The 72,089-nt window shown below is 38.1% G+C and overlaps 1 protein-coding gene across 4 annotated transcripts; it reads right to left on the reverse strand.

Annotated features, from left to right (window-relative positions):
- Positions 1-4,386: 4,386 nt before the first annotated feature.
- cables1 (Cdk5 and Abl enzyme substrate 1) lies at positions 4,387-37,321 on the reverse strand. Of its 4 annotated transcripts, XM_015369918.1 has the most exons (10): positions 35,951-37,320; positions 21,123-21,194; positions 19,576-19,668; positions 17,346-17,423; positions 11,883-11,985; positions 9,176-9,332; positions 8,995-9,098; positions 7,481-7,587; positions 7,152-7,359; positions 4,387-5,930 (listed from the first exon to the last, which is right to left on the reverse strand). In XM_015369918.1, the coding sequence occupies exons 1-10, from the start codon at positions 36,496-36,498 to the stop codon at positions 5,790-5,792; spliced, it is 1,611 nt and encodes a 536-aa protein (XP_015225404.1). In that variant the 5' UTR covers positions 36,499-37,320; the 3' UTR covers positions 4,387-5,789. The 4 variants fall into 4 exon arrangements, with proteins under 4 accessions (XP_015225404.1, XP_015225405.1, XP_015225406.1 ...); XM_015369919.1 differs by lacking the exon at positions 21,123-21,194 and having other exon boundaries at positions 35,951-37,321; XM_015369920.1 differs by lacking the exon at positions 17,346-17,423.
- Positions 37,322-72,089: the final 34,768 nt, after the last annotated feature.

Below are 72,089 nucleotides of genomic sequence, written 5' to 3' on the forward strand. Positions count from 1 at the left end.
GCTGAGTTACTGGAACCAAGGAATCTTAATAATACTGTAATTAATTATGACAACTATAAATGAATCAAACAAATATATACAAAAAGAGAATAGTTAACACTGAAGCAAACAAATCACCAATTTCCAACTAAATTCACTTGAAAAATAGAAAGAAAACACTTCACCAAATAAACTGCATATGCCATCTTTGCAGCATTAAGCTACAGAGGCTTGTAAAATATTCTGCAAGGGAGTTAATCTGAACCAATAAAACAACTTTAAATGACTTCTTTTAAACGTAATGACAAGAACAGTAAAACAACCAGCAAGGACTAGGCTTGAGGATTCCTGGTTAACGTGTGGTTGAGGTAAAATATTAAACAAGCTGGAGGTTTTATCGTTTTGACCTTCTGTTTCATTATGGATACAAAGATCCCATTCATCTCTGCTTGTAAAGCTAAAACCAAGATCTAAGCATCGTCTTTACTCCTACTGCAGGGCTGTATTTTACTCCAACATCGTTTAATAAATAAGTATAAGAGGTGATTAATGTCTGCTTTGCGTCAGTAGTTTTCTGTTACGCCAGGCTCAGTTGTACCTTCGGTTGGAACAAAGGGATTAGGTAGCCGCCTTGAGACAGGATCAGATTTTTAGTTCCACCTGCAGTGATTTACCCCCCTGCTGACCTCCGACCAGCTTCAGAAAACAAATGTGGTCGTATATTAAACAGGGTGGATTTACCCAAAAATCAAGCAATTAAAATGAAATGAAACCAGGATCAGACATTTGCAGCCAAACAACAATGTTTACAACCTGCAGAAGGTGGAAAACCCCTGAGTCACTGCATCATGACAGGAAGGGAGCAAAAATGCAGTTTCAGCTGCGTGGTGTTATTTTAAAGCAAAGAGAGATGGATTCCTCTCAACGATGGAACACATATTTTCACAATGAGGGTCACTTATGTGTGAGCTGGACTCAGGAAGCCCTGTCAATAGCACGCTTTATGAGACAGTGTGGGGGAATTAGGCCTTCAATAGAGGGGGACTAAGCCTTGTGTGGCGTTCGCCTACACCCGGGCCCAGTTGGGCCCAGTTTGTTTGTTTTGAAGGCATAGGTCCGGTGAGACTTAGGGCCTTGTTTACCTAGGATGTGTGTGTGAGGTCAAGGATTGCTCCCACCTGATAAGGAAATGATTGCATCAGAGCAACAGGTGCAATTAGTTCCAGTATCATCCCAACAATAGTCCTTCCTTTTTTTGTGTAACGAACTCTCACCTTTTCTATTTGTAAAAAAGAAAGTTAAAACTCCCTCAGTCTCTGAGATCTATGATGTCATTAGCTGTACGTTTTTAAGATAAGATGATCCCAATAACAGGAGACTCATTCTGACATGTCTCATTGGTTTGCTCACTGAACACTATGGTCCCAGTGGTTTTATTTACTAAGAGACAAAAGTGTGCATACAGTATGAATGGAGAGACTTCTAAGAAAAGGATTCAATCAAAATATCAGTTCATCTACAGGTTTTTCTGCTACTATAGTTTGCTTTGTTGATTCGGTTGGTGCTTAATTTTGAAAATATATATATAAAAAAAATGTAGGCTGTTTAAATTTCAGTAACATTGCAAAACTTATGAGTGTTTTATTGGGACTTTAGGCTACAGACCAACACACAGTGGTGCATAAAGCAGAAGGTAGACACCATGAATCAACACATTTTTTGGCAGCTAATCTTGTAACTAGGGCTGAAACACTTAATTGGATTAATCGTGATTAATTTGAAATAATTGTCTACTAATTTAGTAGAGGTAGAATACTCTAAAACATGTCTTTAGCTGACAGCAACCATCTTGAAGCAGTAATTATATCAAAACTGTGATAACTTTAATGAACTACCTCATAGTTTAGTTACAGCAGCAGATGTGTTGGCCTATAGGTCTCCACAACACTCTATAATAGCAATTTTGTATTTTATTCTCTGTAAAATTGTTTGTGCCTTTATTTAATTTAAATTAATTTAAGTTTATTTATATAGCATCAGTTCACAATATGTCATCTCACACCACTTTACAGAGACAATTCAATCAGATGGTACTGAAGCTGGTATGAGGTAAGCAGGGGTGTAATCTACCAAATCATGAAAGGAGAGCCTCTGTGAACAAACACTCAAAACGATGCAGATTTTAGATTATGTTCAGGTTTGGACTTTGACTGGAACACCAGAACATTCTGTAATCTAAACCACTTCACTGTACTTACGATTGCATGTTTACTATTGCCAGGCTGTAGGCTGAACCCTCGCCTCAGTCTTGAGCATTTCCGGCCATTTACAGGTTTTCTGACATTATAATCATTCCTTTCCCCAATCAGATGTGAACACCTGCTCTAAACAAAAGCATCCTTACATCATGGTACTGCCACCACCATGTTTCACCATAAGCACAGGGAATCAGAGCTGATGTTCAGCAGTAGCTTTCACCATACTTGTGGCCTGTGTGTAAAATGAAGCTCAGATGGCTTCATTGTAATGGCATCTACCTTATTTAACATTTTTGCAGTGTCTCCTGACAACTTGAGAATATAAGGTTTCTTTTACTTTCTTTCAATTAAATGTTGAAGTGAAACACTAATAGATTCTCCTTCTGAAGTTGTTGATCTTTGCTGCTCCTTCATAGTAACTAAATACCACTTGGTTGTTTCTCTGATCAATAATGTGAATCAAATCCCAATCCATCAAATCTTATATTCTTTCAATGTTTTATGCAAAAATATGAAAGCATTTGCAAGGCCTGTTTGTGTTCAGATAATAATCAAACTGATACATATTCTCAGATATGAAGAAATCTTAAAATGAAGAGTTCGTGTCAGGACAAGATAAATATCACTCCCATGGCATTGGTTAGTATCCATTCAGAGTCACAGTGGAACAGGTAGAAAAAAAGAAAACAACCCAGTTTGGCAGGCAGACTTTTAAGACTGGCTCAGTTTGAAGAGGGGGAACATTGGAGATGAAAAATGGCTGCAGAGCTGGTTTGACAGGTTTACCGTCTGCTTGGAAAAAATAAAAATAACTATCAGATGTGATTATGGGTGGGTTTTAGCTGAACTTGAACGGATGTGTGGAGTTTTATGGAAATTCTGAGACATTTCATAAACTCCCTTCTTTCTCTCTAGTACCTGCTGGGTCTGAATGGATCTTGCAGGCTCCCTGGACGCATCCTCAAAAGATCTGGTGGGTTTTATCTGCTAAAGTTATATCACAGGAGGTTACCACCATTTTTAGCCCACATTTTGACACATGCAATTTTATTTTAATAACATCTTGACAGAGAACCATGTAAAGAAGGGTCTCACAATTTAGTCCTCGAAGTGGTTTGAATCCCATTTCATGTCTGCCTTCGTTCAAAAATAATAAAAGGCCAGTAGTCTGAAAGAAATAACTGTCTTAACTTTCAGTTAAGGACTGAATGGAGTCGGTTCCTTTAAATAAGCGTTTAATTTTGTGGTTAAAGAAGATTTTTGCCAAATGTTTTATTTAATTTGAGAAAGCTTTTTCCAATGTTTTGATTTGTATGTATTACATTACATTTTTTTTTTTTTTTGCACTGGCCTACTGTTATGTTAGGGCTATACTTACGTATTTTCCTTTAGTTAAAAAAAGCAGCTTCGAACAGAAATAAAAGTGCGCCGTAATCCCAAAAATGCACATTCAGGGGGGGCCTCTTGCAGAAAGTCAAGATTCCTGCAGCTTCAAATGATACAGGAGTTGAAACTTTTTTCTCACAACCTAAAAAAAAAATCATACCATGCTCTCAGTACAGAATCATTAGTGCATAAAATTGTTGTGATTAGAGTTGTAAATGGGTTATATCTAAGAGCTTTAAACATCTATAGACTAAAAGCTTTGTGGGTTTTAGCCCGGGCTCAGGGACGCTTTATGAAACAGTATTACTTCCTGCTGGAAGGGAACTTTTGCTGCAGCCCTTTCTGGCCTCTGGCAGCTTTTCTTTTAGCATGGCCCCATATTTAGCCGCCTTTATCATCCATTCAACTCTAATCAGTTTCTCTGTCCCTAATGATGCAGCATGAAAGTGCCACCACCGTGCTTCAGAGATTGGGTGATGTGCAGCATTAGTTTTCAGAGGAATAATCGAGGGTAAAACTCAGCTACATGCCAACCTACAAAGGTTTCCATTTGTAGGAAAACTTGACAACTGAACTATAATTTTTGGATACCATGAAGCACTTTGTTGGTCATTCACATAAATACATTCAAAATTGGGAGTGACAAAGTGTTACGATTAAGCATGTCTGCAAAAAAACCAAAAAACATTTCTGTTGATTGTCTTTTTTTAAAAACAAAGTGGAGACAAAAAAAAAAAGTCAGGTTAAAATTGAACAAGCAAAGAAATGTTTTATTTACAAACACAGGTTAAGCTTTTCACCCATGAGCCCTTACTCACAGAGTACTCATAGTGCATCAAATAGCAAATTCTTTGGACTTGCAGACAGAAAAGGAGCATTCATTTACTGTAAAAACAATACAATCCATTTTGATAAGATGAAAAATTATTTTAGGAACACTTCATCTTGAAACACTGTTCATCCCTTGAGCAGCACCAAAAAACAGCTTTATTTTACACTTTAAATGCAGCGACTTGTCAAAACTCTGGTAGTGTGTGACACATTTCAAAGCTCTAAGATTAGACCAGAAAAGCAATTGTTACACAGTTGAAATGAATTAAAAGTAAAGCAAAAACTTCAAAATAAAGCTACCGTAATGTTCCAACTTCTATCTGCTCCCCGTCGCTTTAATTAGATTCCTCACAGAGGTCATTAGTGGGCTAAAAACAAATGTCTCTTTTTTGCCTGGAAGAACCCTGGTGTCTTGTTCAAGGACACTTCAGCAGAGGAGATATACTTGCAGGCACGGGTCTCTTCCCACATCATTACCCCCCCTCACCCCCGACGACCGAGCACACCATTACCAGTCCCGCTCGTTGGTTAATGGCGTTTTTAGCACACGTTACAGCCCCAGCAACAAAGCACCGTAAATGTGCCAGCATTACACTCTAACATAGAGCACAGGAAATTTGACACTGATAAAAGCATGTCTGGCCTCGGGGAGTCCGCAGCAAGCATTTAAGTGGTAGAAAACGATCCAAACAGAAAGGCCGCATCTTTTCTACCCCAGTACAAAGACCAATAAACGCTCATGCAGATTTCTGTTAGTAGAAAAGTCTTCTGACGAGACAAAAAAAAAAAAAAAAAAGCAGTATTAAAAGGTCCAATTACATTTATATGTTTAGCTTATTGTTCCTCTGGGTTAGTTCCCGAGATGAGTTTAAAAAAATATTGCAGTATGCAAAAAGTACACTTTCAATACAAAGGCTTGCAAAGAGACGAATCACTCCAGAGGAATAACAGTCCAGCCTCAAAAGGTGGCTTAAAAAAAAAAAGTTTTTTGTTAAATCTTTTATGCAGCTTACGAGGTAACACGGAGGAGGGGTAGATGAACTAAACAAAAATTGAAGAAACATTCTCTTAATCAACAAGAGAAAATGTACAAAGTCCTGAAGATAAGCTGATGAGACGTATAAACTGCTATGAAGTCCTTGTAGTGATGTTAGGTGTGAAAGAATACAAAGTAGTTTTTTTTTTTTTTGGCGAATGGTAGTGAAGGCAGAGGAAAGAGGGGTTTCATCTATAGTGGTCCGAATCCATCATGGAGGAAGGATTCTGTGAGGGTCGGGTGGGGGGGGGGAATCAGGAGGAGAACTCCACTGCTTTCCTCCTGATGGTTCACCAATGCTAAGAGGTCTGCAGCAGGCGTCTGTAGTGAGGCATGATCTCGTGTTCTGGAAGGTGCAGGTTGAATTCCAGTGCCACCAACACAGGAAACTCAAAGGCTATCAGCTCTCTGCGGTTCACTCTGAATCGCTCCTCCAGTTTCTGCAGAGAGAATTCACATAAAAAAGCTGTGGATTATCTCCAGTTATTGCAGTCCTCATGACTGCCTCACATTAATGTCATCTCTGTCCAGTTTTCAATTTAGCTGGAAGTTTTCAGGTGTGCCCAATCCTTTCCATTTTCAAAACTGTTAGAACAAAACATTTTATCAATGACATCTAAAAAAATATATCCTATGGAACCAAGGACACCTAAACTAACTGGGGGATTTAATTGACTAATAAGGTGATTTTTAATGCAGTAGGCTGGGCTCTAATTTGTGGGTTTAAGGTAGGGTAAGTATTCCCGGAGCATGATGCTGCCACCACCACACTTCACAATGGGGATGGTATGTTCAGATTTATGTTAGTTTTCTTTTTCCTTTTCTATTGTGTTGTGTTTGCGCTGATCAATATCATATAACATAAAGGCTGAAATGAGATTAGATATGCCTATCCAATTTAATTTCAACCTAAAAAGTTGAATTAGTTTGAATAAACAACAACAACAAAATGTATTGTAAAATGTATGATCTTATTTTCTTACCACTGCAGGATTATGCACTGAATTTGTCATGTCAAACACATCCGAACCCTAAGCATGTTGCCATATATAATCAGCTGATAACCTGATTATATATGATAAGGTTCAGAAACAGATTTAAATTTTGATCTTAATTCAATGACTGGAGTTTTTATAACCTGAACTGAAGAAACTTCAGGAACATTTTTCTGAAAAAAATCTATCAGTGATTTTTCATAAAATATAACCACAAATTTAGTGGTTCTGGAAAAAGTAAAGCAAAAAACTTTTATTTTTGTGATTTATACAGGCAGTCTCGTTGAGATGGAAGATCTCATTTTCAATAGAGGCCCATTTGATGAGACAGAACAACATAAACTATAGAATTTTACAAATGAAGGAGCAATTAAAAACAAAAATAATTTCTGCTACTGTTAAAAGCCATAAGTGTGAAACCTTAGGACTTATTCAAGCAAATATCCAAAGAGTACTTGTTGCTCTACCCTAAACTGGATCTGCCTGTGCATGTTGGCTCCTGCTTTAGCCTGCCATGTTTTATAAAACAGCTTGCAAATGCAGTAAAAAGCCTCTTTAGAGAGGGAGGGATTAGTTCCCCCAGTAGAGTTGGAAAATCCACCAAAGTGGGCACACATTAAAAACAAAAAATCATTGTTTTCTAGTTTTGCGGACAGGCAAACTTACGTCTATAAGATGCTTGACCTCATGTTTCTTTAGATCACCACCGATCTTAGCTGCCAGGAGGACGCAGGCTCCAGCACAGAGCTTGCGATTTTGTTTGTTTAGCTTGCCTTGAAGAACGAGTTTTTCGAAGTAGACGAAAGCCATGGCCACAGTCGGCTCTTCGTACCCGCATTCATCCTGGGCCAGCTTTTTTATCTCCCTTTTCAAGCTGTGCAAAAGTGAAGAGTTTGAAAAAAGTGAAAGAGACAGAAGAGATATAATAGAGCAAAATTACACAGGGATAAATGAATGAATGCATCAATCAGAAGTTTGATTCTTTGTTGGCTTACCTCCGTATCTTGCTGAGAGTGAGCCGTACGTAGGGGAATTTCTCCTTAAAGGTCTCGTTCATGTCCTTCTTCAGGTCAAAGGGCTTCACATATTCAATAACTGTAGTCTGGAATAAAACAATACAGAGCTGTGTCAACATCCCCACGAGGATCTTGTTATATGGGAACCATTAGATTCTCATATGTGAGTGTTGGATTTCAAGGTCTGATGAAGAATCTATCTGAACACTTAAAAGATCTAGTGTAAATCCTACAAATCATAGACAGAAACAAGTGGCTTCCTAAAATAGGTTATTGACAGCTTTAAGTCCATCCTTAAACATCAAGTCCACCTTAAAAACTTCCTTCTAGGTTTAATGCTCCGAGGGAACAAAGGTTTGTTTCAAAAGTCTGTACTGTTCATTGAACACCAGCTTTTCCTCAGATGCTCTTCAAAGTCAAGAAGAAACACTGATAATGGAAAAGGATCAACAAACATTTCTGTTTCTGGAGCTTTTGGCGATAGGAAACCTGCTTATTTACAAACGTTTCTAGAATTTCTTCAGTCTAGATTAAACAAAAAAAACAGCTGTGAAATATTTGACATTTTACAGATATAGTCCATTGCACTTTTTACTTTTTTTTTCACATCAGTTTTATGATATAGAGAAACGGAAATAGTACATATTTTTGAAGTTAAAATGAAAAAAATTTTTTATTCATTAGGAATAAATATAAAAATATATGTCTCTATAAAATATGCCCTAAAATAGTGAAATCCCTGCAACCGCCCACTTACATTGCACATAATTTCTTTTTTTATGTGATCAGCACATCTTTTTAGAATTGCATATTTGCTTTTAGTTGTCGACAGAGAAACCTGCATTCTTGAAATGCAGAGAATGTACTTCTTCCATTCCAGAAGTAAACACAATAGCCATTGTTGTCAGAAGTTTGTTTCTGCTATTGAAGGAAGTGAGAGAGGCCTTGACTAACATTTTAATCATGTCAGTCCTTGTTCATTCTGCAAGTTGACACAAAAAAATAAACACAGCAGGAAAGAATGAGGAGGGAAATAAGCTCTGCAAGGTTTTCCTCAAGCACCACAAAGCATCCGTTCTCTTCAGGAACAAAAAAACAACAGAGGATTCATTTTTGAGATCCGCTTTATGTAAAGATAAAGTGTTTTATTGACTGTTTTCATTAAGGTGGGAGACTGTAGTGCTGACCTTCATGATTAGAAAGCACCAGAAAAACCCTCCCAATAAGGCTGATAAACTCTAAAATGTTTTATTTAGGAATAAACAGCAGACAAATCTTTCCGGTGTTATTGTTCTCAGTTATGGTGGGAAGGCTGAGCACAAAAGGTCAAAAAATAGCCACAGCCAAATACAACCGGGTGTTTTGAGACTACGTGTCAAGGCGGAGAATAGCCTCTTCGGATTTGTTTTGAATGAAAACAACCTTCTGAAGCCGCTCTGCAGAGAGCAGAGCTTGTTGTTGCTGCCGCTGATGGCGATGCCCTGTTTTCTCACCATGTAGGAGGGAAAGATGAGCACTCTCTTGTGTTTTCCACAGGGCCACTGCGGGTCATCCAGCAGGTTGGGGTCATACTCGCGAAAGTCTCCAAACTCGTTCCCTGATGCGAGCATGAACAAACATGACAGCATGAGTTTTAAGTTGGATTTTGCATGTGAACCGCTTCTCTTCACTCACCTGTGTCCAAGCTGCTCTGGTTGCTGTTGGCCCTGCCCAGACTGAGGCTGCGATGGCTCGCGTTTCTAGACTGGGAGAAGGAGGACGTGGAGTCGATGGTGTTCCTTCGACCGCCCAGAACATTTGTGGAATACAGGAATTGGGTGTAGGAAACAGTCTGCAAATGAAAGTTGATCTGAGCAATAGAACCCAAAACTACTTTTCAGGTGGGATGCAAAACTTTCTGCTCCTCCATCCATTGCCATTGGTTTTACCATATTACAGAGAAAAGCCTAGTAATCATAATACTTAAGCACTCCAGATTCAGCTCCTCTATGGATACTTTAAGCATTTCTTAAGCTTTTGGCTCACGGCCCTTTTTCAGACCAACTAACGGCCGTCAGTCTAATACATAATAAATCATTATTTTTCCGTTTCATATTTATGATCCAGCATATGATACAGCTGATTTTTGGATGCGGGTATCTCCTCAACATAGGGGCAACATTTTAAATAAGCAACATAATGCTTTTTGTATTTATGCATGTTTATACAACATAAACTTTTAAATGATTAATGGGTTTATTTAGAGTTTGTTTCGCATAACAAATCCTGAAATGCATGAATTAGCAACAATATGATTTACAATATGTCAGGGTTACATTTCTTTCTTTCCTTTTTTTTTTTTTTTTAAGATATGTTTGCACAGCATCCTAAAAGGATCCACAAACTTGAACTTTTTGTCAAAATACAACCACAAACTTCAACACATTTTATAATCTTCTGATAGACTAGAAAAAGGATATTTTTTATGAAAAAAATGTACCGTAAATCTTAATCAGGGTTTCATTCATTTGTGTGAATAATTTGTTGAACAGTCTGTCATCTAGAAAATAACATTTTCTGTTCTATTATTGGAAGAAAAATTACACAATCTTTATCTATTTCCATTGAGCTTGACCTATTTCACAAAGTCTTGCCAGAGTTGATCAGTTGGATCTGAAAGGTAAAAGGACACCAATACCCTAGATGACTTGGCCTCTAATCACCTGTTTCTGTGATTGTAGAGTCATAGGTGTTCTGAAAGGTGAACCTCTGCCCCATCTCAAGTTATTCTTCATTCATCATATCACATACTCTGAAAAACTTTCATAATCTTCTGAAGGAAAGTAGATTTCAGAAAAGGTGAATGAAGTCTGGGTTCCTCGAATTTAAGTCAGATTTTGTGGTTAATAGTTTAAAAGCAAACAATGCTTAAAAGGGGAACACCATTTCTTTTTACAATGGGCCCTTGATTTTACATTATTACATCATGTTCTACTCACCCATATGAGTTTTGTGTCATTTGGAGCTGTTCTGAAGATATTCAGTTAGGCTATACCCAAGTAACATCTTCCTATGGTCAGTCGACTTGAAGGCACAAACTAAACTGTTCATAATTTATCATTTATGGTACGCCAGCATTCATAACATGTAGGCGAATCACTGTCCCCCAGACATATTTTTTATATTTATATCTTTCAAAAACAAAGCGGCGCGTGTATGTCGTCATCCGCTCGCCGGCTACCATTCATTCATCCTGTGCGCTGAACTGCTGCTAGTTTTATTCACATGCCTGGAAGATGGCTAGTGCTACTACCACAGATGATCTCGCTCTCTAAATGGAATCGAACGATTCAGTTTTGCTAGCCGAATGAATAGAAGGGGCAGAGCGTAGCCGCTTGTGGCCCGGGCTGCCTGTCACAACTCCAGTCCGGCACGCGGATGAGATCACACACATGCCGCTTTGTTCTTCAGAACAGCTCCAAATGACACAAAACTCATATGGGTGAGTAGAACATGCTGTAATAATGTAAAATCAAGGGCCCAATGTAAAAAAAAAAATGGTGTTCCCGTTTTATGGGGGATTTATTTGACTTTTTTTTTTTTTTACAAAATATGAACCAGGTTTATCTAAAAGGGAACAGAGGAGTTCTGTATTTACAGAAAGACAAGCTTTTTTATCTTTAATAGTTTATATTTTTTGTAATATTTGCTTAGTCGCTGCTATGAGTCGGCTGTTCTTTAAATCACATGATTTACTCAGTCTGTATAAACTGTTAAGGATGATTCACAGATTTATATCAATATTTTTTTTCTTTTAATAATAGTTTATTCTGATTGTTTTAGTCCTAAAAGCTAAGTTTCACTATGGGGGGAATGTCTAAAACAGTTTTAGTATCACAGGAGTGTTTTGCATCTATTAAAAAAAGCTGGAACAGAGCTCCTTCTCCCACATGTTGTTCCTTCGTTCCTTCAATATTGACCATCTTAGGTGCTGCAGCAATGTAGGGGTAAAGAAACAACACACACGGAAGCCCTAGTCCCTAACTCAGCCTGCAGACACTTTCCTTCCATCTCCATCAAATTTCCTATCAGCCAAATTAAGGTCTGCTGGTGCCAAAAAGGAAGGAAAAGCTGTTCTTAAAAAGATAATACAGTATAAATAATCTTGAAGCCTCTTTCTTCCCAATTCCCAAGAATATGAAATATTTAGAGTTTGTCTGTAACAAAGGATCCCGAAAAATGTATTTAGGTTTGTGGTTCTAATGTGACAAAATATAAACAATAAAAAATAAAGGTAATAATACTATTACAGCCATTGTAAATACTTCAGAACATTAAATACAGTCTGATCATTTCAACATTTTTTTTTTTTTGGTAATCAAAATTTTTGTTGGTTTCTCACCTTTCCATCTGCTCCTAACTCCACTCCCTCCAGTCCGATCACCATCTCCTTGGCACTTACGCCTCCTGACGGGTGACGCTGACGCCCTTCAGTCTTTACTTCCCTGATGAGCACAAGACTCTTAGAGCTCTCAACAAACAAATGACGCTGCAGCTTCCTTTAGTCCTGCTCCATCTCCTTTTCTAACACTCTTGTTGTGCTTTGCACATGCAGACCCTGCATCGACCTGCGCTGAGCAGCCGACCTAGTTTCTGTTAACGGCTCTCGTTTTCAGGAGCTTCTAAGGGCACTCTAAAATAAATGATGCCCTTGGGAGACACAGGGAGAAAATTGAGCCAAACTCTGTCAGCTGCTGCCTCACAGAAGCCTGAAATGCCATACTAATATGGGAGAGTGTCTTAAAACAGATGGCTGGAGAGCCAAATGTGTGTCAGTGGGGCAATGTGTGGCTACCGCAGGACTATATAAATACTGTATATACCAACTACTTCAGCAAAAAGGTAGTGTACCAGACCATAGCAACAGGGATATTTGTAAATATCAGATTAACGTTAGACACAATTACAAAAAAAAAAAATGTTTTGCTTGATTTTGCTTGCTTAGCTTTTCTTAACTGAACCTGGGAAAGAAAATGTAATTTTATTGAATTATATATAATCTTGCTTTCCCAACCGTTTCTAAGTATTTACAGTCAGCTGGAAGAAAAAGCAAATATACTAGAGCCAAATATACTTTTCCTCTGCTTACAGTAAAATACACTCAGCTGAAATATGTGCTCGCGCAAGGAGAGAAAACCATCACTTGTATTAAGTAATTTATTAAGGTTCACCGTTCCTTTTCAACAAACTAACCTATATTTTATCACGATTTCAGTTTTGGAGGGTGTATGAATAAAAAAAGGATGATAGGAAGGTGGATTTTAAAGAGACATTGGTTCGTTTCTAAACAGGAAATCAGAGGTTTTATACAAATTATTTTTTTTTTTTTAGTTTTGGAGGCACTATAAGCTTGTTTTTTTGACAATAGGCTGACAGAAAAGGGGGTATGAGAGAGAGGGAGAGACATGCCGCAAAGGACCACAGGCTGGATTCGAACCCGGATCAGCCTCATCTAGGACTAAGCGCTCCGTACATGGGTTGTGCGCGCTAACCCCTTGCTCACACTGGCTCCGGTGCGGTTACCGAGCCGACGGAGACCGAAACTCCCGCACACCCCCTCTGCACCACCTGTACGCCTGTCCCAATCCCTCTTACCAGTGAGTCTCCATTTTTATTCAATGTACATAGAAGTGTTTCCGCTTGTAAGGTAAGAAGCGACTGGCACGGTGTGTTGACGCTCCCACTGTATACCGGCCAACGCCAAGCTGGTTGAAGGCGATTTTAACCTGGGTCACTTGTCAAGGCCGGGTTAGGTTTAGCCGGGTCAGTGAGCCGTTCCCACTGCCACTAAAAGCTGATTGTTAATGAGTTTAAACTGGTTTTTCAGCCAGTGGGAAAGGGTTAAGTGATTAACATGCAGATTAGGCTGCAACTAACGATTGTTTAGCAAAACGATTATTCTGTCGATTATCATTTCGATTAGTAATTGGATAACCAAGGTTCTTTAAAGAAGATTTTTTATAAATCAAACTGGGGAAACTAAAACTTTTCCACTTGAGGAGTTGTGGATAGTAATGACAGATGAAAATTATTTATTTTAAATGCAAATTTAAAATTTTGATATGATTACTGCTCTAAGTGGGTCACTCTGTCAACTAAAGGTATGTTGAGTATGAGTCTCAATACTGTAATTAACGATTCATCGATTACTAAATTAGTTGATGATTATTTCAATAGTCTGGGGTTGTTAGTGCCATTTTATTAGCCTAGTTGAGGTCCCCAACAGGAAAGAGTGAAGTGGTTTGTAAGTACATTGGCATAACGCTCAAAACTGAGCTCTATGCTTTTGAAAACCAGCCGTGACCCAAAGTCAGTTTCAAACCAGGTGACATCTTCCTACAGGACAGCAACATTTCTCTGAGGAATGTCTTCAGAAGACAGATCTCTTCATCTATAAGAAATTTGTTTGTTTTTTTCGTTTTAAGCTTTTTTATTTGGTTCTGCCATGAAATTAATAACTACCCAGCATAACTGCAATTAACGATTATTATTGACAAGGCATCACTTTCAAACACATTTAAATTGTTACTTGAAACAAGCAAGGAATGTCTCCTATTTCAGTATAACTTAATTAAAAGTATGGTATAGTATTTATCTGTGCCTAAAGTCAAATAGTTTTTTTTATTTAAAAGCGTTTTATTTAAAAACAGGCAAGGTGACATCACAATACCATCCTGTTCGTCTTCTGTCTCCTTATTATCCATGCCTCATTCTTGCTTATGATTTACATCTATTGACATGTATACACATAAAACCTGTGTTTTGGCGACATGTGTAGCCTAATCTGCGGTAAGAAAAACTGTTATCAGATGGACAAGTAGGGCAGTACACAGTACTGACAAATCCAAATAACATAGATCCTAATGAACACACGTTAGCTAATAATTGCATTTCTATGGAAATATGGGGAGGAAAAAAGATAATAGACAATATTACCTTATGATGAGGATTAAACAGGAGGTAATGAAAAAAAAAGCAAAAGAAAAAACATGCATGATCCTGAGGTTTCATTTGATCTGTATGTTAGTGTTTCAGTCTAAGAGAGTTCATCAGGTCAAATTGGTTCAGAGTTCCAAATTAAGTGAAACAAAAGGATTAATCATCCTCAGCTTGGTTGAATGCAGTTTACTTATCATTATTATTATTATTGTTATTATTATTATAAAAAGTATAAATAAAGAAAAGTATTATTATTATTAGTGGTATTATTAGCATTATTATACTTTATGACTCCTTTTAAAAGAAATAAACAAGTTCAGTTTTATATGTTGTGATCCCATCAGTTAACCAAATAAAGACAAATACAAAGCAACTTATTATTTTATCAGGGGCTGGTATGAGACTCTGCCAGTAGGGGCCTACTGCCAAGTCAATAACTTTATCAAATAGGTTGATCTCCCTTAAAAATATTTAACATTTTATCAATTCAGTTTGAATGCCCACTAAACACACCATATTGCAAGGTTTAAACATAGATTTAAAATTTAAAGTATAACATGATCCTATAGGATATATTTTGAAAGGAAAGGCAACAAATCATTAAAGGAGTGTTCTTCTACACGGCTGCTTTTGGTATTATCTTGTTTTAAGAGATGGAAACATTTACAGTTGTAGCCCTTATTAAAGGCAGGCATACATTATAGGAGTTTTTTCCCTTTTTGGGGACCATTCTCCAATTGTGCCAAGAAATTCTTGGATACGAGTTTCAGTCTCCTTGTGTGTCCAGCGTTGCGAATAATACAGCGGGTAATCGTAAAGTTGGGAGAAAATCAGACATTCTGGAAATTCAGTCAGCCCTTGTGAGGTGTTCATGTGCAAATTCTGCTGTTAAAGCAGGGTTACAAGCGTCTAATATCCGATTTACCAAAATCTCACGTACTGCACATGTACAAAAAAAGGAGTTCTTCCAGATTGACAACTCCGACCAGCACCATCTCTCGGCGCCGAGTCTGCAGTGTGGTTTTTGGACGTGCAGTGAGAGCAGGTAGATTGCAGTGTCGGGTAGTACAGTGCAAGAACTCTGTACAGCTCGACACTCATTACCTTTTAAAACAAAATATAAACAATAACAATATAAACAATGTAATAAATGTTTATATTTAGACATAACTATAAAAGTTGCTGTCAATTTTCAACCCAATCGGCAAGAAATAAAAGCATTATTATTTAGGAATAAAAGCATGTGTTTGAAAAACTGGAAACAAATTTCCATTACAGAGACAAGAGCAGACTGTTAGGAGCTAATTATCCTCCATTACCAACCTCAATGACTGTTTTTATTATGGCTCCTACTGTGCAAAGGGCAGACTTAGGATGTGTTGATCTCCTGGTATTAAGGAGATCAACACATATCAGTCAGACAGAGAAAACCTTTAAGCAGATTACTGATCAAAACAAAACAATTTTCCATTCAGTAGAAGTTCTTTGAATTAATAGAAAATGTAGAATAAACAAAAAAACAACAAAATCATCAGTTTTCATGGTTTTAAAGAGAAATATTCACTACCATCATCATATCTTTGGTGGTAGTAAAATAATTATTAATCCACTACTTTTTTTTTTCAGAGAGCACTGAACTGATTTTTTTCCTTAACTTTGGAGAATGGCAAAAAAAAAAATTATGTCAAAGATTTTTATCACATTTTCAAAGAAATTATCAAAAGTCTCTGGATTATTTTTGACTTGATCCAGGGAGCAGGACATGCATCCATTCAGCATCCAGCCAACCGAAGCAGTCAGTTTGAACCACTAATCTCAGTGCACAAATGTGTGGTTCTAGTAGTGCTCTTTTTTTAGAATATACTAGTGAAACTTTAAACAGAAAAAGTTAATAAAAACCAAACAAATGGTGAGAAGGTAATTATAAAAACTGAAAAGGGCATGCTGATCTTAAGTTTGACCCTTTTACTCTTGGATTTTCAGTTTCAGCCGTACTGTAGGATGTAAATCTGCCCAGAATAAAACAAAACAAGGGGCAAAAGTCTTAATGGAAAACTTCCCAATGCCTCAAAAACCAACAAATGTGCACACTGACAGCATTGGTGCTAATTAACCTTTGACCCTGCACCTACTGGTGGGCTTAGGACATTCCACAAATACTCTGAGCCTGTTATGCTCCTCACTAAACCTCAACATGGAGCTTTTCTTTCTGTGCATTGTATGGCTGGGTGTTTACCTGCCCTGTTTCCTTCTCAGCTTCAAAAAAACAAGGGATATTGCAGAGGTGAGGTGTCACAACCAGTCCTGTGTTAAAGCTCATTGAGGTCGAAACCCCTTGGAACCCTTTTTCATCCATTTAAATAACAAAAATTTAAAAACGTCTAGTATATACATGTTAACCACAGTTGGTAGAGCAGTCACAGATAAAGCATGGCTTAAAATTAAACCAACACATAATGCAGGGTTATTATTTCAGGGTTAAAAGGACTACCCCTAAGAGGAGCAATTACCCCAGGAACGGTAAACAGGGTAGACAGCAAAGCCAGCTATGGAGGAAAATTATGTGGGAAATAAAAGGATGAGTGCCCCACAAGCCACCAGAACCATGATGACGAAAAGCAACAAAAGCAAAAAGCAGAAAAGCTATTTAGTCTATTTATACTGAAACATATAAACACACAATTAAGCCCTTCAAGCCGTTTTCAGCTGGATGTTTATTACCCCATTCAGGTAAAAATGAATCGGCTAAAACCAAGCTTGGAAGGGAGTTTGTGTGGACAGAAGAGAAAGATGGGAGGGGGGAGGTAAAGAGGGAGCACAGGATGGGCGGAGTCATAAAGAGTACGGCATGCCGTCTGATACATACCCTGTTTGGCTACAATCTTGATAGGGCAGGACAGAAAATACACTATAGAAGGATCTTCTGCCACTGATAAGGACTATCCTATGAAAAAGAAAATGGTGAACAAGCTGATGAGCATCTATCTGGTGAAGATCCACAGGTTTAGGTTGGAGAGAGATGGCAGGTAAAACTTCAGAGCAAAGAGAAGATTGGAAAACCTCAGTAAGGAACTTTGTTCCGTCTTTTTTTTTAACTGGTGTGAGCATACCTCTACTACTTCTGAGTACTCTAATTCTGAGGGGAAATATTGCAAAGTATTACTTAAGTTTAAAGTGTTAAATAAATCTTTAAATCAGTTGAAGCAGGTGCAACAAATGCTTTATTGAACACTGGCTCCTTTATGACCCCCCTTCATTTTCTCTGGTCCATGTTGAGTGTGGTACACACCATGCCATCAAACAGCAATGTAACTAACTGCAGACCTATATAAAGGCCCACTGTTCACTACAAGACACCTGTGATGCTGATTAGTGAACACACCTCTCTTTAACATGTGTCTTTGATCACAATTATTTTAAGTTTGTTTCTAGGGGTACCATCATTTTGTACAGGCCTGTTTCATGAGTTTTTAAAAAAAAATAATTCTGTTTAAGCACGGTTCAAAAGCAATGTCTATATTTTATAGATTTCTTTTTTTTCATTATTAATTTTTGAGAGACAATTTATTTCTTGGATCAATGGTTCACAATTTGGTATATATATTTTAATATATGTCTGTAATAAGTCGAAAAAATGGTTTATCCATTTAGTTAATCAGTATTTTTAAATGGTGACACTTAAAAATGTAATATCAAATAAACTAGACATAAAAGATTTCAAATAACTAATCAAAGCAAAGTTTTTGGTTTGTAAATATCCAAAACACCTGTAGATGTATATTCCACGGACTGATGAGGCAAAGAAAAAATGTTTTGGAAGATGTATGCCCCATGTTATATTTACAGTAAAACACAAAGAGTAAATTGAGTCAGGCATGTTGCTGGGGGTGTTATGGTGTTGGACTGCTTTAGAACTCGCTCTAGTTGATGAAACCATGAACTCTGTTCTGTACCGGTAAATCCTGAAGGATAATCGAGGGCCAGCAAACATAGGTTTGATAATAAGCAGGAAAAAAAAAAAAACGTAATGGTGTAAAATACTTTAAAGTACTCTGTAAGGAAGTAATTAATGATTTAAATGTATTTTCCCTTTGGAATTAATAAAGTATTTTTGAATTTAATTGAATAAACAGTATTTCTCTAAAAACAATTGTCCGACACATGGACCATAGCAAAAAATAAATATCAGCATAAAAGCCAAAACTTTAAAAAGGTGATAGCTCCGTAAATACCTTTATACAATGCTATTTCTCACATCCTATTTTCCTGTTGAAGTAGAGCTAAAATTTGTAAAATACATGTTAGGTCTAGTTCAGTACATGGCACATACTATGATAAGAGTTAACTTTAGGAAAGGTAAAAAAAAAATAAAAATCTTCCAATCATTTCTTAATAGAGCTGGATCTATGAAATGGAATCCAGCTTATGAGCAACACTAGTGCACCTTTTTTAGCACATGCTAATCAATACCAATAATGGGAAGGTAAGACTGAGCCCATCTTAAAAAGTACCACCAAATCCATCATCTTTTCTAAAATGATACAGAGATGAAATCATTATCTGTGTAAGTCAAAGGATCAATAAGAATCTAGAAATAAAATCATTCCTTTCCAAAAAAAAAATTAAAAGACCAATGTTCAACCACATCTCAAATCTCGATAAGAGCTCGCTGACCATAAAACACTTAAAGTCCTGGAAGTAGTAAAGTCTCTCCTCAGTAATAAGTTAAAGATCAGCACATTGGAGGCAGAATTTGTTGAATGCAAGCAGTTTCTGTGTTGCATACATGCTTCTAAAAAGTGATCAAAACATTCTTTTCAGCATCCAGCAGTGAGACTAGGTGTGTGATTGAAAAAGAAAGTCAGTGTTAATCTGATAAATATTCAAATACAAGTTCATTAGATTGCATAACAGTTCAACTGGATTGGATATCCAGTTTCTTTGTGTGCAAATCAGAGGGACATGCTGTGAATGGATAGGGCCTGCTCCCTGTAATGTGAGAAAGAACCAAACTGTTCTTCATTGACTGGTGTAGCTTCACATCATTCAAGGAGGACCTGCAATGACTGAATGATGGCTTCTGCTTGACTTCATACCTTCCATTGTGCATATCATGTTGACGAATGTTCTTTATGAAGTGAATCTTCTTGAAGCTCTTTGGTCGAGGTGAACCCGATAGGGTTCGGCATCTAAAATATAAAACCAACAAGAAAATTACACAGATAAAGAAGGCAAGGCAAATGTATTTGTATAGCACAATTCAGTACAAAGACAATGCAAAGTGCTTTACATGATTAAAATACAGGAAGATAAAACCGAATCAAAGCAAGTAGGAAAAAATAAAAAAATTAATTAAAAAATGCAGAAACAAAAAAAGAATATTAAAAACAGTTGGATTAAAGAAAATATGTTTTATTTGAACTGTTTAACTACAACAGTCGAAGGCAATCCTAAACAAATGTGTTTTTAGTCTTGATTTAAAGGAACTCAGGCTTTCTGCACTTTTACAGTTTTCTGGAAGTTTGTTCCAGATAAGTGGAGCGTAGGAACTAAATGCTGCTTCTCCATGTTTAGTTCTGGTTCTAGGTATGCAGAGCAGGCTGGAGCCAGAAGACCTGAGTGGTCTGGAGGGTTGATACACTGATAGCAAGTCTGTGATGTATTTAGGTGCTAAGCCATTCAGAGATTTATAGACTAACAGAAGTATTTTAAAGTCTATTCTCTGAGATACAGGGAGCCAGTGTAAGGACTTTAGAACTGGGGTGATGTGCTCTACTTTCTTAGTCTTAGTGAGGACACGGGCAGCAGCGTTCTGGATCAGCTGCAGCTGTCTGATCCACTTTTTAGGCAGACCTGTGAAAACACTGTTGCAGTAATCAATTTGACTAAAAATAAACGCATGGATTAGTTTTTCCAGATCATGCTGAGACATTAGTCCTTTAATCCTGGAAATGTTCTTCAGGTGATAGAAAGCCAACCTTGTAATTGTCTTTAAATGCTTTTGGAGGTTCAAGTCTGAATCCAGCACTACACCTAGATTTCGGGCCTGATCAGTGGTTACTAGCTGAAGCGACTGAAGCTGTATGCTAACTTTAGATCTCTCCTCTATTGGTCCAAAGAGTATTACTTCAGTTTTGTTTTTATTCAGTTGAAGAAAATTATGGCACATCCAGGCATTGATTTCTTCTAAGCATTTCCTCAATGCTTGAATTGGTCCATAGTCACCTGGTGACATGGTGATGTAAAGCTGTGTGTCGTCTGCATAGTTATGGTAGCTGATGTTGTTTTTTATTAACTGAGCAAGAGGGAGCATGTAGATATTGAATAGGAGGGGACCCAGGATGGACCCTTGGGGAACCCCACATGTGATTTTTGTCATCTCTGATGTAAAGTTGCCTACTGACACAAAAAAGTCCCTGTCCTTTAACTATGATTTAAACCAGTTGAGAGCTGTACCAGAGAGGTCGACCCAGTTTTCCAGGCGCTCTAACAGGATGGAATGATCTACAGTATCGAATGCTGCACTGAGGTCCAATAGTACCAGCACTGTGGTTCTTCCGCAGTCTGTATTTATACGGATGTCATGTCAAAGAAGGTGGAATCCCCCTCCCCAAGTTAATTTGAGAGGATTTTTTGCTTGTACCTGCGTAGAGGAGCGTTCTCCTCAATGTCTTCCAGAGTTTCTAGTGAGGAACGCTGAGAGATGAGTCTCCTTCTGTGAAATTAAACAGATGAGGGCAACCTTTAACTGAGATAATGTGAACTCAGATTTCTACAGCACTAAAAGACAGACTGGGTTTGATTTAGCAAAAAAGCCCTAGCAAAGTGATAGAAATAAAAGATTTAGATCAAAAGGTAAAAAAAACAAAAAAAAAACGCCTTTAATCAGAGCCTTCATATCATTATCTAAAACTCTGAATAAAAAATATGACAGGCCATGGCAAACCCATGAGCAAGTTTACACCAGGCCGTTTTAAGGTACTTGCAGATCCTGAAAGACTGGAATCTAAGCTTTCTAATTATTTAAAGCCTGAGGAAATCAAAAAGCTTTGGAAAAAAACATGACCATTTGGAGGTTGGCACTTTACAAAGTATTTTGAATAGATAACTGGCTTTGAAGATTCTTTGGAATCAACCCAAAAGTGGCAACAAAAACAGTTCATTTCAAAACCTTTGCATATCTCCCCATCAGTGCTTAAGAATAGGCTTCAAGTCAAGAAACTACAATCGTTTTCAGTGTAAAGGTAATTTTAAGTGTAAAACTTAAAAACTCGAAATTGACAAAATTGGTAAGTCTCAACTGTTTAAGTTTTTATCTCATTCTAAGTTGTCAATTTTTTCAGCAATTGATGAATAGGAGGGACAAAAGGCAGCAGTTTGCGGGTTTGTGGTCGATGTGTGTGCCCAGTTAGAATGCAGGTATGAATAGAGGAAAGCTAGAATTATGTTTACACCTTTTGATAGAAGTTAATTGTTATGTATGGGGTAGTAATGCGAATCGAAAACCGGTTCCTGTTCAGAACCGGTTCTGTGTGTTACAATTCCATGGCACAGTTTGGCAGCTTGCTTAACGGTTCTTTTAACGGTTCCAGGCAGCACCAGAGGGCGCTGGGCAGCATGACTTATGTCATGTTTTCTACATAAGTTACGCACACGGCATTCAGTAAGCAAGCACCACGTGACCAGGCGTAAGTCTAGAAAAGAAAGACAAAAAAATGGCGTCCCATCAGGTAAACCGATCGAAAGTTTGGATGTAAAGTGGCAATAATATCCGCGGGAGGAATTACATCCAACATGCAGAAACACCTGTGCACACAACATGGCATACATTTGAATGAATGCCATGTTTTTGATGCTTCCAGACAGAAGCTAAAGTTACGACCATCATGGAATGCAACTCTGGTGGTAAGTAGCTAGTTTTATATCACTGGCTGTGCTTAATGTGGTTCCTAGTAAATCATATTCCATTTCTGGAAATAAACCAATTTCCTACCTCTCTTTGGGGTTATTAACCATGCTACGAAGTTGCTCCGCAGTTCAGGGAGCGAGAGAAAGGTGACGCTCGTTTATTTAAATCACGGGGAGATTATTTTATTTCCCGAAATTGTACTGTAATGCTTATTCATTAAATGGATGCCTTCTCCATTAGATTTAGATGACTGTGAGGAGACGGGTAGCCTGGCTGGCTCAGAGGCTGGCAGTTCCGGTTCACTGCCTTTTGTTTTCACCAAGGCAGGTAGAAATAGAATGTCTCAGGTGAAGGTAGACGAATGTCACTGTGCACTTACCAAGTTCATTGTTTCACAGAATCGATAGGAGAATAGATAAGGAATCTAATCGTTTCACAGAATCGATTAGGGAATCGGAATGGTGAAAATCTTATCAATTCCCAACTGTAGTATGGAGGGCTTTATCCTCACAGATTTATTCTAATGGTGCGTTCTCAATAAACAGTCCACAGCACCATTATATAAAGCAATGTGGTGGATTTGTTTCTAGCAACGCGTCAGGCACAGTTTTAGCTATTGCAACAGCAACACAAAACTTACAATGGATCTGGTTGCTTGAGTTGGAAAACTTCCACTTATGTTTCTTGTCATATCGTGATAACCACTCAGAACTGTATGTGGCAGTAACATGAGGTGAAGAAACACAGCAGAGACAAAGCTTTTTTTCTCCAATCAAAATTAAAGAGTAATTAAGCTCGACAGGTTTGCGGGTGGCTTTTCAAGAAGTTGTTTTAATTTAGCCTTAAAAAGGCTGTAAAATCATCCAGTATTCACCCTCATCCCTTAGCTCCAGGGCAGGTCCCAGCTCTGTGCACTCTCTGCCTTGCGTCTTGCTCTAATCTACAGCTGTTCCTGCTGTCAGCTTCCAGAGGAAGCCCTGGCAAACACAACACCTTTAACATTCTCCGTCTTTAGTCATGCTCCAATCTTGCTTGTTTCTTTAGTGCTTATGACACATTACAAATATGCAGAAGGTAACCATAATTCAAAGAGTTCCAACCATTAGCCATAATTATAATTAAAATGTTTTATGTTTAGTGCCTCTCAGGTAGAGAGCTAGAGGCTGACAACTTTCACAGACCGAAAGCTCCTATATTAAAGGTAAAACATTATGCCTGGTGTTTAAAACAGACACCATCATGTCTGCCATCTGTTAACACTGTGTGGTTTAGTGATCAATGATCTCCTCAGTCTGATGAAGAGTATGTAGTATTTCTCAGGATCTGAGCTGCTAAGAGGATAACGAGCCGGCTCCACAAGCCCTCTGTGTAACACATTCGGTCACAGATGGCCTTTATTTTACACTTTAGCTGCTCGGCTCAATTCTGCTGCAGCAACACTTTTAGTATGTGATCCACTGCCAGTTTCAGAAAATAAACCCACATGTGAAAGCCAAGGATCCCAGAGCTGCTCCAATAATGGGTCATAATCATACAATTAGCACCACACAAACAATACTGTATTACTATTTAGTCAGACCCACAAAGTTTCACAACCTAAGAAATTTAAATTGTCCAAAAATAAAACATTTCCTCACCTGCAGGTTAGAACTACAGTCTAAAAATAATTTGAATCAACTCTCTTCAAAACTAGATATGAAATAGTGGGGCAAACATTCAAAAGACATAAAATAATTGAGCCTGATGAACTTCAGAGTTAAAGGAAAAGTCCGGTCAGCAAGGAATAACCAATGGGTCATTATTTATACTTTAAACTAATACGTTCGCGATGATTTAATGTATTTAGCATTAATCAGTGAAAAAAATACAAGCGGATACAAGCGGCTGAAATGAGCTTTCTCCGCAGGGTGGCTGGGCTCTCCCTTAGAGATAGGGTGAGGAGCTCGGTCATTCGGGAGAGGCTCAGAGTAGTCAAGCCGGTTCTCCTCCACATCGAGAGGAGTCAGTTGAGCTGGCTCGGACATCTTCTTCGGATGCCCCCTGGACGCCTCCCTCGGGAGGTGTTCCATGCACGTCCCACCGGGAGGAGGCCCAGGGGACGACCCAGGACACGCTGGAGAGACTATGTCTCTCGGCTGGCCTGGGAGCGCCTAGGGCTTCCCCCAACAGAGCTGGAGGAGGTGTCTGCGGAGAGGGAAGTCTGGGAGTCTCTGCTTAGTCGGCTGCCCCCGCGACCCGGTTCCGGATAAAGCGGGAGACGAGTACGAGAAAAATTAAAGCAATATTTTTAGTCGCGATCACCAAGTCCGGGAACACCTTACTCCTGATATCTTCCGGCCGACGTCATGTGTGTGGTCATTCAGTAAGCCGAGCGCCATTCTCCCCGCTTTACAAGCAAATTCAATGGGAACTACTCGACACTCCTGCCATCAACAACACTTATTTTAGATTTCAAAGGGGACGTCACCATTGAAAGTTGGATGTTTTAATACATTGGATAAAAGTGACTAAAAACATTAGTGATTTGACCTTTCAGATTCATGATTCACCATGGGTTCTCGGTTGGATTGCCAACCTGAAGAGGCAGGATTTGCCATCGAACTCCTGGCCAGAGAAACACACATCATTATTCCGTTACTCTCCGCTTCACATAGTGCACTGGTTGTCGCCTTCATGGATAATAGAGCGACTTGCTCAACAGCCAATACCGCACCGTAACGAACCGGTAGGTGGCAGTAGTGTTCTTTGACAAACATGGATGTCTCTGGTAAAGCACATTCAAATGCACATTCAAATAAAAACACTTATTTATTAAAAAAGTATGTAATAATCTCATACTTAAAGTACTTTCAGAAGTTTGTATTCTGAATGTTACTGCACTTTTCATTTAAAACCACCACACTGAAAGTATTTGTTGATGCTTGAGAAGTCTGAATGGACTGATTGTTGACGAGGAGATTAAAACGGGAAGACGAATTAGGCTGCTTATCACGCACCTAACAGTAATAAACCAAAATGAAGAACATCAATCTCTGATAAAAGCAAGACTGGAGCAATAAACATTAAGTCTAAATAACTAGAATGTTTCCAATAGACGTCAGCTGGGTCTCTAAATGAGCGTCATAATAAAAGAAGGCCTGCCCTGCCCTCTGCCTGAGGGTTGAAGGAGAGTGATCATGTGATTTATGGTCATCCTTCAGTTGCCAAGCTCAGACCTGAAAAGGATCAATAGTTGCAGCTTTCCTCATAAGGCATTCAGCTTGACAGCTTTCTTTCAATACATCAATTTAATTATGGAATTAACTAATTAGGCAAAAATCCCAAAGACCTATTCATAAAGTCCTTAGCTTGAGCAAGATAGTTTTTGATTATTTCTATCCAGTTTCCAATAACCATCGAGCCGTGCTGCCTTGGCTTGATGGCATACTTTCCCAATATTCAGTGGGAAAATTTTTTTTACTGCTGATACAGCAATCAAACAATTTTAAAGTTTTTAATCAAACAGTTTTAACATTTTTCTTATGCTAATTTAAGAATTTATCAGTAAAAATGAGCTCCAAGTCTTTGAAGTTTACAGATTATCTTAGATCAAGACTCTCCAAAATCTGAACATTACTCCCTTACAGAGTAAACATGCCTTCAAAATAGGAAGATAAATAAAAACATATTCCAAAATAAAACAACTTTAAATTTCCAACAGGTGTGGATAAACTCTCCCTGCTTTATGTATTTAAGGATGTTTAAGCAAAGAACTGCAGTAGTTTTCACATTTATCATTGAATCCTTTGCTGTTGAATCTGGCATTTTGTTGAAAACAAAATAATGTTGTTATCAAGAAAATCTAACATGATATTTTCAGAATGTTACTGACGAGTATGGCTAATATTGAAATTAACTATATGTTCATTTTATTTGTCATCCTTAAATCAACTCCCCTGATAAATGCATGTTGGCTTTAGTTTTTCCTTTCTACTGTGCCATATGCTTACTCAGAGGAGAGATTCCTTAATGTTTGTCCAAATGGTGAAATTTAAATTAAGCTTACTTTTATGAAACTGTGAATGGATTTATTCAATATGATTTGATGCTATGTGTAAATATTTTCTTAAATCAGAAACTAGTTAGACAGGTTTTTCTTGTGAAGAACTTGAAATGAACATTTTCGGACAATTAGCATTATAAAAATAAACTGAATTGAGCACCTAATGGAGTTAAGCAGGAAAAACCCACAACGACAAAGTAAACTATGTAATATAAATAAAACTGTGGCTTTTCTGCAACTTTAATATACTGACATTTTAAGCTTTTAAAAATTGCATTGCCTTTATTTATGTCTAAGGCGTGATGGGGACAGGGGACCCTGTCTGGGAAAACAGCACATATTAAGTGTCTATCTATGGACAGAACCAACTCTTGAGAGGGACATGACTACAACAAATTATTTATTTTCTGCAGGACATTTTGTACAAACCTAGAATCTTGTAAACTGAAAACTTTCAAAAGTTATTCACTAGCGAGCTGATCGTGATGCTTCTTGTTTACTTTGACGCAAAGGCAGCTTTTATATTTGGACTTTGATCCAACCTCTGTGGATGAACAGCTGCTGTTCTTAATGTAAAAGCACAAAATTCAGGAGACAAAAACAACAACCTGGCCCTTCATTCAGTCCCGAGACAACTGCAGGGGCAAGGGTCAGTACAATCAGTGTCTAGCCCTTTGGTTAGACATTAACTGGGTTGAGTGTGAAAACTTGCCGATGGCTTATAACCTCCAATTTCTTTCACACAATCCCTGCTAATGTTGCCTAATGTGATCTTGTTCAACAGTGACCTGAATTTCTGCAACATTAAATTGATTCTGCTATAAATGCAATAAAATTCTCTTGTAATGAAATGTTCAAAAAAGGGACTTTGAATGTTTCCCAGCAGTGCTGTGGTCAAAGCTATAAAATAAAGGGGGCTGTTTGGAAGTGGAGAATAGAAGGGCTCACATGTAGGACCTGTTGGCAGCTGGCCACAGTACACAGTCTTCCATTTTGCAACAAAGTCAAAGTAAATGCAAAGGTCTGGATTAATTCACACAGAGTGCTTTGCCAAAGTAGGGATTTGATCAATTGAAGTGAGGGGAAAAAAAGAAAAAAGTCAGGAAAGCTGAGCCTCTATGATCGGAACACATCAGAAACTTAGACTTGAAAAAAAATAAATAAAAATTGGCCACAAAAGATAAGCAAACTTCTTTGTATCTTTTAACATTCAAAAGTGGAAATATAAGCTACCTTTTGGGACGCACAGTACTAGTGATCATGTAGGCAGAAAAAAGTATTTTCAGTAAAAACACACTGAAGGGTAAACCTAAAATGAAGTGTTCAGGGTCAGAGTGTTGAAGAAAAAGAATTAAAACAAACAGTGTAAACCCAAAAAGTCTTATTCTATACTTGTACATACTTTAACAAACTTTTAACTTTTTTACAAAATGGACAACGAGTCAATTCACTCAAGGGATATTCATCAAATATCACTTTTGAAAGATTCAGGGTGATAAATTTTGATCAAATGCAGCCAATAAAAGATCAATGTACAAAGACATTGAGGCTTTGATGCTCACGTATCCAAATATTGAGAACAGCAGCGACTATTCAGCTATTATCTATGTTGCACATCTAAAAACCATGCTCTGGTTTTTACATGCAGTTCTATAGAGAAGTTTAGGGGATTTTCTTCATCGTGAGACGCATCATTTAAAAAGACAGTGTTATGTGAAACACACACCACGAAAAAGGCGACGCATTTTCTGCATTTTGATAAATAAACTATTGAGGTATTGATAAACAGAGAAGCAACAGGAAGCAAAATATTTAGAATGTTGTAGATGAGCTAAACAGAGCGAATGGCTTTATCAGATTTGATGGGGGGAAAAAAGCTTAATATGAAATATTTCATAAAACTGTCATTTTAAAGAAATGCAAAAGTGAACCTATTGTAGCCCATTATGATCTATTCAAAGATCACAAAACAATCATCTGATTTCACATTAAGTGCAAACGTCCTTTAGAAAATAATAACTGTGGTCTGAAATTCAGGGGTTATTTTAATCCTCCACTTTAAAAGGTTAAATATATATTTTACAGTGATAAATGTGACTTTAAGGCTTAAAGGGATAGTTCGGTATTTTTGACATGAATCTGTATGGCATCCCCATCACCAGTGGCATGCAATCACACTGACTTACCCCTGGCAGCGTCCTGTGAGCAGAGTTATCGTCCAGTTTTGGTCAAGCCGAAAGTAGTCCAGTTTCGGCTTGACCAAAACTGGACGATAACTCTGCTCACAGGACGCTGCCAGGGGTAAGTCAGTGTGATTGCATGCCACTGGTGATGGGGATGCCATACAGATTCATGTCAAAAATACCGAACTATCCCTTTAATGGCAGTCTTTATAACTAAAGTTATAAAGAACTTAGAGCTTTTAAAAGGGGTTCAGGGTTTATTCAAATCATTTTTTAATAAGAAGAAGTTACAGTTAGTACAAAGATTAATCCTTTAAGTCAAACAAATGAGCTTATATGTTGTTAAACTAAAGTGGTAAAAAAATAAAAATAAATAAAACTAACTATATGTAAGACATTAGTGACCAAAGAAGTGCAAAAATGATAACAGTATTTCTCACTCTGTTCACAAAAAATATGTTGATAGTTAGACACATGCTGGACCCTGTTACACTGTCTCATATTCAGCTCCTGAGGGCCCCTCTGACCATATGTTGACAGCTCAGACTTTGCAAGACTCACAGAGGAAAATGAAGCCTCTTTTACAACGCTGTAATTGTTCCAACCATGACCTCAGCACACAGCAATCGATCTCATAACCAAAAAGTATGCAACCTAATCATACCAAACATCAGAGGAACATTCAGTTGGCTCCTCCTTTGTTTCCAGTCAGTTTGGGAAATACTGCAAAGCACATGTTTCTGGATCACTGCTGATTTGAACAAAACTAAAAGAGGATGTGTACAGATTATGTTTGTCTGATGGAAAAGAAAAAAAATGGAGGATTGCTCTACACCTCCAGCAAACAGCACCAGAAGGGGCATGGCATGCTATTTTAAAACACAGCTTCTAATGTACTGATTTATTATGAATATATACTGAAGACCGCAAAGACATTTTCACATTATAATCTGAGGGATTATAGAAGAATTTAGCCTCTTGGTGATTCAGTTCTGGAAACACATCAGAGCATCTGCTACATCCTGAATGGGAGCAGGACTCGAGGCCAACAACTCTGAAGGGAGGATGTGTCTCCGATTCTCCTGAGAGAGGAAGCAGAGAGCAGAAAATACAGAGTACAGAGCCAGACTGCTTCTCAGAAAGCATGGGCATCCTGCCTCTCCCAGCCAGGCACCTCTCGTCATGTTTCCACCAGCTGCCCTCAGTAAAACAAACCTGGCACTGTCAGGAGAGCGCTCCTAAGTCTGTGCATCAGGGGGTTGAGCTCCATGAACAGGTTACTCATTTCTCACCAGTGGAAATCATTTTACATGGATGATCTTCAAAATCAGGGCCCAGTCCAAATTTAGCAGGTTGGTACTGTATTAATTAACACAGCAACAAAGGTTGTTAAAGGGCTAGATAAGGGTTGCTCAGAAACGTAAAAATACAAATCTCTTCTATAAGTAATATTTTGTCTCTTCATAATACCTTTGAAAAGACATTGTCGGGATGTTGAGGAAGCCATCATACATCTGCATCAACAAACTGCCATTTAGACAAGATAGGACAGCACTGTGAGGATCATGTGCTTTGATTTTCTAAGGGATTGCCTTCGAGTCAATGAGTCGATGCAATCAACTGGTTTTCCTTTCGATAGAAAACTGTACTATCTGGTTGAATTGTAAAGTTCCTTGATACGACGTGTTGTGAGTGGCGCTGTATAAATAAACTGAATTGAATGCATTAAAAACGGTTCAGTCTGATTTACTTTGTCAGAAACTCCAGAAAAGGCTCAGAACACTCAACAGTTTCCTGGATCAAAGACTACCTGACAAACCCTTTGTGAGATTGAAGGGTCAAACAGATAGGAGCACAGGGATGGGAGTACATGACAAGAGTCCTGTCATCTGCAGAAATAATTGGAAGACTGAAACGACAGGGAGCTGGTGAACTGCTGAATCCTGAATGTGAACACAACAAATGAGATGATTGCAGATTTTGAAGAAGCATTATTTAGTAAAACTCTATTACCATGATAAGAGAAGAAATGGAGGTAGTGGAGGGGAATAGATATATTGATGTTCAACTGGACAACAAACTGGACTGAAGACTCCAGAAAAGTTGTCTACAAGAAAGGACGGAGCAGACTGTACTTCTAAAGCCGGGCTTACAATGTAGCCCTAAGGACCAAGAATTTTTCGATTGGCCCGACTTTCAGCCTGATCATGCGTCGTGTACAGGCGGTAAGAAGTAAGGTAATCAGCCTCTCACGACCACCTCCCAATCAGGAATTGTAAGGTCGGGAAAAAAATCAAAAAGGTTTCATTTTCAGTCGACCGTTGTGGGCAATTCGCTCAGTGGGCATGCGCAAAAAAGGACTCTTCTTCTTCCTCTCAGATGAAAACGCAGAAGTATGAGGGGGGTGGGGGGCTGAAATGGAGCTCTTGATAGAACGTGGTAGCCACGTTTGGTCAGCCATGTCTTTGTCCAAATACGTCACCGGCTTTTCTTTTAAGGGCTTTCAGCACACAAAATTGCACAAATTGCCAAAGTAGATCACATCAGAGCAACATGCTGCGTAGTGTGAGAGCGTACATTGTGAGCTGTAAACTGCATGCAACGATTGAAAAAATTTGCCCAGTGTATGTCGGGCTTAAAGGAAGCTTAGGTCCTTTAGCAGCAAGGTTATGCACATCTTCTATGCATGTCCTGCACAGTGTGATCTCTTCTGCCATCATCTGCTGGGGTAACATCAGAGCAAATTATTTGAAGCTCAACAACTGGAAGTATTTCGGGTTCCGTAAGGATGGAAGAAAACTGATGAAGGATATGGCTATATGCAGAGCTTGTTGTTGCGAAATTCGCTACTGTGGCACACATCCAATTTGTCTGCTCACCTGAGAAGACGCCATGGTGTCCAAGGCGAAGAAAAAGTACAGCCCTCTACATTGCCACTGACAACATTTTTCCTTCAGAAGTTTTCACATTTCTAAGAGGGCAAGGAATATATCCAAGGCAATCGCATTCTTCATATGTTATTTTTCAGTGAATGAGGTTATAATAGGCCTAGGTGAAATACAACTTTTCTCCTTCTGTTATTTGCTGTTTCTCAAATAAAATGCATAATGATTTTACAGCTTTCATTGTTTTATTTCAAATTTGTAACATTGTCTAGTCTGTAAGGTAAAAAAAAAAGAAAAGAACCAATTAAGCGAATCGAATCGTATCGTGGTGTGTTTTGAGTATTGAAAATAATCGAATCGTTGGGTCAGGAAATCAATACTAAATCGAATCGCCATGATGGGTGTGATTTACACCCCTAGGTAGACATTAAGAAGATTCAAGGAAGATGATTCAGAGAAGCAGAATTTAAGAATGTAAGTTTATGTCATTCATTTACTCGTTATCCTATACTTGAGTATGAATTAACTGTAAGCTTATTTTAAATGTATACTCATATGTATAATTTTCTCCCTGCAAAATTCACAGCCTGCTTATTTCGAAAATTGTGTATTAAATGTTTTCTTTTACAACTCTTTTACAAATTTTATGGCATGGATTCCTTCTGCATTATGAATGAAGGAGGCCGTTTTCAGAGTGCAACATGGCAGAGGAGAATATCTAAGGACCATCAGCTGATGCTAATGTTGCCTTAAACAGGCAATAGTATGGCAAGGGTGATAGAGAAGAAGAGTTTGCATGTTTGGTGCACTTTGTAAGTACTTTGTGTTTTTTTGAATACCCTGAACTAAAAAGACCTGCTATATTGTGTAACTTCTACTTTGCCAAGAAAGGGAAAGAACAGTTTAGTTCAGTTGTTAGGGTTTCACAATAAACCAGAGCTTCCTGAAATAGTGTGGAAAAGAAGCCGGGGGGGGGGGGGGGGGTTACGGGGGTTGAACAGAACCCTGATGACAACATTCACAAGAGCTGCGTGATAGGGCCAGCCCTCTGCTACACGTGGAGTTGGACAAAAAAGTGTCGTTACAGGAAAATGACATGACAAAAACCCAAAACTCCTTTTCTGTGAGACCAAAAAACAGTTTTAGTCCATGAGGCAGACATCCTATCTACTTTTAAGGACAGGCTTAAAACGTTGCTTTTTGATAAAGCTTATAGTTATATTGGCTATCTCCATAGTTATACTGCTATAGGCTTAGACTGCTGGAGGACATGGGGACCCCTTTTCACCAAATCTCTATTCTCCAATTGTACAGTATTTGTTAGTTCAACCCCTGTTCTCATAGTTGCCTTATCTGTCCTGTTTTACTGTGACTGCATCCTGGATCAAAACATTGGCTGGACAGCTGCCATCAACACATTAGATTACAGATGATAGAGTTGGGCCTGTTTTTCAGTGCTTAGTCCCTTTTTTTTGTCTAGACCTAGCTATGGCTTCAGCTTTTATTGTGTGCTCTTTCATCCCTTTTGAAATTAAAACTGACTCATAGCTCATCTGCTTAAGCCGGGCATACACTGTACGATTTTTGGCCATTTTCGTGGATTGTCCAGTGGTGCAAGAATTTTTTGATTCGGCAGAGTTTCAGCCTCATCCTGGCTCATCGTTCTGCCTCATGTAGTATACAGGGGGCGATCCGCCTCTCACTACCACCTCCCAATCTGGAACTGTAAGTTCGGAAGAAAATCAAACATGTTTGAAATTCAGTCAGCTGTCGTAAGGTGTTTGCGGACAAATCCTGCCGTTGAAGCTGAGCTACGAGCGTCGAATGCTACTTTCACACCCAAAGCAGCAAGAACAGCAAAAACGCTTGTGCTGCTTCATTTTTTATGCTTGTCCAAGTTTAACAAGTTTTAATATGTTTTTCGGTGAGAAAGTCCACCTGAAAACTTAATCTGTGCTGTCAGTTCATCCAGATTACCATCCTGCCTTCAAATATTATTTCGCTATTGGAGCCGCTCAGACCTCCACATACCGGGGGTGAGCTGTAAGTAGGAATCCCATTCAACAGCAGCCTATGGCCCCGTCATCTCTTTGTAGTTGACATGGCGGCTGGAAGGCGTTTTTCATGTACGTAATCCAAACTGCAGGCACCAGGATAATAAAAGCCAACATGTTTTGCCGGCAGATTTTTGCATCGTAAGTTAATTTAGGCGTTATTAAACTGTTGCAGAGGAGTGATCATAGTGATCTGCATCAGCAGCTATAGGTCTCTCTCCCTCCCAGATCAGCTTCTCTGATTGGTTGATGTGGCACGTCGAGCAGCAAAAGTTAAATTTTTCCAACTCCAGCAGCAGCTGTGTTTGCAGCGCGTCCTGCGCATCAGATGCTCAGAAGCTCGTGAGGCGCTGATTCAGCTGCTCAGATGCGCTGCCCCTGCTGCTTAAAACATGCTGCGGGACTCTTTGCTGTGCCTTGAGGCGCGTCAACATTAACTTTGCATGTAAACTAGCTGCTCCTGCTGCCTTTGCTGCTTTAGGTGAGATCGTAGCATTAGAGCCAACTTACCAGAACCTCGAACACTGCGCATGTTCAAACAACAGAGTTCTTCTTCTTCATCCAGTTTAACTGATTTCGACCAGCGCCATCTCTCGGCACTGACATGTGGTTTTTGGACGTGCAGTGGAGCAGGTAGATTTTATCAGAGCATGGATGACAGTGTGAAAACATGCATCATGAGCTATGAACTATAAGCTCTGCGGTTTCGTCATACAGTTTGAGCAATAGCTGAGTGCAATAATTGAAAATGTTGTACAGAGTATGCCTGGCTTTAGCCGTTTTTTTCCTAAATATGACCCCCTATGGAGCAGGTTACCGTTACTTATTTAACCAAAGTATTTATAAATTAGTGCTTTTATACATCTGCTTCTGTTTTCTTGAATCCCCATTTGCCCTCAGCAGAAGGGCGCCCGCTCACACCAAGCCTGGTTCTGCAGGAGATTTCTTCCTGTTTTCTTTACCGATGCATGCTTGGTATGAGAGATTGCTGTAGAGTAAATAACAATCAAGTGAATATGCCACCACATACTCATCCAGTAGGAGTAAATATTGCAAGGACAATGACTCCATGCAATCAGATTGGTTTTCCCTACATAGAAAACTTACCCATGAATAAATGATTTGTTTTGATAACATAAACTGAGGTATGGAAAATACAATAAGCTTGGTGGTGTTGCATCAGGAGGAATACTTTTAAGGGGCACCATCACATTCTATGACTATAAATTTCTTCAATACTTGCTAACTCTGGTAGCCATAAGCAATCAAGGAAATAATATCCTGGTAGTGGGAATGGAGAAAAAAAGATTAAAAGTCCAAGATGAAATGTGAAAAAGCAGAAGCAAGGCCAAGAAGAGCAAGACACTAGTAGCTCTGAGAATACATGTTGGTGTTCACTGAAGCTGTCGAAGAATGCAAGTTGATAAGTGGTGCCAGCAGGTGGCGACTCTGCAAAAAGTAATATTTATGTCTGCCAAGGAGTAAGTGAACATTATGAGATTGAATGCTTGCTTTATTTTAACCAGATTGTTTTTAAGTGTTTTTTTTTTTCCTAGACATAGTACTTAAGGGGGTCATTTTAGACCCCCCCCCATTATAATTCTCGTTTAGGCCCCATGCAACCTTCTTAGACCCACATCTGTGCGTCTCACAGAGTGGAAAAGCCGTTTTCAGGATGCAGTGTATGTTCCAAAACATTCATCCATCCATTTTCTAGCACGCTTATCCCAGACAGGTCGCCAGTCCATCGTAGGACAACACAGAGACAAACATGACAAACAGCCATTCACACACACACTCACACCTAAAGGGACTGTAGAGAAGCCAATTAACCTAACAGTCATGTTTTTGGACTGTGGGAGGAAGCCGGGGTACCCGGAGAGAACCCACGCATGCTCAGGGAGAACATGCAAACTCCAAGCAGAAAGACCCTGGGCCACAGGGCCTGTTCCAAAACAACAACAATAAAAATGTTATACCAGAGTATTACATAAGATGACCATAGCTGTCTCTTAACTTACTTGCAGATTTAAGAAAATCAAAGATGTGGTAGAAAAACTTGACATTATCAGCCACAAACATTTGGGGCTGTAACATAAAAAACATTCACCATCAGCTACACCAGGCATTGTAGGTTTTTAGTGGGGCCCATTATACCAATGTATGCTTAAGGCCTCATTCCACCTTGAACAACTCCTGGGAAGCATTTAATGGAACAATGCATTCATGCAAAGGCCCTTAACTGGTTAAAAACACCAGTTGCTAAAATTATTACAGATATTATTTGGCTCTTCACCTGCAAAAACATTAGGGTTGCTTTTTTGTTTTGTTTTTTTGCAAAAGAAGTGTTGAAGTGGATGTATCCAGAGAACACACAGTGAGGCAAACCACTATTTACCTTGACCTCTGCTGCTCTATCTGTCCGCCCTCCAGGCTGAGGCTGGGGGAGAACTGCCTGGAGTAGGCGGCAGGAAGGATTCCCTGAGTGTAGGTCTGCAGCCTCCCTCTGGTCGCGACTGGGACCGCTGAGAAAGGAGAGTTAAACGTGGAGGACGTAAAAGCTTCGCCCTCCATGTCTGCAGCCGCCGGGGCAGCACCAGTCCCACAGCTGCCCCAGCTACTGGAGAGGCGATGCTGGTTCGCTAAAGCGAGCGCCTGGGTGGCGCTGGTCGCTGCAGCCTCGGCGGTGCCAGCTGCGCCGTGCGCCCCGGAGCGCTCCAGAGAAACCACGCTCTGCCTTGTCCCAGCTTCCAGTGAGTTCCCCTCATGGCTCTGATCGTCTGCATCGTCCTGCACGGGTCGGCCGTCTAAAGAAATGTTACTGAGAAAGGACAGCGCCGCTTGCCTCCTCCTTGGGTCTATGCGTTTCCGTGTATGCTCAATGCTGGAGTGCTTTATCTGCTGAAGCGTGGCTGGGGATGTGTTGCTGCTGGTTGCAGCCGCCATGGTCCGCTCCCAGTTCACCGATTGTTAGATGTTGATTTGATCGTGTTTGTGTGGGTGAATGGAAGAGCCTGTATATAAGGACACGCGTTTAACTGGGTGAAAACAGGCTGGTCACGTGTGCGCAGTATTGTGGCAGCACTGGGAAAATCTGGACCAATGAGCATTGAGGAATACAAGTCCAGTTTTTATTTTTTTTCTACCTTTCCTGACTGCTGAAGCCTCTCTGTTCTCTGACTGGGCATATCCAAAATAAACAAACTTGATCAGTATATCTTAATGCTGCATAAATAACATTTCCCTTTGCCATTAAACACTGAGCACCACCCATTTAAAACCTGAAACACAAAGGTTTTCAAAAGCATGATTAAATATGTGCTTCTTGCATGCCTAACACTATGGTAGAGATTTTTATACTTGGATCACTGGGAGCTGGTTTAATTTGCTTTTAGAAAATCGTTTTTTTTTTTTCTCAAACATGCAAGTCAGCATATATGGAGCTACTGCGCCATCTGTCTGCTTGAAATGCATGTATGCAGGTTTTTGGTTTGTTTTGTAGCATATTTCTACTGAGAACATCCCATTTTGATCTGCCATCTAGTGGTACAGAATCAGAGGTGTGGAGTTAAAATAAAAAAACACAAAAACATCATGATTATTAAAACAAAATGTAACCTGAAAGCCTGTACATTAATGTTTTAAAGCATCTACATTCAAACAAAAGTACTGATATCCTGTTCTTAGGGTTTCAAATAAAAACCTTTTTATATTCCCTCATAAGTTACAGTATGTTTCTGCGATTATAAAATAGTCTGACCCTCCTAATCTTACTGTCTTTGTTATCGTCTCTCTTTTCCAACAATGGAAAGTACCTTTTGAGTCTTGGAAAAGTCTTAAATGTATTTATGTAAAAAAAAAAAATCACAATCTGGATAAAACAATAAAGGCTGGATTTGGAGGATGTTCGATTCTCTCAAGTTTCCTTTTCATGCTCACCCTATCAATTTAATAATGATCGGAATTATATAAATAAATGAAGAGCGGTTTACATCTGTTTCTGTTTAGATTACTTTTACATGGTGACACTTGAATTAAGATTATTAAAAGTAAATATAAGCATATCATATACTGTAAAGACACATAGCATAGGTACATTTCTAGCACTCAAAATGTATAAAAAATTTTATGACACAAAGGAAAAACTAAAAATGTAAGCATGGAAAAGTAGGCCTTTTTGTAGCTTGCCATTTTGTAACATGCTTAGACCAACGTTGGGTAGCTCCAGCCTCTGATGGTTAATATCCAACAACTTTTAAGTGTGTACTTGGACCAACACATTTGTATCAAACAGATAAACAGCCTCTTTAGCATGCTGCCAAGTTCTCCAAAATCCTTTCAATCATCTAATTACTTGAGTTGGGTGTATTTAAGCAGAGACACATCTGCAATAAAGGTCATGGAACACCTGGTCTGAAGGATTGGAGTAACTCATCCCTGGTTTAGATCCCGCCAGTGTTACTACCTTTTGAGTAGAGCTTCAGTACGATATTGGTTAGTGTTTAAAATGTGAAGAAAGAAAAGTAATGCATGTAAAAAAAAACAGCACTAGATTCGGTGAATTCATGTTTTTGTTTAGGGCTGAAAGACTCTAAAACCCAGCATTCCAAAAAAGTAGGCTTATTATAAGAGGACAGTAGATTTATCAGGAGCTTAGCATATTTATTTTCTATATTTACACTTTTTCTAAGGTGATATACAGAAATCAGTCAATTTTTCTAAATAGGCCTAAATAGTAATCTGCATCAGCGGTGATCATTTACTTGGCTTATTGAAAATTTGTCAATATTTATATAATTTATATGCTAACTGTGACACCGTGTAAAATGCGCTTTATATAAAAATTAATAATAGAACTAATAGTTCTTTCTGGGATTTTACAGACCCCAATTATCATCCTAAATGTTTAGATCTACGGTAAGAAGGTGTATCATGGTGGTGCAATTATGATATGGGTTGCAGCTTCCAAAATCTCTTCATATCAGAGAAATATAAGGCTGTGTTGATCACTGAGGCTTGGTCAATACAGATCATCAATAGAAGAAAGACAAACAAACACAGCAGCAAACATAAAAAGAAAGAAGATTTTGGCACAACTCGTTTAAAATGCATGGAAGAAAAAGTGTGAAAAAACCTGATTGTGCTAAGCAACATTATACCATCTTTAAATAAACTGAAATATATTTAATCAAAAGTAATAACATTCAAATCTAGTGTTTCTTTTATTTCATAACTACAGCTTTATCTTTGTCTAATGCCATAGGGGATGCTGGTGCCAACTAACACCATTCTCTGCAGCCTATCTCTCTGCAGGAATCAGGTTGAGAGGCAGAAAGTGAGACTGAACTAGAACACAGCAGTATGTTAAAATTGTATAACGTTAACACCTTACTAGATACATGGGATTCTGCTGCACTTCTTCACCTCTGCCTTGCCCTTCCTGTACAAAATAAATCTTGATAATTTTCTTTGTGATCACAGACTAATTTTTCCCCAAACATGGTACTTCATGAAAGGTATTGAGAAACTCACTTGGCTGACTTTAGTAAGCAAACAAGCACCTTTCAGGGTTGATGTCATGATCTGCCTGACAGCTTACCTTAATTATTCATGCCTTTCACCTGCTTAATTCTGCCCGGTTCCTAATTACTCATCATCCTATCCACCTGGGTTTCTGCTTTATATTCGGTTCAGCCCAAGCTATCGGGGTCAAATCATTATTTATTTGCTGTCTGTAGATTCTGTTTTAGTTAGTCCTAGGTTTATGTCCCAGTTCCTGTGAGGAGATTATTCTGGAGCCAGTGTCTTCAGGCGAATTTATTCCCTATCCAGTGGTAAGAGTGTTTCAGCGTTTCCTTTGTGATTCTGATCTCCTGATTCTGTTCCCTCTCATCCACTGGCCCTGTCTGTCCCCATCTGATCTGTTCACCTGAACCACCTTTGGACTCCTGCTGGATTCTGCCTGTCTGTGTCTGTGTGTTTTTGTCTGAGCTGGTTGCTCGACGCACAGGACTCTGAACCAGCCTTGGGCGGTGCCCCTGTCTGCATCTGTGCGTGTTTGTCTGGGCACGCTTCTGGACCCATCAACCTGCCTTCAAGCACTGAGGATTCCTGGAAGGCTGGATCCATCTGTTCCTGTTTGGATCTGAACCTCTGATTGAGCGGAGAACTCCTGAATCCCTGAACTGTTCCTGCCTGATCTGTTCCCCCCTGACTTGGATCAGCTTCCTGCATGTTCTCCGGGGCTGCAACATCTGGGACACTCTAGCCTTGAACCGCCTAGAGTCTAGGCGGTTCAAGGCTGAATGTCGTTGGCAGTGCATCTGCTGATCCTGCCTATTATTGAGAGGATGGACTGAACTGTTAAACCATGTAAGTGACTCACTTGGAGAGACTTATCCCCTGTCAGATGATCTTGGTCACTTACCTGTGTTTTTCCCTCCAAAGTGTCATTGATTTGGAGGTGCCCTGCCTCCCTCCTGCAGTCGCTGCAGGTCTACAGATCCACGCTTCTGTTCTGTCTGTTTTTGTTTTAATAAATGTTTTGAACTTTCCTACTCACTGTCTCACCTTGTATACCGGTTCTATCTGCTCCATTTATGACAGTTGACTGCGGTTGGCTTGTGGATTAGAAGCACACCTGCTCCAACAAAGACACTTCTGGAAGTCCTACTGGCCACTCCTTGTCCACGGGTCAGCAAGTAATACTTGGCAGAGTTTTTACACCATTTGGCCTTCCAGGTCCCCTCTATAAAATAATAGAATAGAATAGGACTTTATTGATTTCACAATAAGGAAATTAACTTGTGACATCAGTTCTTATAAAGAACAGGAGGTGCACAAAGAGGGTAAAGGTGCATGAAGTATTTACAGTGCATCCAGATATATACAGTGTATGGTAAAAAATAGAGATTTAAGTGACTTACGTATACAGTATCTTATGTACAGTAAAGTGGTGGCAGGTAAAGTGTAGTTTCTGGTTTGTTAAATAGTATAAGTTATTGCAGTGTTATTACACCACATTATGGTGCAGTGGCATTGTAAAATTTGATGGCAGCAGGGATGGTTGACCTGCGGTAGCACTCCTTTTTACACACAGGGTATATTAGTTTGTCACAAAAGAGCTGCTCAGCTCCTCTAAAGTCTGGTGCAGGGGATGAAAGGTGTTGTCCATGATGGGTGGGAGCTTGGACAGCACCCGCCTCTCAGCCACCAAGTCCAGAGCGCAGCCCAGAATAGAAGTGGCCCTCCTAACCAGCTCTTTCCGTCTCATTCTGTCCCGCTATGTGTTGCCTGGTACCCACTACACAACAGCTTAGAGGAGGGCTGAGGCCACCACAGTAACAGGATTTAAGCAGCGGCCGGCTCACTCCAGAGGCAACCAGCCTCCTCAGGGGGTTGAGGCGGCTCTGCCCCTTGTACAGAGTGTTGGTGCTATAAGTTCCAGTCCAGTTTATTGTTGACGTGAACACCCAGGTATTTGACACTCTCCACAGTATCTATGTCCTGCCCCTGGATGTTCACGGGATAGTGGCAGTGGTACTAGGTGCAGGAGACCTGACCTCAAGGCCTGCAATTTGGAACCATGCTATACAGGCTGTCTACTCTTTAAACCTGGATTATTCACCTCTGCATAACTTCTACAAGACATTGGTAGGCGTCCCCACAATCACCTGGATCAGTAAGTCCCTGACATTCCACAGCTTTTAAGACTGAGAGTTGTGTGCATTACCAAGTGGGAAGTGTGTGCTGCTGAGCATCACATGGGTAGGTATACTCTGTATTTATTTTTATTCTGTACACCTTAGACTTCCAGTATATGACTGAGTATTGTTATATAGAGAAAAAGAGGTTTATCACAAACAAGAAGGTAGGAGCTAGTGCCATATGCAGAAAAGCATGCGTCATAACATACTTTGCAACCCTGAGCATCCTTATCTCTCTTTACTCTCTTCTCATAAACCTCTGACAAAATGTGAGGCTATTTTTAGATGAGAAATTAAACAATATCAAGTACTTGTTGTCTTAGGACTGGATTGTTGGGACAGCAGTCTCAGCAGAGAGTCCCAGACTTCCTTCTCCACAGAAACCTCCTGCAGCTCATTGTGCAGTCCTGACCAGAACTACAGAGAGGAGGTGGAGCAGCTGATGGGCTGGTGCAAAGATAACAGTCTGATCCTTAACGGGGAGAAGACGAAGGAGATCATCGTCGACTTCAGGAAGAACTAATCGTCAACTAACCACACTCCACTGCTCATCAACAGCTCAGCAGTAGAGGTGGTCAACAGCACCAAATTCCTGGTGGTGCATATCACAGACACCCTCACCTGGAATTTAAACACCAACCACATCACTGGTAAAAAGGGCAAAGAAGCGCATGTGCTTCTTGCGGAGGATGAGGAGAGCCCACCTGCCCCCACCCATCCTCACCACCTTCTACAGAAGCAGCATAGAGAGTGTTCTGACCAGCTGTCTCACTGTGTGCTTTGGAGGTTGCAGCACCTCAGACTGGAAGGTGAGGAGAGCGGTGAGAATAGCAGATAAGATCATCGAGGCTCCTCTTCCCTCCATTAAAGACATTTCATCCCACCGCTGCTTGTCCCAAGCCTGTAACATCATCAACACCTCACACCCTCACCATGGACTGTTCTCCCTGCTGCTCTCTGGAAAGAGGCTTTGCAGCATTCGATGCAGGTCCAGCAGATTCTGTAACAGTTTCCTCCCCACCCCCATCAGACCGCTGAACTGTTGAAAAAGCTATAAATCGTGTCAGACTCTTCATCACACTGATAACACCAAACCAAAAATACTGCATATTTGCGCCATATATATTAATGCTCTGAACTTCCATATAAATGCTTTTTTTGTACCATGTTTTTTCGCCCAAAATGTTTACATTTGATCGCTGCTGTACTTTATTAAATGGAAAACAACCCAAGATCAGCATATTTTACTGAAAGCATGGTGTTATTGGACTGTATGGAGTGTTTGTGTGTTATTTTGTAACAGAGGAATCCTTTGGCCCAACATAGGAGCAGTGGCGACTCAGTCTTTAGAGAGCAGTGTATTTGCATTGTGAGCCCAAAAGATCACACTTTTAACACAGTAAGACCTTTTAATGTACAGTTAAAATAATACATAAAAAAGTGATGAGTATTACTAAAAAAAATAATTCAAAATTTTTAGAAAGTCCTCTGTCCCCATCTCTTCTACTAAGTCCTATGAGGAGAATAATAATAGACCGTTAAAACATGTAGAACAGGATACAGTACTTGCGTTAGACACTAACAGCTCCCTTGATTTTGCTGTCTGCTTCCTGGTGAACATTTTAAACAACCATTTAGAACAGTATTTTTTCCTTAAGGTCGGATGAAATTTTTTTGATGAAAGACTTGATTTTTTTTAACATCTTTTATCGCCATTACATTGTCACAAGTACAGAGCAACAACATTAACTCTCTGCATTTAACCCATCCCCTTGAGGAGCAGGGGGCTGCCATTGTGCTGCAGTCTGTGAGAGTGGGGCTCAAACTCAGAACCTCAGGATTCCAAGCCCTATGCCCTAACCGCTCCCCTGTATTGATATATTTGACCTTTAATGAAATGATTAGAAAATGAGATCACTATGATCATAATAACTTCTAAATACCGTGGTCTTAGCTGAAGGATGCAAATGAGCAAATGGAAAGGAATTAAATGAAAATAATAAATGGAAAAATAAAAAATGAACTTCAATACAGTTTATTTGATGCTAGATGGGAACTCACTGAGGCTCAATGTGGACACTGGATTAGAAGCAACAATGTATTTACAGATTCAAACCTTTATTAACATTGATCTGTTCTGTTAAACACAATATCTATAAGTCACATTAAAGATGGAAAATTAATTTTCACAATGTCATTTTATAGCCTGCATCATGTTTAACTTGCACTGTAACAATAGGGAGAAATCCAGGCTTCTTCAGCTTCAACAGAGAACAATACAGGTGATCCTTCTTCCACAAAGCCTTCACTTACTACACGGACTCACTAGAAATGAAAGAAACTCTAATTTTGTAATGCTGATATAAATTGAGTACAAGTGTGTTAATCTGAAATGGAGTAATTTGAAGTGAAATTAAGTCAAAATAAAAACTCCATGGTGATGCATTTATTATCACTGCTGCCTTGAGATTGGCATCCGCGCAATCATAGGATTTACCTGTACAAATGAGTAAAATTGCATTTCACAATCAAACTCATTTTAAAGTTTGCAATATTTCGCTTCTAAAAGCATAAATAGTACCACTAGAGGTCCCTGTTGTGCTATATTTTATGTTTACTCGGATTTACTACAGGATCTTTGAGCTGCCAGTAGAAAATCCCACAGTCCTGTGTGTAAAATTACAACAAGGTGAACAAAAGATGTTTTGCATCTTGTGTCTTACAGGTTATAGGTAGTAAATAAGATTGCAAATATCCTTGCTGTACTAGGATATTATGAGATTTTTATAACACTATAATTTAACCCACAATAAAACACACTAAATTAGATTCTTTCATGTTGAATACAAAAAGATTGTCTCTGGAGAAAAAAAAATGCAGAATGTTACATTCAAATGTACATAAAATATTTCACCTTTGACAACACTGATCTGGGGTCCAATATCTCCCTGCAGACAGTCTGGGCAACAATAAGAGTACGAACCGCAGGTTCTCTGGCTGCCATTAATCTGAGCAGCCCATCGGTCCTCTAGCCCTGCAGTATGGACTCCAACTCCTCGCTGAGAAACACTGAGCTTCCTGTGTTTGTGTGAAGTTTCCTACTCATGAAGTGCTTCAGCACCTCATTGTGAGGCTCCATGCATATGACTCCGCTCTTACTTTCATGATGATTAAAGACAAAACTGCTTCTGTGGGAGAAGAAAAAACACAATACTGGCTGGCTGTTAATAGGTGCAGAGCAGCACAGAGGTGCAGGATCACCACAGGCGTAGGAGAACTGGGGAAGAAAAATGTTTCTAAGGTGAGAGGACAGAATGTGGAAGGAAGAGGGCGAAGAGCAGAAACAACAATGGGGAAATAAAGTTCTGTCATCTAAATATTTATACTTAATCAGAATCTTAGAGTTCAGCTCTCACTTTTTAGAAACAGTGATGTCAATAAATTATTACTGGAAGTGCCATGCCTGGGAAAGGTTTCACCTTTTAATGTTTTCTTTTTGTGCAATATTTTGAGGCCTTGCAGAGTAAAGCAATTAAAATGCCTGCCAAGCTATTTCAGGGGTGCTAATGTTGTTCCTGGCCTGAGTTGTCTTTGCTGTGAACACTCCTGACATGCACACACCAACACACACGGAGTAAAAGCGTAAATCTTACTCTGTGAAATTTTTTGTTCATCTATTGTTTTTGACAGTTTTTTTTTCCTTATTCCCTATGCAGGATGAAATTTATCAACATAAGCAGCCGTGATCAGATTAGGTGTGTAGTGATGAGGGATTTAGATAAGGACGAGCGTGTGGGGTCAGCACTGATCTTTTAAACGGGGGACGACCCGTCTTAATGGGACCCGGGTCTTATCAGAGGAATCTAAAGAGCTCCCTGAAGTTCACCGCAGTTTAACTACAAGCTTTCAGCTGACACATATATGGCCCAGTGATGTACTCTGTAGGGAGGACTACTCACTTTCACAAGATACAGTTGTTTTGCAGCAGTACCTCGCAAATGTTTTCACACCCCTTGAGCTTGTTTTATTTTCCACATAATAGCCACAAAACTTTATTAGAATATGATCCGATGGATAACTTTAATTTAGATATGTATGTGTACATTTGTAAAAACTACCCTGTAGTAAGTTTGTAGTAGGAACTAAAATCCAGTCAGCTCAGCATAAGGCAGGAAAAAAGGAAATGTTTGTTTTAATAATGGTTGATGGATAGATGAATCCTGCTTAGGAAATATGTCTGTCACATTCCAGTATGTATCTTTTCCTGGAGCACTGACTTCCTAAAGTGTGGTTCTCTCTGTCAAGATCATAATGACAGAATTAAGGAAACAATCAGATAAAGTCTTACAGTAGCTGGCAAAAGTATTCATACATACTGACTTTTTTCCCTTTTTGGGGGATAGACCAATACTAAGCAGAGCTTGCTGTGATAGAAGTAAAATAATGTTTGTGTTACACAATTGACAATGAATTGGTGTATAACAGAGTGCATTTATTTTGCGAAAACAGAATCAGATCGCTGAGTGATAGCAGAACTTTGACTTAATTTAGCAGTTTAAATTTAAACTGAACTTCTTCTGTATTCATGCTATAAAGACTAAAACTTCTTATGTATTATGTAAACATAACACATTACAACATTAGTTAACATTAGTTAACCACCAAAAATAAATATCCAGTTATATACATATGGTTATTTGTACCAGTGAACCAGTTCTTAAATAAATCTATAAATATAGTACCTTAGCACCCTCTAACCATACAATAAAATGATAAGCAAAGCAACTGTATCAACCTCTAACTTCTCCTACAAAGAGGCTAAGGGCAGTTAGAATTTAACAGCTACTTCTAAAACAAATCATCTCTAAATAGGGATCATAAACTTTATTGGTCAATTCAAATGTACATTACAATTAAATTTCACCTTTGCATTTAACACAAATTTTATTTAAGACGCCTCAGCCTGTGGTTGAGGGGTCCTGTTCAAGGAATTAGAGTGGTAGGCAGTGTAGTTTGAACTCTGAACCCATAGCCTTCTCAGAATACGAACACTGTGCTCTGACCACTAGACCATCACTTAAACTCACAAACACTTTTACCAATGCAATGCATTTACACTTAACCCACCTGTAAAAACAGAGTCCAACTGCTTAGTAATGACTTAACTGTGTTGACCTCATAATAGCTTACGCCTGACCTGAGCTACTTCTGCGTAAGGTGGGTGGACCAGTCCACAATATCAATAATATTGATACCAAGTTGGATCAGTATTGGATTTATGCTACTGTGTTGAGACTAGTAGGTTTAGTTTCATGTTCACCCCTTTATGCACTGCTGCTATTTGGTGTAAAGGACAGCAGGTTGGCTTAGTCAGACTCACTGCTCTGATTTTCTCTCAAACTATGTTTTGCACTTTGTTTATTTGATGAAAAATGCAAACCATTTGGTCCTATTTTTCAATTATTTCTGTTCATCATATTAATATATTTTTGAAATAGTCACCCATAAACTTTGTCCAAATTCTGTTTTAAGTTTGAACAAAAATAAACAAAGACAACACCTCAAAGATATCTAAAAGGCCTGAAGTTTGATGATATATCTAACATTGATTTGAATAGTGATTGGTATTGGCAGTACTGTTCCTGGAGGGACTTGGTATTTGATCGATATCAAAATAAGTAGTATTGCACACCTCAACTGCAGGTCTGTCTCTCCCTTATGTGCCACTACTGCCCTCCTCTGGCGTAGATTGGTGAGTACCAGAAATGACTTCAGTAATATAAGAAAATGTGAGTGACCGCCGCAAACAACTTCAACAACAACAGCAACAAACATCGGTTATTGAATGAAAAGTTGTAGAAGGGGACATTTAACAGCCAAATACTTATTGGCTCCTATACAAGCTTTACTAATTGTTTTAAGAAATAAAAATCTGAAAGGTATATCAGGCATTATGTAATCCTTACCTGAATTTCCAAAATAAGGTAAGGTGCAATCAAATTTCTCCCATCAGAAAGGTCAAAGATGAGGCCACTCAGTGAAGCTGCTCTGTTCAAATGTGGCCAGTAACAACTCATTACACCAACTGCAAAGCATGGTGGTGGCAGCATCATGTTGTGAGTTTACTCTTCAGTTGAATATTATGGCGGCTGGAGTAACATATTGAGCAGTTCAATACTTGTTAGATGCGGCAAACAGATAGCTAGAACTATAATGAGCTGCTTTGTATCAAAGTTTATCTCTATGTCAGAGAGGCCCAGTTAAAGTCTTTTTAATACTGGACTACTTATAGAATTTATTATGCAGCAAAAATCAGGGGACCGTTTTACAAAGGAGGTTAACTGAAAACTCTAAGTTTTCTAAACATAAAATCAGAGAAACTCTGAGTTTTACGTTTCACAAAGATATTTTTCTCAACCTCTGTTTTTGTTGTAGAGCATTCTCCCCAGAGATAACCTGGTCAGGAGCAGGTTTTCTTCAATAAGCTCTTCATTAATCTCAGAGCGCCCTCTGTCCCCGCTCTCCTTAAATTATTCCCTAATTGAGTCAGGAGATTTTGTTTTGTGCAAACAATAAAAAGAAAATAAGTCAGTAGGTCTGCTAGACCCATTAGGTGTTAAACACACAAACATAGCATGTCCTTTACTTGAGGATTCGATTAAAGAATGAACTGCATTCATTTGCAGGAAATTAAATATTTATAGCGAAAGGTTCATAAGACTGTGTATGTCCTTTATATTCATGAAGTTATCTTTATGAGCGCTACTGTTTCACCTCACAATCCATCACATACATCCATGACCTTATCAATCCTTACATCTGCAGCATCAGACACACTTCTTAAACGGGGATTTAACAGAACTAGATAAGGGTGAGAGTATACTGATGTATGTAATAACAGCATTATAGAAAACAACTGTACTGTCATAGAGCAACTTAGTATTTACAGTGTAATGGAAGAGAAAATCAAAATGAGGAGGCACCCCATGAGATGATGCACAGGTCCTACCTGTTTGAACAACTTTTTTATACTTTATCTTCACCTGCTTATAGGTGATTGAAGCTTGATAGAATACAGTGATCCACTACCGTTCAACCAGTAAACTAGTTGTGCCCAGTATGTTAGGGCTATGGCAGACTATTTTGATATGTATTAGTTCATCTGAATATATATTTCTGATATCTGAAAAAAAAAAAATGTATTTGCCATAATGAACATTTATATTTATATTATATCTAAAATAAACATTCTGGATGTCTAGAAATAAAATTGAGATCTCCATATTCTTACTGTTGCTGGTCTCAATTTGCATTATTTGAACTAATAAGAAATGTATTTCAGATAGAACATTTATAGATATATAAAATTAAATTCCTACTAGTCACCTTTTGCAGAAGTACACCTTCTGCAGCTGGAGAGTTGCCAGTTCAAATCCTAGCTTTATCCTTCTCAGCTGGTGTGTCCTTTTGTAACACATAAGTGGGTGAATGAATGCAGTGTAAAGCAATGTGAAGTCCCCTGAATTGAAAAGGTGCTATTTAAGTTTGGGCCAAAAGTTGTTCCATAGCGAGGTAGGATATTCAGTAAGGATAGGCGATGGGATACACAGTCGTATCTCAGGGTTGTCTTTCTAAAAAGTCTAAGCAAAGAAAAAAGAAAAAAAAGCAGACCCTTGTGTTACAGACCCCTGGACATCAAATATACCATATTACGTTGATCTATGGAGGCCCAATGAGGACAACTCCGTCAAAGGATTTATCACTTCAAGAGATTAGAGGAGGCCAAGGCCTCCTCCAAACAAGTACAAACTCTTAAGGTCAACATGAATCTTAAACTGAAGGATTTAAACTCATCCAGCCTTCAGAACATAGTCAGACCCAAACAAAAAGACCTCAGTCTCTAAATTCTACCATGATTGTCTGCCATAACTGATAAAGGAGTTGCCTCAGCACATATGCTTTGTTGCAAACATACAGCTCTATCATATAATGTGCTAAACACATTAGCACAAAGTTTCTGTCAGACTTTAATGCAACCAAGATTATTTGGAACACTGACATGTTCCTGGCATCTATCAGGATTCCACAGGCATGATGAAACCCCTTTTTGGAAACATTAAGGTCAGATATTTTTTCCTGTTTGCTTTGCAAATTGTACGCATGGATATAACAGTTAATCATGAATGTTTGAACCAGTTTCATTTTTTCTTTTTTTTTTAACAAAGCCCTGTCACATCCAGTGGTTTTGTTCCTGTTTCTTTGACCTTTACTCTCCTGTCTATTAGTCACTTTGTAAAGTTTCTGGTCAAGGAATGCAGGCTTTTTTTACTGTTGCACTTTTTTGCAGGATCGGGATAATTTCACACTTTGCATGCAAAAAAACAAACTCAAATATGTAGAAGTGAATCAAAACATTAAGGAAAACAAATTATCTTCCTTTTTTAAATTTGGTTTACTGGGTTATTCTGCAGTCTGCTGATTAAGTTAAAGGCAGACATGAAAAAAACAGTCCCTTTTTTTTTCTACCCCCAAGAATTTCCTACTTTTGTTTTCCTTTTACGAGAGTTCGGTCCTTTTATAAGTATTAGCCAGTGTTTTTGCTAACATACTTTGCTGTTTTTGGTCTGTCTGGCAAAGAAAACAGTCATTTATATTCATTTGGAAATGAGTGGGTGAGAGACAAAGTGGTGTATGGGCAAGATACAATCAGGGTCGTGGAACATGCAGGTTTTAAACGAGCTAAGATTTGAACTTCGGCAAAAAAAGCCTTAAATCAGGGTAAGGCATCCAGAGTAATGTAGCTTTGCATACCTTGCAGTTCATTCCACATGGGAATATTTGTCTCACTTATAAAAATCAGAGCTTGAGAGTGTTTGGTGATGTTAATGGACAAGTGAGGCGAAGGGAAAAAAATGACTTTTATTAGAATTCTTCTGTTCTTCTATATGGCAGAAGAAATATGATCCAAACAGCCTTATTCCCACTTCTCGATCACTAAAGTTACAGGTGATTCCCCTCGGAGTGTAAATCCAGTTGACTTTTTATAGAATTTAGCTAAATGCAACAGTGGTGCAGTTAAACTTCTTGAAAAGAGTTGAATGAGCAAAACCAATAATCCAAATTCACTCGCCATAGGCAGGCGTGTGTTTGTGTCTGAGTGCACACACCTTTCTGTCTGCACATATCAGTGTTGCTACGTGATGCATCACCAAGCCTCGCCCAGAGTAGGAGGAGAGTACATGGCAGGGTCAACACAGTGCGAGCCGGAGGAGACTCGGTGCCTGGCACGACGACACACACACACACAAATACAAACACACACACACAAACACACCCACACACACATACACACCCACATGTGAGAGAGGCAGCCTTGGGAATTGCAGCCAAAGCAGAACAGAATGTACATTAAGGAGGTCATCTCTTCTTACTTCTTTCTTTTGAAAGCCCCACCTACTTCAAATAAAATGTAAGGGTTTAAAAGGATATCAATACTTTCTGAGAAAATCAGAAAAGCGTCACACCTCAAAATGTAAGAAACTCAACGGCAACTGCAGGAGCGAGCAAAGGTTGAGCCCTCACCCGGCTGCTGCTTCTTTCCTCTTTCCGTCACTGTCAAACAGCTTCACGTTTGAGGTCACAGGATGAGACTTTGCCTTGTAAACACCCCTCCAAGGGTTTTACCGTTGTGTTAAAGGTCCTACTTTAACCGTGCACCCAATGAGGAGCAGATGAGCGGAGCTGTGTGTGCAGGTCTCAAAGTCAGGCAGTGCTGTAGTGTTGGTACTTGGAGGATTGAATGCATGTCTTAAGCCTCTGGGGTTAATATGTGGGTGACTGATGCTCTGTTAAAATGCCAAATTGTGAAACATTACAGCTAAAGGTAAATGACCTAAAGACCACAGAGAAATCCAAAGCAGGAAATAACGTTTGAGTTTTCTTACATTGCCTTGCGAAACATATGATGCTTCTTGATCTCGTTTATATTTTATTATATCCCAACCGCAAACTTGTGCGTATTTTATTTAACATTTTGAGAAAGTAAAAGTGGAATGCCCGGTATTTAGCTCTGTCCAACTTCCTTTTGACTTTAACATACTAATTTGTTGCTAATTAAAACAAATAATTAAATACATTATTGGAGCCATAGAATTAATTAAAACTTTTGTCTTAAAAATAATTTTTATTTTATTACAGTTAGAACATTTTGTTTTACTTTTTTGTTCAGCCTCTTTACTATAATGCCAATAAATAAATACACTGAAACCAACAGTTTTAATTGGACATACTCTCCCCAAATTAAGTCTTAATGGAAAATCAATGTAAAACAATCAACCTGGAATGAAAGCCATGATTATCACAATTTTTACAATCACAATCTGTCCACAGTAAAAATGGTGGCTGCAGTCATGTGCTGGCAGGATGTTTCTCTTCAGCATGGAGAGGGAAGCAGGTCAAAGTGGATGGATGAAGATAAATATAGGTCAGTAAAGAAACAAAGCTTGTTAGAGGCTACAAATGACTTGAGATTCAGCTGTCATACTCCTTCCAGTGCAAAAAAAAAAAATTAAGTCCACAGCAACAGATACAATGGAATGGCTTAGATCAAAATGTATCATTGTGTTTGGTATGGTACAGCTGATGTCCAAACTTAACATCTTCTTGTCCAGGCAGTCTCCATCTGATTCAGCAGAGCTTTAGCCATTTTCCAAAGCAGACTGATCAAAAAGGGCAAACTACAGATATAATTAAAGGGGAACACCATATTTTTTTTTTTTTACATTGGATCCTTGATTTTACGAATTTTCATCATGTTCTACTCATCCATAGGAGTATTGTGTCATTTGGAGCTGTCCTGAAGATATTCGGTTTTGTAATCCAAGTAATGTCTACCTACTGTATGGACAACGACTTGAGGGCACAAACTAAACTGTTCATAATTTATTCTTTATGGTATGCCAGCATTCATAACATGTAGGCGAATCACTGTCCCCCAGACATCCGTGGTTATATTTTTTATATTTATATTTTTTTAAAACAAAGCGGCGCATGTATGTCGTCATCCGTGGACCGGACTGGAGTCGTAAGAGGCAGCCCGGGACACAAGCGGCTACGCTCTACTCCATCCATTCATTCGGCTAGCTAATCTGAATCGTTCAATTCCATTTCGAGAGCGAGATTATCTGTGGTAGCGGCACTAGACATCTTCCAGGCATGTGAGTAAAACTAGCTGCAGTTCAGCGGACAGGATGAATGAATGGTGGCCGGCGTGCGTGGATGATGTCATACACACTCTGCTTTGTTTAAAAAATATATAAATATAAAAAATATAACCGCGGATGTCTGGGGAACAGTGATTCGCCTACATGTTATGAATTCTGGCGTACCATAGGGAATAAATTATGAACAGTTTAGTTTGTGCCTTCAACTCGTTGCCCATAGGAAGACGTTACCTTGATATAACATAACCGAATATCTTTAGAACAGCTCCAAATGGCACAAAACTAATATGGGTGAGTAGAACATGATGTAATAAAATAAAGTAAAGGGGCCAATGTAAAAAAAAAAACAGTGTTCCCCTTTAAAGAGTTTTTACAAAGTAATGAGTAAGGAGTGATTACAAAAGTCTACAGTTATTCACTATTTTTGTTTATGTCTTATTATTGTTTATGCACATAAAATCATAATAAAATGAATTAAATTGTGTTGTTATAATCTGACAACCTGTACCAACATTTAAGATGTACAAATCATTTTACAAGGCATAGGAAAATAATGTGTAATAATTATCAGTTTTCTGGATTTACACATATAAATCCACCATACTTATCTTAGGCCAGAATATACATTTTGGTTGGTCTAAGTTGTCTTATTTTATTTTGTCAAGAACATTAATTGTTTTTTTTGTTTTTTTAATGTGGGTGTTTTTTATCCTTATACCTTGGTAAAAGAGTGTTATATTTCAGAAAATCAAAATTTTGGGTAATTAGATCCACAATATGAGAAAAACATCACAATCTCTGAATGTACAGTACCCACCACATTAATTTGTCCTTTGCAGATTAGGTGTGTGATGTCAGGGACAATGAAACTCAAATGTATAGTAGAGGATGTTCTTTTTCTGGGTGGATCATCAAAATAAGTGGTCCTCCTAATTGTCAATCTTTCTAGTGATATGTTTACGTCACGCTGTCCTACGTGCGTCTGACATAGTGGAAACATTGCAAATCTTATTTTGGAAAGTAAGCTTGTATGAACGATGCAAGCAGCAACTATTAAACAGAGCCCATTTGTTCTTGTGCATGCTCTTGCACGTGTTCCCTCTCGGGAGCGGGTTGAGCAGGATTGTGCATGTGCATTGTTTTTTAAAGTAGAGAGAGCGGGTCTTTTCAAAAATTTGCAAAAATCCTCCACTATATCTTTAATTTTTCTGCCATTCTTTCAAATGGGGAGGACAACAATGTACCACTGAAGTCAAGTTTCAATTGCTGCAAGACATGGTTGCCAAGCTTGTACATATCAACAGTAAGAGGATTACTGTAATTCAACAGGTTGCAGGAGCTACTATAAACACACTCAGGTTTTTTTGTGTGCTCATCCATACACCTTCAGCAAAGACTGACATATTGGAGTTAAAGACTCAATTTGAGTTTATGTTGAAGAACAACCTTACCAAAATACAATAGAAAAGAAAAGTATTCAACTTTATTGTTATTACACTGACAAGTACAAAGCAACGAAATGTAGTTTGCATCGATCCATAAGTGCTATACAGGAAATAAATATAAATAGGATATAGATATAGACTTTGTATGCATGCACTATAAATGGTATGTATATTAATAGAGAGTAATGGCAAGAGGTTAAAAAATAAATAATAATGGAAGTTATATACAGATACAGAAAATTTAGGATATGGATTATATTTGTATACACTAGTGGGTTATGATATGGGATAAGTAATGACAGATAAAAGCAGATAAAAGATTCAAAAGATGTGGATATTCAATAATGGGGAAAGCTGTGTGTTACTATTGTTCTAAATGATTTGTTTACTTGTCATATCTTTGTTTTAAAAACCACCATGTGTATTATTTACAGATTATATACATAGTGCGAATGTAATCTGCCAGAGTCATCATTTATCAAGGGTTTCACGCATTTATTAGTCCTGACATTAAATACCCCAGAACAGGGGTCTTCAAAGCTTTCCAGGCCATGGGCCCCCAAACTGATGGCGAGATGGAGCGGGGACCCCCTAATTATATATATTTTATGAAATTGTGTTATATCAAACTGGTCTTATAGTCACTCTATTGCATAAGGAGTAATGTAAAGAAAGTAATTTCTCCCTGGGATTATTAAAGTATTTCTGATTCTTATTTTGATTCCTCGTAGATGGGACAGGTATTGTGAATAAAAAGGTGCCCAGCTTGAAAGAGCTCCTGTGTGTCGCTGAATGTGTACATTGATGACTGAAAGACTTCTGCCTCCATTTATCTGTTTACTACAGTGTGTTGAATTCATTTTAATGTGTATTTGAAGACATTTCAATTAGTTGAAAAATTGCAGGGGGGAATATAAAAAAAAAAGTCTAATCAACCAAAACTTTCACGTCCCCCCCATGCAGTTCCTCCGTGGACCCCGTAGTGGCCGCGGACCCCCTGTTGAAATCCTTCGCCTTAGAAAATTTGAATATCAGCTGAGACCAACAAAAATTATTTTTCTACATCGCAGATTTCAGGCTACAGATGAAAGGATTAGGTGGTTTAGAATTTCCTGGTAGATTGAATGTTGACTCTAGAAAATACAGTGGACCAATACCAACAGATGACATGGCATCACAAACAGACTGGAAACTTCTCAGTCTGTTTGTCTAGAAACAAAGACTCCACACCTCTTTACTCTTGCTTCAGACTTTAGTACTTGATTTCCAAATGAAATGCATAATTTACTTAATCAAAAAACAGAACTTTGGACCACTAGCAATACTCCAGTTCCTTTTTTCCTTGGCCCAAGACGCTTCTTTTGTTGTCTCTAGTTTAGGAGTGGTTAGAGATAAGGACAAGCTGGTTACAGAACGCTGTGAACAACCAGCTTGTTCTGAAATGATCTTTTGTGGCTTACCCTCCATGTGAAGGATTTTGATTTTTAACTTCTGGACATCTGAGAAGTCAGCAAATAAGTTTCATTTTCTGACATGACTGGAAAAAAATATTTATACTTTTAAGCAATGTTCAGTTTTTTTTAGATGTACCTGTAGAAGTGGAGTACATCAAAACTAATTCCATAGTCCTAGGTTTGAACACTCAGAGAGCAATATGCCAAAAGAAAGAAAAGAGACTCTACTGGTTTACTACTCACCTTTACTCTATGAAAAACATCAAGTCTAGACTAAAGTTTGCAATAGATAAAGTTGACAAAGACCAGGACTTATGAATAATGTTTGGTTTGGACAGGTGATCCAACGTTGAGTTATTCAGACTCAAAAAACAGTTTACACATTTGGCTTAAATCAAATAAAACATTTCTATTGAAGAACCTCATACCAACAAGAAGCATGGAGATGGGTGTGTCATGTTTTCAAGATACTTCCCTGCAGCAGGACCTGGCTAGCCCAATATCATAGAATAACTATGAATTCTACAGTGGATCACAAAACATTATGTACGCACATGTGCTTAGTGTCATAATAAAACTATTTATTGATGTGTCAACCTAAGGCAAAAATCTGCCTATTAAATAAATAAAAAAATCCCTGTCCCTATTTTCAAGGTAAATATAAAACTTCCAATGCGCCATCCCTTTATAGTCCATCTTTATTAAGGTGGTAACATTTTATTCATTAGCACCCTGTCCAGAAACTAACTCAAGCCTGCCAACCACTTTATCCTGTTATCCATAGATCAAGAGAGAGGGTCGAGGGAGAGAAGAGAAAACACAAGAAGCAGATTTCAGGCATTCTACATTGCATTAGGTCATGAGAATTGGAACTTGTGCTGTATAAATGATGAAATGACTCACCAAAGGGACCTCGGCTGAGGTCTACACCATTGGTCACCGAGAGGTCATTTCCATTTGGGGCAAGAATGATAAATATGCTCGACTCTGAACAGTTATTACATTTCTTTGTGTGTTTTTTGTAAATTCTCCAGTGAATGAAGTTGTTCCTGTTGGGCTATTAACAGCTGAAAAGCTGTTGCTCAGTCTTGGTGTGGGAATTTAAAAGCGATGCACATAACAAGAGCAATGAGGAGCAGAGAACAGAGAGGTTGTAACCAGACATTAGATCTATTTTTATACACAGAAATTCAGAAGTAGCTCTGTTACCCTGGAGGCGGCTTGTGTTTTCCATATAGCTCTTTGAGGTCTCTGAGGGGGCAGTTTCACATTGAGGACTTCTCCCTCCATGCTCTTGTTCCCCCTTGGCAGGAAAATGCTCGTGGCCTGCAATGGAGACAGCCTGACTGCGCAGGCGGCCCAGCAGATGCACTGGAGATAAGTTTGTGTGCGTAAGCTGGGCCGCGACCCTCAGCTGCAGGACATTGACCAGATCCTGTCAGTGAGGGGGCATGAGCCAGCCCAGCACCTCCTTTGCTCATTTACCTCAGTGCTGCCTCTTTCCACCCCCTCCGTTCCTACTGTCTGGTTTCCCCTGCTGCCCAGGATGGGACACAAGGGAAGACTAGCTCCCCCAGTTGAGGGTGTCGCTCCAGCACACTTAAAGCCAGTCAAAACTTCATCAAAAAACACAATAGGTCCCCAAGATCACTTCCCCTGTCCCACGATGGGAGAATGGATCAGACTGTGTGACAGAGACGCCATACTCTTACGAAAACATCATCCTTCATGCTACATCAGCACTTTTAGGTTTCTTTTGTCCCTGAAATTGTTTGAGAGGAAACTCCTTGCCTGGAAATGTGAATGATTTGTCATGTCAAAGCATTACTGATGGCAAACAGCATTTACTGTGGTATAACGCTGCAAAAGTGTATACATTTTTAAATTTCTTTGTCCTGAAAAAAAACTAAAATTATGCTGAATGTGAGAATATATAATATCACAAAACAAAGAACCAGCGCCTGTGAAAATGCTTGAATCAGGGTTGGTTGGGTCTATTTAAACAATTTTTCCTAGTCCTCCCACATCCCTATTAGTACCAATAAGTTTCTTGCTCCGTTTAGGTTCCTTTACCCCTAGCACCATAGGTAGAGATTAAAGAATATCTAAATGCAACGTAAGAGCATTGATAACTTAGCACATTTGGAGTACCGAGCTTTCGTTTTTTTGAATCTTCTCCAAAAATTATTTTTATACCAATATGCACTGACTTAAAAATAAATAGATAAACCAGCAGAAACTTGCCAACTTAATTTACTTTTTTGATAAGTGGCTGAATTTTGCTTACTTTGAATATATTTACAAACAATAATACCGCTAATCAGTTTAGTTCAAGTTAACAGTGACAGAAGCTTTTAACCAATCTGACTGTATTGACTCTGTAAAGTGCCCTGAGATGACATGTGTTGTGTAGTAAATTGGTTTTATATAAATTAACTGAACTGAATCTAAATTAAAAGTTACAGAACTGCATTAAAAATAAATAAATGAATAAGTAACAGGTCTAACTAAACATCTAAAAATGGAGGGGTTGATATTAACAGCCTGTTGATATTTCTCTCCTGGAAGGTGTTGCAGCCAAACAGAAGCAAACCAGATTAGTGGAACTTAACAAAGAACTGGAGAACTGGAGAACAGAAATACTGTAGAATGAACCAGAATGATGGAAAGTGGTCCCTATGTGCTCCAGCAGTTTAAGCCTATAACCGCATAACTACAGAGATAGTTCGGGATAACCACTCTAACTCTAACCAGTATATATTGCTAATCATAAAGCAGTATAGCAGGGCTGGGGGGGTTTCTGCTGTTTTATTTTTTTAAAGATCAACACATTGTTTTATACTGCCTAATAAAAAAAGCTTTAAAAAGTTGGATTAATTGCTATGTTAATTTTAACACATGAAATCTGTCCAGCAAATATTTAAGGGTTAACAAATTAGTTAGTGTAGTGATTTAGTGTTTAATTAATTTTCAGTCTGAATGCAGATACGCTGTGATCATGAATGGACGAGCAGTAAGAGCTATAGCATAATTGTTTGGTTTAAAGTTAACGCATATGTTATAATGGTTAAAAAAGAAGTCTATCCCAAAACCTAGTTGAGACTCTAAAGCCACATTTGAAAAATAATAAACCCTTTTATGCTTTTGTTGTCCCACAATGGGGAAATTCATTCTCTCCATTTTTACCCATCCCCTAAGTGGAGCAGCGGGCTGCCATTCTGTGGCACCCTGGGAGCAATAAGGGGTTAAGGGTTTTGATCAGAAACCCAGGGTGGCTGCGGGGATCAAACCGGGTTCTTGCAACCTTCTCAAAGCACAATCACACTGCTCTAATCCACAAGGCCAACACTCCCCCAAATATAACTTCCCCCCCGTCAGGGAATCGAACCTCAGTTTCCCTGGTGACAGGCGGGGATACCACCACTATACTAATGAGGAGTTATAATAACGCCCAAAGATATGAATGATTTTTTTTCTTTCTTTTTTTATCCAGGAGGAAACAACAGAGAAATGTTTCCTTGCGTGTTTCAATGAGAAAGAACATTGAGATAACTTGTATGGTGTTTGCTGGAAGTTACGCAAGTCCAGACTTCTGCTGGGAATTATAAAACCACCATTAGAATACATCTCTTTCCAGACAAGCTACTCCTCCTACACAGAGCAATGAGACGCTGAACCCAGCTCCTCATAGCTGAGAGGTTAAACCTAGTTTGTCATCAGATTCCAGGGGAAGGGAGCGAAAGATGGAGTGGTTGTGTAAAGAGCAACCTGGTCTGTTCAATGACTTGCTGTGACTCCTACTAAAACCTCTCTGTAAATTTAATAATAATAATAAGTGAACCTTATTGATGTCACATTGGAGAATTTTACCTATGCATTTCGCCCATCCCCTTGAGGAGCATTGGACTGCCACTGTGCAGTGCCCAGGGAGCAGTGGTGGGCGTCTTGCTCAGGGAGCCAGAGTGCAGACTGTGGGCATTGAACCAGGTACTTGCAACCCTCTCAGAACACAAGTGCACTGCTCTAACCCACTAGGCCAACACTGCCCGTCATAAGCCATTAACTCGAAAACCAATGACTGTTTATTGCCTTTGCTGTTGTTGCTTTAACAGCTGTCTATTTTGAAAAATGTTAACTGTTTGTACAGCTACTTAACGTTTCCATAAAACACAAACAACACAGAACAGACCTTTTATGTTAAAATATGATTTATTGCTTCGATTATATCAGTTTTGTAGCACTTACCTACGCTGAAAAAAACAACATATAAGATTTATTTAAAATATATATTGTAAGTATTTGTACGCAAATGATTTAAGTAAGATTTAATGCTGCAATCCAGTAACACTCAGTTGCCAGTATCAAGTGAATTTTACTTTCCATAAAACAACAGTTGTGAAGATATTAAGTAACATTTACTTAATTACATCCAAGTTGTAAGTTAGATTTATTTAAACAAATTAAGCAAAGTGTACTTGTTTTTCATAGTTACAAACACCATTTTACTCAAAATTTTAAGTAAATCTTATATCACTGTAGTATTTGATGTTATGAAGTAATTAAGTAGATATTATTTATTTTCTTATGCTTGACATATTGATTTACTTTGTTGCATTATGGCACATTATTCACTAATTTTAGGTAATCATTGCCAGTTTTAATTTGATGAATGTCTATACATTTAATATACTTATCACATTACTCTTTCCCTAAAATTCATGTATCACATTAAAGAAGGTTTAATTTTACTTCAGAAACTCTAGTTAACTGAAGCTTAAAAATACAGAGTAGAAATTATGATTATTTTTCCTTCTTTTTTAACAAAACAAATCAGAAAGTAAATCTTTTCCAAGTTGTAGTTTTCATAGTTTTTATTCTAAAAGAAATACAAAAAATTTGCTTTTTTATAACACGTTTTTTTTTCTAACAAGCACTAATAAAGTTTAGTGCAACAAATCTCCTTCAGAAGTCCCCTAATTAATAAATAAATTAGGCTTGGTTTTATTTGATGTCTTCATAATATCATTTACTTTGTGATGACCTAAGAGATTTGTTAAAAAGATGAACAGAGATGAACAGCATCAGGAAGACGAAGGAATAGACGGTGTTTGCTCATTTTTCTTCTAATTTTATTCCCACACTTTTTTTTTCATTTCTTTTTTCCCTACTTCCATTTCTTGGATGCTAATAACTTTGTACTCTATGGATTTACTTTGCTTTTTTTTTTTTATCTATTTAAACTTATTATGAATAAATACAATGATAAACAACTATATCCATGAAAAGACCAAAGGGTCCAGTTTTGGTTTGTAAAACCCCAAAAATAAGATATCTGTAATATTGTAGGGATATTTCTAAAACTAACTTCTGCATGGCATGAACATGATCTGCAATGATGTATTTAAGAACAGAACTGTTTCGCTAATTACAATAATCTATTCCCCATCAAATGCTAAGAGCTACAAAGACTTTAATGTTTCATATAATGTTCAAATAGATTTTAATCAATCATTCCAGTTTTTTTTTTTTTTTTTTTAGAATCAGCTTTATGTGCTAAGAAAGAAAGAAGGTATTTGACTTGAGCTCTACAGCTCTCAATAAAGGCATTTCAAATATTCACAAGATATAAAAAGTGATGTATTTTTTCATAAGCATATATAAATACTGAGTTTTACCTAAAATAGAGGACATGGTTGTAGTGATGTAAATACGCACGATAGAGCCGTCTCTTAGGTGTTAATTGGATTGACAGCCTGGGGGAAGAAACTGGGTCTGTAATGGCTAGATTTTGGAAACAGCATTCTGAAGTGCTGACTTTAAAGTATACATGTGAACAAAACTGCTGGTGCACCTCATTTAATGAAAGTAAAGACTCACAACAGTGAGAGAAATAACTAAAATCTGACAAAAGTAATAATAAATGGAAAATAATAAACAAAAACTTAGGACCATTCTGAAGTGGCTTTCTAAGAGCCCTGACTTGAATCCTATTGAGCATATTTGGAAGGAGCTAAAACATGTTTCTTGAAAAGGTAGCCTTCATACCTGAGACAACTGGAGCAGTTTGCTGATGAGGAGAGGGCCAAAATACCTGCTGAGAGGAGCAGAAATCTCACTGACAGTTAAAGGAGTCATTTGACTAAAGTGCTTTCCTCAAAAGTTCTTGCAACAAGATATTAAGTGTTTTTTTTGTTTGTTTGTTTTTTTTTTAAGCATGTTGAAAAAGCAATGCTTGACTTTCATTTGTTCATATTCATAAAACATTTAGGTATAATTACTTTTATAAGATTCAAATGATTTCTGTTTGTGTTTTTGTTTTTGTTTTTTTCACTAAATCAACAATTTTGTCCTCATGTGCAACTCATTTATTGTGTCTGATGTTTGCTCCCCTTTTTCTGACTCTACACCATAGCAAGTCTTTGGTCAGGAAATGGAGAGAAAAGAAACACCAAATGATAGAATGTGACAAACTGTGGAGGAGCCACACTATGTATATTAGTGATGGAAGGACATTGCACAGAATGAATTAAGGCAGTGTGGATAGATAAAATCTCCAAAAATGTGTAAAACATTAATTAAAATCCATCTTAAATGCTTTGACACATGGTCCCAAAAGGCTAATTTGGAGCAAAAATTACATGGAGCCTCCCTCTAATTTTCAGGTAAAAAGGTGAATGAAATATGGTTATTTCTTAATGTTAGCCGGTTTGAGTCCAAAACCATCAATTATCTGCTTAGAAGCTGGAAAAATAAAGAGGAATGTTTTAATGTTTCAGCATCACAGTGAGAAGATGAGTACATCCACAATATATCGATTGAATCAGACAGAAAATCTGTGGGCTCACCTAATGGCTGTAGATCAAAAATGTCCCTCCAGTCAAATCGATTTGGGAAACATTTGTAAACCAGGGAAGGCAAGTATTAAAAAAAAGATTGGCTCCTACTAAAGAATGAATGTTGTTAAACTATTAGTTTAAGGCTGTGTGCACTTATGCAACCACATTGTTCCACCTCTGATAGTTTTTACAGTTTTTCCTCTGATTATTATGGTTTGTTCTTTGGATGAATTGTACAGATCAAAAGTTACTGAATTCATACACTGCAAATATTCAAATCAAAGTGAGTAATTTTTTCTTAAAATAAGTGTTTTTTTACTTGACTTAAGCAAGGAAGTGAGACACTTTGCAAATGGAATAAGACAATTGACATTTAAAATAAGAAAATCTTATTTCATGTGCCTTATATTTATCTTATTTTAAGAGTAAAAATACTCATTCCACTGGCATATCTTCTTATTTACCTACTCAAATTACGATTGAATACACTTATTTTAAGACATTTTTACACATTTTCTAGATTGTTCTTTGCAGTAGAAAATGTTCTGAAAAGATACAAAATCCTTGTGTTCTTTCAATTTCATCAATCTAGTATAACTGTGCAGTAGACAATTACAAGAGCCAGCATATCTACTTCAGGTAAGAAATTCAATGTTCCTAATCTCTTCATGGAACTCGGCCCTATCATTTTAATTATTCCTATAGAATATCCCCTAAATTGAAATACTTATTATATATATATTTATTTCATAATATCTTAAAATCATTGAGCCCACACATTTGAGGTGTCCTTCTCTATATTTAGGTTTGTGTTGTATGAATAATATAACATACATTTTTAACCCAGCCTACGAATGTAAAATACTTATTCAAACCATGTCACTGCTGTGACACACCCACACTCTCCATCTGAGTGAATATCAAGGAAAACATTTATGAGTGACTCAGACAAGCACAATGTTAACGCTCCTCCATTATTCAAAGATAGGTTAAAATTCCTTGTTGGTATTTTCAAGTGGACCAGTGAAGTAGCTTCCTGACGCCCGCCTAATCACCTTTTAGTGTCAAACAAGCTGTTAATTGTTCCATTGGATGTGGTTCAATGCATTGTCTGCTTGATGACACAGTATCCAAAGGACCAGATTATGTTCAATAAAGTGCATGTAGGTTCCTTAGACTAAAAAATGTGTTAAACCAATAATCTCAGAATAAAACAGTGAATTAAACATACAGAACATACTGTATGTATCAGCTCTTAGCATGAGTTGCTCAACAGTTATTGTGGTCTATGAACAGTTCTTTAGCAGCAGGTTTAAAGTTATGAGCAGCTACACTCCCTTCTCTTTTCTCATGAAATTTCCTGTTTCATTGCTCCACATATAAGAGGTTGTGATCCAAAGTAAACATTGCTATAACATGATTCAACCTCAAACTATTAAACCCACTGGTGGCTTTGTGACTAAACTACAAGACAACTTCCAAGGTTTCTTTCAACCATGACAACTGCTTTATATTTCCATGTATCAACATGTTCACCAAATCAAGATTGACCAGTGGATGGAAATCATTAAATTTTTTTTTTTTTTTTGATGTGATCTGATTGACAAACTCATAGGATGAGTTTGAGTGAGTCCTTAGACTTAGGATGAGTCCTTAGACTAATAGTGAGGTCATCTTTTATGGGTTTTAAAATAGATTTACTGGATGATTGTACATCTCAATAATCAATCAGACAAGAATCACACATCTTTCTTTATTAATACTCAACTACGGCGTAGTGAAAAAATTTGAAAATAAATTATGATCCCCACCCCCCGTTGTTTAATTGTGAATTTGGTTTGGTTCTGTTTTATCAGCCACATCTGATTTCTGTCTCATCTGTATAATCAAGTAAAGTAAAACCCGTTTAACAACACAAAGTAGTCTTACAATAAGCAGCACTTCATACCCCAAATGAGCAAGCCATTGATACTATCAATTTGGGAGGGTTTACAAAACAATTACCAGTTTCTCTGACCTGTTACTTTTACATAATAATAAAACTGCACTTATGATGGGTACTAGAGCCTTAATATATAGAGAAAACACCTGAGCAGGGTGCACAGCAGGTGCAAATGTGTTGATGACATCAGTTGTTGACGAAAGTACTGATACTGATTAGATCAAAAGTATGGAACAATGAATGTTTCTGCTTAGAGGTTTTTTTGTATAGGAAAAAAAATTTATATCTATTTTAAGTAGATTTTTAAAGATATCTTTAAGTCCCAATTTCTTAAACTCTACACTGCACATCCTCAAAACCATGATAATATGAGTGCTATTTGCAAGAACAAATCACTGCAGGGACAGTTGCTTCCTCAAGGTTGTTTCTGTGATAAATGTGATGAACATCTGAGCGACTCTGCATTAAAACAAATAAACATATTTTGTAAAACCAACATTACTGTAGCCTTTTACAAACAAATGTTTGTCCATACACATGTATGTGCATGTTATTTTTTAATCCATAATTTCTTTCTCTTTCTTTAACTAAAGTAAGTAAGTAAAGTTTATTTATATAGCATCTTTCTCAGAAAGGCGTCACAAAGTGCTGTACGATATGAGGCATAAAATACAAAGCAGCACAAATACATAAAGGCAAAATAAATACAATCATAGCATGAGGCATAAAATGCAAAAAAAACACCATATAAAATGCATGTACAAAAAATAAATACATTAAAAAGATTATTGTTTGTTGATTGAATGTTACCCCTTACAGCTGATCCTAATTTTAAAAAGCTGTTAATGACATTAACCTCCAGTTACTGAGACACCATAAGCTTCTTCTTTATATTAATCTTTTCGATCAAGTTGACCATTACAGTCAAGGAATGAAGGTAAATTCTACTGAAAACCTGTAAAGGTATAAAAAGAAATGTGAAGAGAGGACTCAGGAGAAATTGGGAAGTTTGTTCAAAAAGGAACAATCAAATATCTGTCTTTGTGCTCCACCTGATAGAAGGAAAATAAATGTCTTGTTGGTAAAAGACTTTAAAAAGTCCTAATGACAGGGGTGAAAGTACTTATGAATCTCTTAAAAGCCAACATGGAATATGTTTTTCTGCTAAATATTTTTCTTTCTGAGTATTTTAATATTTGAATATGGGATTATGCTGTTGCAATAAATTCTGTTAATTTTTAGGGCTGTTTTTACACACTAGAGATATGTAAAATATGCTTTATATATTCCAGCTCAGCATCAATAAAAATACAATACCCTTTTCTTAAAGTCTTTTATACAAAATTTTTACATAATGTAAAAGCTGAATGCAGCAATGATTGTGCTGTATTGTACTCGCTTAACTATTTCTCTTATGCAATGTGAAAAAAAGCACTTAGAACAGAGATGATTAATCTGTTTTAATCAGCCCCACTTTGGGGCTTCGCTCTCTCTGACTCTCTCCTCTACGTGTTGCAGATGACTTCCTGTAACATGATATCGACTGTTTTCCCTCTGCCGTCACAAAAATTAATTGTGGGCTCTCTGAGACCTTTTCTTGCCATCATTCACATACTTCAAATACAATAAGAACACAAATGACCCGGTTCATCAGTGGGTGTTGAGTTACAATTAACATGTCATTCCTTTGCACTCTCCTCACTAATCAAAGAAAATATGTTTTCTGGTCGTAAGAGGTCATCTTTCAGCACTGGCAAGTTTTAGCTCGCTAGAGTTTTGCTGAAATGTAGGGTAATGTCCCAGATTAACAAGATAAATGATCTCTGTTATTTTCAAACTCTTCTGAGACTGGGAGAGGAACATTAGTGTGACCGATGTGGCATACTTGGTGTTGTCATGGATGAACTGCACCAAGGAAATATATATATATTTCTATATGAAGCATAACCATAAAGGGTGATTAGGCTTCACACTTTTAAAGTGTATAACAGCGACCTTTATTTGATAGTTTGTAATAGGTTTTATTCCAGCTTCCTTGTCCCTGAAGAAGAAAAACCGCCGCTCATCAAATATCGTGGCACAATGATGCTGCTTGCAGTGTTAGCTTGATCAACAATGTTTTTTGCAATTTGTACAAAATGTTACATTTCTGCATGCTCTGACCAGAACATCCTGTTCGAGATTAGCTTTGTCTACAGATTTTCATCCCACTTTTCCATCTGGGACAGATTTATTTATGTGACAAATACAGCTCCCCTTGTACATTTTCTTTTACCTGAGTTGTGGATCTCTGCAGATTTACTGTACTTTGGATCATCTTTGGTTTAAGTGAAAGGCCATCTCTGTGTAGGGTTGTTCTTCTGCCATAGTCTTTAAGATGATGGAAAGTAAACATCTCTCATTGTTTTACATTATAAGATGTTCAGTCTAGGAATTATGTAATTGGACACAACACTGCTTCAAACCTATCCTCAACTTGATCAACGAAATGACGATGAGCTCACACGACTAACAAAAACACGCCCTGCACAAAACAAAATGATTTATGAAGAGACCACACAACCCTCAACTAGGACTCACAAGCACCCAACTGGGCTTAATAATCAAAAAGGTAAAAAAAAAAAGAAAAAAAGAAAAAAAAAAAAAAACCTAAAGAGGAACAAAAACTTTTTTTGGAGGGCAGTGTTCATACATGTGTAAGACATTTTAAATACTCCAGGTCCAAAGCAAACACAAGTAGAAAACAAAGAGCAGACTGGCAAATATCTGGCAGCCTCCAGCTCCTTGACAAGCACATCCGCTGACTAAACCTGGAGCAGCTAAAATATTGTTCTCTGCTGTTTACCTCAAACACCACTTGCCTTTTAATCTCTAATCTCTCACTCAGCCTCAGACAACAAATACCAGAGGATCCATTGTATGGAATTCCACGTGGCTCTCTGAAGGTGTGTGATTAACCCCTACTGTACATAAAAGCAAACAGTACTTCAAAGAGCAGCCACAGGGGATTTCTGCAGGTGACGGGTCAGTGGGAGGTAAGGGGGTCGGTCTGACTGTGACACAGAGAAGCAAGTCTAAGCAGGGAAAAGGAGCAGAGGTAGTAACAGATTTCTGAATTTAATCTGGATCTTTATCTTTTTTATCTTAATTAGATGGCTGGAAAATAATTCCTTGTAAAGTTAAGTGTCTGAGTTATACATCTGGGGAGATGACTGTTTGGTTTAGAGATTTTGATCATGTAACTTTCTAATTTGGCAGTTGCTGCAACATTTAACTAAATGTATTAGATGCACTCTAACCACATCCAGGATCAGTGCAAGTTTATGGAAATGTAAGCATGAGATAGAAGGATATTTAGTTGTTTGTTTGGACATTTCTCTCCTTAAAAAAAAATCCTCCATCACCAATCTACTGGTTATATCTGTAATTTTAACATTTCCACTAGGCTCAAAACTAGATATAGGTCTTCTTGTATAGAACCCTTAAAAAACCTTTGCAAAGATTTTGACCCAGAGATTTTGACCCAGTTTTACAATAAAAATCCAGATAAGGACACATGCTCATAGCATTGGGCAATTCCAAATCCAAAATACTGAAATCACACAATACTAAAAGCTTAAAACCAAATATAGACATTTTGATTTGACTTAGTAGAAAAAAAGAGACAAGACACATTAATTTTGATAATGATTCACTTCCTTGCTATATCCCTTTAAGGAAAAAAAGGCACCACTCTTAGTAGAACACAGTTATTTATGTCTTTTAAAGCCAAAATGTTATTTCTGTTGTTACTTGTTATGTTTTAACAAGTAAATATAACAATTTCCAGAGTAAGGATTCACATCATTTAAACTTTATTTACATGAAGTGAGTAACTAAACCTGCTGTAATGGATTCACATGTTTACTTCCAGCTTGCTTAAAACCAGTTAAGGCCTAAGGCCATTCATTTTTCTGATGTAAATAGGTTAGGACCAGAACTAAGTTCTCATGATATGACATTGATTCAAACTACTACCAGTTTCATAGTATCCCTCTATTCTAACAATATTTAAAAAATAAAAATGCATAACATGATATAACTCCTTTACTGTTGCTAAGACATGAGTACATATTGATTATAATAATTCTAACAGTATTAATATCAATTAATTTCTATAGACCAGGCAACCTGAGCCAAATAATCAGGATGTTATGAGGTCTCAGGAGAACAGGGCCCAATCCTAAACCGGCCCCTAAACACTAACCCTAAGCACTAACCCTTTGTGTGCACGTTCCTGCGGAGGGTCGGCCACATCAAGGGACATCTAAAACCACATAGTGGGTAGAGCGAGTGGACTGTAAAGCTCTTAAATAGCAAGTCTGCATCGGTGCAGGCTCACTGATATTTGGCAGCGGGTTTAATGGAGAACTAGTTGTGGAGGAAACACGTTCATACAAATATACCTTCCTTTGGTTTGCTGCATCATCATGGCACTGTCCGAGAATCAGTCCGATAATCACAACTTGGGAAAATAAAAATAGACTTTTATTTGATTGGACACATTTAATATCTTTTTAAATGACAAATGTTTGATGTTATAGAGCTACAGACATGCACATGCAGCATCCCTGTGTTGCCATAGGAACGACTGCTCTCTCTTTCCATTGGAGGGAAGAGGCTGTCCCATTCACGTTTATAACCCCCACATACAATCCTTCCACAGCTGTGAGACTTAAATGCGAGTGACTCTGGATAGTTAAGGGTTAGAGTTTAGGGGGCGGTTTGGGAACCAGCCAAGCTCTGCAGAGCTTTGCTAATGAGCTCATGTTATTATGAGTGGAGTTTGAGACCGCAGGTCTAAAGCAATAATATGTATATTTTTAATATGCTCTAAATTTGGTAATATTTTTCAAGAGATTCCTGTTTTAAATTAAATATATAGTTTCTTTACAGATTGACTGAGCATATAAACAATCATCCTGCTGGAAGGTAAAGAAGGTTTTGAACCCACTGGTGGGCCTTCAAGGCTTAAGAAGCTAATGGGTTTTATTTTAATAATTCTAATAATTTTATGGCAAACAAGGATTCTGCATGTTGACAAAAAGCTAATTTCTAAACATATTTTGTAACACTGAGTTTATTCACTAGTTTAGATAAAGTGCTGCTCTAAACTATAGACATATGATGGAAAATATTCTTCATACTTTTACATATAAAAATTTCGGAACCCCTTTATGACGGTAAATGATAAATTCCCAGATGCTAATATAAAATTTGTTTAAGTATCCATGTGAGGTCATTTTGGACACTGATGCTTCGCTTCATAAACAGCGCAAAAAGCAAAGACAAACACACACAAACACTCTCACACCTCGTCCCACCAACAGAGAGCTTGTCACTAGACCACACAAACTGTATTTACCACTCACATATCTTAGCATAAACACTGCCACCATTAATTGAGCTCATGCTGTTTGTGTGCGTGGGTCAGTCTGTGTTGCTGCTCAGGGGTTTCTAACAGTTCTCCATCCCCCATCCCCTTCTTGTGCACTAATTGAGTGATTCAGAACAGGACTCAGACTCACTGCCCCTTCTCTATCAGACTGGGATATTATCGGAGTGGCTGTCAGACAGGAGTCCAGAGCAGCTTAGAAGGAATGCAGTTTGAATCTCAGGGCCAGCAACAGATCCCCCCCCCTTGAGCTGCAGACCCTCAATCCTCCACCCTCCACCGTTATTCCCCCACAAACCACGCCAGGCTAATCAGTCAACAGGACCCCAGGGGCCATTTTCAAAAACAATTACTCTCTTTCAGTAGTCAAGAGGTGCCAGGGCTAATTATAAACAAACTTTTGATGCTCCAGCAAAAGGCTGTGTAAGACTTTGCCAGTGGAGTAAATGTTTGTGCACAAGAGCGTGTGTTTGTGTGGAATATGGTGTCATAGGGTCACACTAACTTTCTGCTTGACAGAGTGTCCAATTGGCCGTGTAACAGACCTCACCCGAAGTGAACAATGCATAAACACCTTAAGTCAAGTGCCTGGGTTTCTGCACAAACACGAAACCCGTTGTTAGATGATTTTCTGAAGTAGTGATCATGATTGGAAAATTTTTTTTAACAAAACAAAATATTTCTATTTACTTTATTTTTAAAATAATTATCAACCAAGTGATTCATGAAACAAACTTTGCCTAAGAAAGCAGGAAGATGGTGCATTTCAGCTGTTTTAAGGTCAAAAGACAAAAGTAAGAGGAAACGACAAATACAAGCAACTTTGCGTCATGATTGCTAAGCAGGAAAAAAGGCTGATTTTAGTTCCTGGAGCTCTTTCATGGGGTCTTTTTAAGTCACTACTTCAGAGTCCAGTTTTTCAACATGAGAGTAAAACTCTGTGATGTAATGGACATGAGGTCATCAGGAAGTTTTGCAGCACTTCCCTGCAATAGCTTGAAAGCTACAGTCATTTTTACCCTATGGTGATGTGTTAAGGGTCCTTATCCATTTGGAAGACCTTTTTTGCACATAAAATGTATTTAACAGGATTATGTGTTAGGACTTTATCTTAGTTATTACACATCATTTTCTTTCCCAATGATACATTTATTTTGTGAAATAAATGCTCCCTCCTGCAGAAACACTCCTCAGTACCATGATACTGCTACCACTGTGCATCAGAGAACCTGATGCTTCATGTAAAGCACTTTGGTGCAGTTTTATACCTGTTTTTAAGTGCTATATAAAAAATTTGACATTGACATTTGGCATTGAGAAGGGATGGTTTTTAATTGTTTGAAGCTTCCCCATTTTTCCTCCAAGTGTAACCATGACCAATAACTTTAGTTTTATCTTCCCAAGACCAAACGACTACCACAGGTCTTTAAACTCAAGATCTATTAGTTAATTTCAAGACAATAAGTTGGCTCTTTCCATTGGTCTTCGTCTATAAGTTGTCTTTCAGCCTATTTTGGGATAGATGGTTCAAGCATAATATGGGCTATCCTAAATAATTAAAAAGAATAACAATTTTAGAATAAAATTTTATTAGTCCGAGTTAGTTTGATTTAATTTCAGACAATAAGCGTTTTACATTACATTAATCAATCTTCTTAAAACTTTGGGATCAGGTACATTTGTCCCTAACTCCTAATAACAAAAGGCCTTTTTTAGACCTAATAACAAGGATCACTTAATTTTTTTCTGCTTTTAAACTCAAACTAGTCAGAATTTATATCTTTGCACAGTTTTTCTTAGAGTTTTAACTCAACAAAAGCATTTTCCAAGGGTTCCAGTAAAAAAAAAAAGAGAGATCATATTTCTGCTATTTTACCTTCCCTTCACTGGCTTACTGTTGAATCCAGAATAGACTATCAAATTCTCCTTTACTCATATGACTTACTTAATAATCAAACCCTGACCCCATAAGTCATCAGATATCTTATTCTAAATTATGTTTATGGCGGAAAATATGTTAAAAATGTATTGTAAGCTCTATCATAACCTGTGTGATAGGCTACCGCAAAGAGGTGCTCCAGCTGCACTAAATGGTTTGCTCAAATATCTTTCATTTTTTTCTGTAGATCAGGGTTTAATCATCAATATGTGGCTTGATGTATATGACCAAATAAATTGGAGTCTGTCACATACTTCATGTATGCCATCCGATTAATATCATATAAGCACCTGTCCCCTTTATACTCTAGGGTGTGTAAAAACGTAACAATTCCTGCAAATGTAATAAACTACAAACAGAATACAATATGCAGCTTTTGATGTAATGATACCGCAAAGAAAATATATTTTCCACAAATATAATAGCTTCTGCCTACTACAAACCTATTAGATTTGCAGAGATTTATTAAATTTGTGAAAAATTATATAACTAGCGATGGGGTCAAGACCACACTAACCAAGACCAAGAAGTCCTGAGACCAAGACAAGGCCAAGACCTT

Source organism: Cyprinodon variegatus, unplaced genomic scaffold (genome assembly GCF_000732505.1).
Source record: "Cyprinodon variegatus isolate N-32 unplaced genomic scaffold, C_variegatus-1.0 Scaffold39, whole genome shotgun sequence".
Taxonomy (NCBI): Eukaryota; Metazoa; Chordata; class Actinopteri; order Cyprinodontiformes; family Cyprinodontidae; genus Cyprinodon; species Cyprinodon variegatus.

Excerpts from the sequence above, each read along its gene's own strand:
- cables1 (XM_015369918.1), bottom strand. The coding sequence starts at position 36,498 with ATGGCGGCTGCAACCAGCAGCAACACATCCCCAGCCACGCTTCAGCAG. Across the intron at positions 9,333-11,882 it reads AGTTAGGAGCAGATGGAAAG|ACTGTTTCCTACACCCAATT; the intron begins GTGAGAAACCAA and ends TTTCATTTGCAG. Across the intron at positions 7,360-7,480 it reads ACTCTCAGCAAGATACGGAG|CTTGAAAAGGGAGATAAAAA; the intron begins GTAAGCCAACAA and ends ACTTTTGCACAG.